The sequence below is a fragment of the Ambystoma mexicanum genome, chromosome 12 (assembly GCF_040938575.1).
Source record: "Ambystoma mexicanum isolate Mex_15411 chromosome 12, UKY_AmexF1_1, whole genome shotgun sequence".
NCBI lineage: Eukaryota > Metazoa > Chordata > Amphibia > Caudata > Ambystomatidae > Ambystoma > Ambystoma mexicanum.
In genome coordinates, this window is record NC_090936.1 from 704,956,370 (window position 1) to 705,028,458 (window position 72,089).

A 72,089-nucleotide genomic window follows, 5' to 3' on the forward strand; every position below is an offset into this window, starting at 1 on the left:
ACGGCCTAACAGCCCTTTTGTCGCCGGCGAGATCACAATGTCGTACCCGTCCATAGAGGGTGTATCCTGGAGCCAAGTTTCTTGCAAACAGAAGATGTCAAAGTGGCCCAGGTCAAAGGTATTGGGGTCAGTCAGATGCGCGTGACCTCTAGTGTTCCAGGAGGCCAGTGACAAAAGTTTATCACTTAGTTGGGCGTCGGCTTCTTTGGGTAATTGCTATCTGAGACGGTGGGATGATAGGGCCCCTTTTATCCAGTCCCAAGGGCCAGTTTGCGGAGCAGATTTTTTCGGAACTGACGACGGTGGTAGTTTGGGTTGCCCACCCGATCTGTGAGGTGCATGATCTCTTCGTGGAGATTGATCTCTCCAGCTTAGCTTTCTTTGCACCATGCGAGGTCGCTGGTATGGAGAATGCCGTAGACGTTGTCTGGCTTGGACTTGAGTGTCAATAGACCGCTTGGAGAATTGAGATGGCCGTGGAGATGGATCCAGAGAGTCCCCGGCGGGTCTTATGGGGCGTTCAGGTGAATCTTGCCTCGGCTTCCGGGTTCTTGATGGGTAGAAAAAGTGTGCCTTCAATGTATCTCTTCGATCGTTATGCCGTTGGGACGGACTGTGAACACCAGGTCTTCCTTTTGTAGAATGTTGGTCTTGTGTATTATTCTTAAGGGCCGGGGTCTTTAGCTCTGACAGTAAGAGGCCATGCGCTTTAAGTTCGTCGCAAGCTCGGGGGCCTATATCTTGAGTTGCAGACGAATAGATGTGCAGGTAGGCTTTAGCTTTATTGTCTCTGTGATAAGGCTCCACCCTTTTGAAATCATCCGAATTTAGTTTGCATAGCGAGGGTGTAGTCGATGTAATTTTTAGCACAGTTTTTCTATTCAAGGTGATGTACTTGTCTTTGCTGGAAAGTTGCTCTATTTTAAAGAGGCGGGTATAATTACCCCTTGTGCGGAGGGTGTGTTTATCTGTTGCGCTTCTGGATGTCTGCATCTCCTGCGATGACGACCTGGCCGAGTGAGTTCTTGTCCTGGGTCTATTTTGAGAATCCGTTGAGTATCTTGAAGGAGCTTCATTATGTCGGATCTTCGTCGATTTGTTCAGCTCAGGGGCCTCCCTCCGGCTGGAGTGAGGAGGCGCTCTGGGATTCAAGTTAGTCTCGCAAGGAATAGGGACGTTCGCAGGGGCGGAATACCCCTTGCCAGGCGGCGTTGGTGATTGTATACCTGAGGTCGAACAGACTGCTGTCGGTCTGGGGGACTGGGTGAGGTCCATCACGGAGCCTGAGCGTATGACATTTTCAGCCGAGCTTCCGGGATCTCTAAGATTGAAAGGCAAGTCCTCTCGTGGGGGGCTATGATCATTTAGATTGTCGGCTAATGGGAGTGGTTGATCGATCCCGGTTAATTTCAGGATTTTCTTTCCTTTAGACAGGGGTTGGAGCGAGCCCGGGCAAGTTCCCAAGGCCAGATTTAAAGTAGATGTAGGCAGGTTGGATGTTAGGGATCCTTTTGCTTTGTGTAGGAACACTGAAGCAATTTCATTTGGATATTTTGACTGAGTCGTCTGTGTAGATTTGTGGTTTATCAGTGGTGGTAAAGGGCCTTGTGTTGGTGACGAGGCCACAGACCGCTCCACAGCTGAGGGTACCGCCTCTTTTGTTGTGGGCGGGGATTCGTACTTTAAGTCGATAGCTGTTATATAGCCTTCTAAGAAGGTTAACTTCGACTGAATACTTGCTAAAATGGCCGTGTTGTCTTTGGAAACGTCACTTAGCGTTTCATACAGCTTGCAGAACGGGGCCAAAGAGATGGTAATTGCCGACATTATTGTTGTGAGATCTTTTCTGGTGTTAAGTGGGTCTTTCTGAGGTAATGAGGAGAAATCAGTTCTTCCGCTTGCTGTTAAGTCCCTTGGGCCTGGAGCCGCCGAGTTCGCTAGTGAGTGCCTGCGCCTGATATTGCACTCTCCAGAGTCAGACGTGCTAAAGGACCTCAGATTTAGGTCTCTTGTTTGAGGTAACTGAGTCCGGGCATCTTGGTGCCTGGCAGCAGGCAACGTAGTCATCAGATGGTTCTCTGTCCAGGGTTGAGGCGACATTTCTCTTTGTGGCCCGCCTTTGGGGTGTAGCAAGTCAAAGATTTCTGAAAGGGGCTGGTATGAGGCCCTTTTGTTGCTTAATGGGCTGATCGTAGTAGTGACCGCCGGCCTTGGTAGCGGTGGTGATGGAACCTTCGCCTGACCAAGGTCTGATGGACTTGGAGCTGGGACCTGCCGTCTTGGCGTGGCTAGCGGTGGTGCAATCAGTTGAACAGCATCGGATGCGGTTGAGGTCGAGATGTCCAGATGGACGAGTCCTAAATAAGAACGCGGGGAGGAGTTTGCTAGTGGGCCGAGGGGCGATATAGTTGAAGCCGGGACTTGCCCGGAAAACGAGCTCTGGGAATTGACGAGAGTAGGGATTTTCCTAGGTTTAGATGTCTAAGGCGTCACATCCAGGACTTCAAGAATTTCCGCATCCGAAAGTTCTGAGTCATTAGACAGTTTCTTTTTGCCTTGCGTCTGAAAGAAATTCAGCAGAGCATTTGACAAAAGTGGAATAGGTAAAGTGACTTGTGTGTGGGTCTTCTTCTTCTGGCCTTGTTGCAAAACAGCCTTTTTCGGCTGTCTGGAGGCGGCTATAGGTTTACCAGTAAACAGTGAATCTATGGACTTGGATGCCGAGTTGTCTTTTTTTTTTGCAAATCGGTCTTTTTTTCTTTTGGTGGGTTGTCAATTTACGGCTGCTCTTGTCTGAGGTTACAGAACAGGGGTCAGAGTCTGCCTCACTAAGCTCCTCCAGAGGGGGATTCGAGGAAATTGGAAGATTATGCAAGTCTGGGGGTAGGATGACGGACGGCCTTGAGTCCCCGGTGTCAGGGATGTTGCCGGGAGGGGCTGGCGGCACACCCATCCCTGGTGGTGTGAGAGCGTCCGGTGCGGGGTGCTGGCCTGTCTTAGCAGAGGCCATTGGGTTCTCTGGACGCCCTTCACCGCCGCGGTAGGAAGAGCCCCGGCTACCCGGCGCAGCAGGGTGAATCAGGGTCGTAGTGGTCTGGGCATCCGGGGTAACATGAGACATGAGGAGCGGGGCCTGGGCGGAAAGGTTGGTGATCAGGTGGAGTGACCGCTGAGCATCTTGTGACTGTTGAGACAGGTCGGAGACACTTGAATTTTCTTGGAAGTTGGTTGCCGGAGGAGCAGGCGGATTTAGAGAAAGTTGAGTGTCGCGTAACGCTTCACTTGCAGCTGGGCCCACCCCCAGACCCCCTGACAGGGGCCCTCCGGTCCCCGCACAGGGGTAGTCACTCGCAGAAGCGGTACGGGGGTGGGCCATGAAGGGTTCAGTGTCCAAAGACTGCCGCTGGCCCAGTCGGCCTCCAAGTGCTCTGTCTTTAGGGGCCTGTAGAGACAGAGAGGTCCGTGGTTCCATGGGCGGGCAGAAAGTAGATAGAACAGGTACATTGCTTAGGCCCACCAGATGGAGGGGTGGGTTCAGACCGTGGTCGTTGTCTCTATCAGTCAGAGAGGGGTCTTTGGTGGACCCAGGGTGAGCGTGATCCAGGTTTGTGACAGGTTGACCCAGGTTTTCTCGAGAAGGCGGGTTGCTGGCCGCTAACACTCTCGCCGGATGCAGAAACGAGACGGAGCCTGCGGCGCTGCTGGGCACCGACAGAGGTGCTGTCATTAGAGTTTTCTTTGTGCGGCTCCTTAGGAGACGCTGGTCCAGATCTTCCTCCATCGCAGGTAGGGCAAGGGAGAGAGGAAAGATGGAGGGGGGAGGAAAGAGGGGGACGGGAGGGAAGAGGAGGGAAAGAAACGGCAGTGGGGGAGGGCAGAAGAGGGAAGGGAGGAGGCGGGGAGGAAAAGGCTTGCAGGAAATGGGAAAGGGATAAGGACACAGAGAAAGCAAGGGACGGGACAAAGGGCAAGAAAGGAAGGGAAGAGGGAGAGAAGAAAATGAGTGGTGGGGATGGGGGGGGAGGTCGGAACCAAGTCAGTAGCTTTCCGCCAATAGTAAGCCGACGGTAGTGGGAAATCCTGGGGACAGCAGGGAGCACAGAGCGCTGAGAAAAAACTGCCTATGGTTCGTGAGGTCAACACCAGCGCCAGCAGACACAGGAAAACAGGAGGGATCCTACCTCTAGGTCCTTGTAGCACTTCAGTCCCTCAGACCACGAGTCCTTAGTGGAGCCGCCAGTCCCCAGCCCTCTGCTCCCGGAGCGGACTGGGGCAGACTGGAACTCAGCTCGGAACTCCGCGCGCGCTCCGCGCGGCCACGGGCTTTTTGAAGGTCGGTTGGGCTTTTTTTTTCTTAAAGGTGAAACGCAATGAAACGCAGTGAAAATGGAGCACTGCTGCAGAAACACGTCCTCTCACAACAGAGTTCTGGGGCAGACTGGAACTCAGCTCGGAACTCCGCGCGCGCTCCGCGCGGCCACGGGCTTTTTGAAGGTCGGTTGGGCTTTTTTTTTCTTAAAGGTGAAACGCAATGAAACGCAGTGAAAATGGAGCACTGCTGCAGAAACACGTCCTCTCACAACAGAGTTCTGGGGCAGACTGGAACTCAGCTCGGAACTCTGCTTTTTTTAAGATGAAGGTATTGTTTTGTTTGGTGTTTTTAACAAATCATGTATTGAATTGTATCTATCAATTAAAATTTGATTTTGTTAACATGTAGTGTGTTTTTAGAGAGATGACAGGTTTAGGTTTGTAATAAGCCAAACATCTAAACACAAATAAACATCTAAACACAAATAAAAATACAATAAAAAAGATAACGTACATTTTACTAGTCAGCAATCTTTCTTTATGGATGCGAGAGAAAACAGATGATTCAGACATTCTCCACAAACAGTGAAAACCTGCAAACCAAAAGCCAAAATTAAATCTCAGTGATCAATGCCTCACTCTGTTGTTTGAACAGAGTTTCTGCCAAAACGTGCTGTCATTGATCAATGGTCGACAGATTAGAAGTGAACAAATTGATGGTTCAGAATTTGGCAGAAACCCATGTTAAGTACTGAATACTGCCTCATTAATCTTTACGAACCAATTCCCACCTCCACTTTGATGTTTCGGAGCATGGGATGATCAGTTAATTGCAATAAAATAGCATAATTATGGTTTGACAGCAATGGCTATTGCATCCAAAGGGTGCCAGTAAATAGTTCCTGCTGCCCAGCAGAAGAATGTTTTACATTGTTATTGTTAGTCGCTTTATTGACAACTGCTTTCTTTGGGACGCATATATTTATATATGTTAGATGGCAACATATTGTATCTGCATGTGTTATTTTAGTAGAAATAATATTGATTTACAATGCAACAAATGGTAACCAACTGTGCAGATTTAATTTGCCAGGGTATAATCATTTTACATTGTGGCAGTGAGTTTTGAAATAGTTTGTGGAAGTTGCAATTACATTTTCTTGCACTAAAATATAATTTGTGAAACTCTTCCAAAATGATCACTTTTCAATGTTAATATGCATCTTGGAACTGCATGTGATAGAATATTATGTTTTTTAGGTAACGCGTGGAAATCATTGATGTTCCACTATGTACGACAACCTGAATTGCGTTATGCATCTTTAATACTTTTATTATTGTGGCATGTTGCGATTAAAAGGTTATTTCTTCAGAGAATGCAAGTCTGACTAGGAAGTCCTTCTCTTCCACTTCAATTGAAATCATCCAGGGATCTGCAACCTTTAGGTCACTAAATGTTTTTAACTACTCTGCTCAGCTTGTTCTGGCTTAGTCAACGGGGAGGGATTATGGGAGTCATAGTAAAAAACATCTTTAGAGCCCCAGGTTGCAGACCACAGAGGCAACCGCCCTGCCAATCCTTCCGTTGTCACCAACATCCTCATTTCAAATATCATGACATGAAATAAAGACATTCCGTGCAATACCACAAATCAGCGCATGTATTCATCTACTTGTGTATGTGTTTCCATATAGTGCATAGATATGCAGCCACAGCCAATTCCAAGTTCCAATACGAAAAGGGGTGATGTGGTGAATGACATTGGGGTGAAGCAGCTGATAGAAAGTGGATATAGGTATTGTTGGATTTCACTGCTAAGCATAAGGACATATGTGAGTGCTTAGCTATTGCAAATTAGATATGTCAAAGTTCGACTCTATTTGATTGAAAGGTCTTTTTCAGGTTGAGGGAAAGTGTGTGAGAAGAGTGTGGTCTTTAACCGTTCCTACACTTAAAGTGGGATACCCAAGTTGCATAATATGTGTAAATGATTTGCTGATCTGAATGCATATTATTTGTTATCTGTTTTTAAGGTAACACATCATTCCATCAAATAATGTGGGTCTCCGTCGCCTCCACACTTTTGTGTATTCCTCTCATAGTTACATGTCTGTTAATTGCTGGTCTGTTTTCTTTTTTGTGTGAGTTTACTTGCTTAGGACTAGCACGGATCTAATAGCAATGGGATTCTGGAAATGTTAACAAGCTTCCCCTATCCAATTTATATAGAGTATTTTAATAAGTGTGCTCTTTTTATTGCAAGTTCTATACTTTCTTAGGCACGGCATTAAAATTCCCCTGTGAATGTGCACAGTGCAATAGAAGGAAAATGGCTATTAGAAAAATGTAAACATATATGCCACCAGGCACTGATTTGTTTACATGAGCAGATCTACTTTTGCTAATTATTATGAATGCAATAACGATTCAGTGGAATTTTGCAGCAAGGCTTGCAAATATTGCAGTTAATGTATTTGACAAAACGAACATGCACCTTAAGCCTGAAGGATGAATTCAAATTTAAATGATACAAATAAATGATAAACTCTCTTAGGACGTATGAAATACCACACGTTAGATGAGAAATTGAATATATTCTCATAACAGCTAGCAAGCAGGGCCATGACAGGCGTATGTGTCTTCTGCATCTCACCCTCTACAGCACTGTGTTTTTAGAAATATACCCATACATCAATCTAGTCATACATTAATGTATCAATCCGTCTGTCCCCCTGTGCACCCAGCCATCCTACTTCTTCCTATCTAAAATATAAATGGAATGTGCCCCATTTTGCTAGCATATGCACCATATTGTCACAGGTGCACTAAGAGAAGATGTCATTTTCAATGACTGCCTGCATCCTGTCAGTTCATTTCAATGCTGTCAAAGTCAATTATCTGGAGTGCAGATAGTTTCTGTATCTGTCATTGACCAGAGGTAACTAAATTGAACAATCCAAGTGTGTGACAATAATACAAAGCCTCACAGCCAGTTGTTGATTGCAAAACTCCATGCTTAGATTTTGTTCCAAATGGCAATCAGCGGAATGTGTCTTTTCTACACGGATCGCAAATGAATATCTGCCGGGGACTCGAATGTCTTTCTTTCGGCTATCTCGGTAACGTTAATGACATTGCAATTGACCCAGACAGTGTTGGAATACTGGGTTGTTCTAATCCTTTAAAGAGCACGCAGCCTCAGTGGCTGTATTCATCATTTGGCTTGGAAAAGATGCACTAAACATGTTTTACGAAGACATTCCATGCACTTGTGGACTCTTCTCTGGGAAGCACAACAAAAGAAAATCACTGGTTCTGCATGTAGTAAATGTACCGAATACGGGGATATGTCTCAGTTCCAAGTGTCCAATAGCATGCCATTATTAAAAATGTAGGTGATCTTGTAGCATCGTCACAATAAACTCAGCAATGTGTATGTACGTGCTAGAATGCATTACTCTTTAATTTGGCCAACTACATATGCATAGCCAATATTACATTGTGAAAGATTCTACCTTAAACATATCATAGCTTGAGGCACATATATGTAAGCAGTATTGTCAAACGCAAGTCAAACCCAGAGGAACGGTGATGATTTATTATGATGGCAAATTGGCTCTGATTTGCAAAGACTGTAACATTAATGGCACTGCGATTGACTAAGACAGTGTTAACCTTAATTAATTAATCTTTTATAACATGCTTAATACCAGAGAAAAATCGATAAGCATGGGCTGGGATTCAAACCTGTGCTTCTCTGTGTTGTTTTGTTTCCAAGACAAACGCATTGCCGCTGAGCTGTCCTGCAGCACTGGAATCCTTGATGCATTTTTATGATGGTACATTGCAATTCATTCTGAAAGATTGCTTCATAGGGCCTCATTACATCTGTGCAGGTCTGGAAACAACGGTGCTGGTAAGCCTAACGGAACCGTTATTTCCAGACCAGCACAGTACAATGCTGCCGGCGTGTGCCGTCTTGCCCGCCAGGGTCAGACTTGCCGGACGGGACGACACCTGCCTGCAGAATTTTCACAGGAGCACCGTTGTTAATGGTACTGCTGCTCCCTTGTTCCCATTCCCATGGAGTCCTATCAGACTATTGGGAATGGGGACTAACAACATTACCGGCACCAGACTTCCCAGCCACCAGACTCGGAATAGCACTGTGGCACTGGGAAGTCAGGCACCTGTAATTCCTTATGGGTCTGGCGGCTACCTGTCGGTTTTACCGGCACGGTTAACGCCGGACCCGTAATGAGGCCCATAGTGTAGCAGTTTGTTGTGCTCACAAGATTTTATGTGACTCGGCCCTTTCCTCATGCCGTGTGAGTGCAGAATCTGAAAATCACAGATACATACATACCTTTTGTAATTTACTGACTGTCATACACTAACTGTGCATTAGTGGTACAGTGTGGTCACGCTGATGGCAATGGAAAAATCACCCTTCCTTGATTTCCCGGAATACAGGAATTCACTTGTGTCGGAGGCATGTCCTTTCAAAGATAGCATCAACCATTTGATGCTGACGCCCCCAACAGAATGATGACCACTGCTAGGAGCAATCCACTGACTCTCTCTCTTCAGCGTCATCCACATCTTTTCCTTATGCAGAGGCCCTGTGCATTGAAATGCTTGGGCACCTTCTCGCCAGCAGTATATGTTGTTCTCCCCTGTGCTCTCTCTCTATTGCTAACTGAGTTCTCTGTGTCCTTCTCTCCCTGCTCTTTCCCTGCTTTCTCCTTACCAGGATTTGGGAACTAGCTGTCCCTTAATTTCTCGCTCAATCTGTTACCTGTGTCCTACATTTTTCCTTGTGCTGCCTACTCCTGTTCAATCCTCGTATCATTCCCTATCCATGGCGAATCTGACAATCCCTGTCATCCTCGCATATATGTGGACTTCCTGGTCTCTCCAATCACTAAAACCTTAAATAACTTTTCTTTGAGGATTTCCTTCCCTATGAGGGTTCCACGCCTGGACTTTCTTCTGGGGGTCAACTGCTAGTTAGTGCCTTAGTGTTTCTTGGTTCTCCCTTTCAAACCAGCCTATGGCAGACCCTATTTTTAAGGTTTTTGGTCACAAAGCAAATTGCTTTGTTTTTCGCACAATATTGTTTAACTGTTGAATACATTGTTCTTTGTCTAATATGAAGCAATACTTAGCAAAACTTTGTACAGGAGAAACAATACCACGCAAATGTTTATGTGTATTGTAAACACACTACATAAACTTTGTACATGTGCCTTTGAACCTTCAGTGTATCTGCACAGGACACTCCAGAATTGGACTTTCCACCCATTTGAAAGTGTTATATTCAGTGTTCACCTATCACCAATGTACATGCACACTCTTGAAACTGCTATGTACAGAACATTTGAATAACTTGTGATTGACTTAACACAAAATGTTTAGTTGGTGATGTGTTTACTTACTTTCTATTTTTATACCTACATGTGTGGCCAAATTAAATAAAGGACACCATAGTTGTTCTCCAGCATTTGGATCAGTACCTCTTTTCTAGTAACGCATACTGGCGAGGATGTATTACTAATAATGTGAAGGTTTCTGAAAAATTACTGCAACAAATTATTGTAGTGTAAAAACGTTTAAGGACAGGACTACCCCCTCGTACAAAGTATTAGCTTAGCCTCTCCGTTCTGCCCGACCTTAGGCTGTCCCTTCTGTTTCAAAAATTAAAAGTACAGCACCGCTACCAGGAGGAATCAACCATTCCTCATTAGAACATTCTGCCAACAGTGTGAGCAGGCACGTCCCATCACTGACAGAGGCATGCAGATGCTGTGAAAGGGACTAGAGCCCCCAATGTAACTTTCACTAGAAAATATTAACGGCAGGTGCAATTTAACCAGTGTTGACCTCCATCCATAGTTAGCTACAGACATATTTAATTGTGTCTTGCACAGGGGGAAAACTGCCATTTAGTCCAAATGGCTGCCCAAATATAAAAAAAATGCAAATAACAAGGGGGTCCAAGGAGACTCTCTGCCAGACATGAGTCCTGGTTACAAGAACCTTTTCCAGAGTCTTTAGCTCACTATCTTTCACAGAAGAGAATATAACAGTCTTTGTCCTGTGCTGGGGCAGTCCAGTACCGAAATGCTAGGCAATTCTCCTCTGAACAAGAGTACTAACAGCAAACCCAGACATGTGTTTCGGTCTGGTTGAACCTCATCAGTAGGGTGTAGCTGTGCCTCTCTAAGAACAGTGATCAAGGGGTCCACGTCTGGATTCCCCTAGTAACTGAGGGTGAGACCCAAAGTTACTTGAAATATGCAAATAGCAAGGGCGGTCCTGGGAGAGTCTCTGCTAGACATGAGTCCTGGTTACAAGAGCCTTACCCAGAGTATTTAGCTCATTATCTTTCACAGAGGAGAAATGTCCTAAACATATCAGTCTTTGACCTGCGCTGGGGCAGTCCAACACCGAAATGCTAGGCAATTCACCTCTGAACAAGAGTACCAACAGCTCCCCAGACACGTGTTTCGGTCTGTTTGAACCTCATCAGTAGGTAGTAGCTGTGACCCCCATTGTTATTTGCAAATATAAAAAAAAAACATTCTATGCAAAACCACTGCATTGCAGTGAATGTGTGTATTGATAGCTGTTATGTCCCTTAACAGAGAATGGGGAGTGTCTGAAAACTGATCATAGAATAGCTCACATGGGACACAACCTATGCAATCACATTACCTGTCCCCTTTCTATTCTGATGGAATCCCACCCATGCATACTTATTCTGACGCATGTAGAAGAGAACACTAACCAGGAGTTTTCATGTCTTGTTTTCCTGCTATGTTTGGCTAACATTCCATGTGGGAGTCATAATGCTGATGTAGGTTTAGATTTGTACTGAAATGTTCATACCTTTTACTGTCAGGTAAAGTCTTGTGGGGCGCAATTACTTTTCCAATAATATGGATCGCCACATGATTCAGGCAATGTATTAATATCGATGTCTTCTGTGAGTGGACGTATGCATGATTCAGGGGAATTTGGATGTTCTGCATCTCTGTGAAGAATAACACAAACAACTGGGATTGTCTTCCTGGACACCGTTGTTCTGTGATCTATCCATATGACTCAAAATGCCTTCTAAAGTACATGAATAATGGATGCGCTTGCAGTTACATTGTTCTCAATGTGTGTACCAGGCACGTCATAATAGTTCCAACAAAGGGCGAGCCCCATGAGTAAATCTTAAGAGGAGTCACCAACAATGCACGATGAGAATGATATTCTTTCTTCGGCCATCACTATTGTTGTGGCTGCAGAGAGGGTGTATTTCTATAGATAGTCCAATCGGCCTACTGTACAAAATGTTTTGCATGGCGAGTGTACACTTTGCACAGTGCTACATGAGTATTGCCAATACGCAGATCAGACTTTGTGCTGGCCGTTCCCATTTAGCTCTGCGCAGGAGTGCTTTGCGCGACACTGAACGCAATGTGAGGAAGGGGCAGTGCAAAGAACAAAATAGGTTCCAGAACATGCAAAATACTGATTAAATGAGGAAAATGAGGAAGAACATGGGTGTGGGGAGGGGGCCCCACGCAAACAAACAACACTCCCCATCAACCCTAATCACAGCGAATATTGCTCCATTGCTTTAATGTCAAAGGAGAACAAACACATTGCCAAACACCACCCATCGCAAAGCACAAAGCGCTATGCAAGCCCACGCATAAAAAGTGCAATGCAATCTCAATGAACATAAAATAGCCACAATGCCAGATCATGCATTGCTCGCACTTATATTACTACATGGCACCAGAATCTTCCATCCACTGAAAACTTTATTTGGGATCCAATATGAGGAGGTGCATGGAAGATACCTCTTCCCTCCCCATGTCATTCTAGACATGATCTCAGAGTGGGGAAATTGCCTGGTATCACGCACCATGTGCTCACAGGCTGCGACAACTCTGGTCAAAGTGCTATCAGCCTTAGACTTCCTAAGCACTGGATCATTAAAACATACTACAGCCATTGTTGGTGGAATATCACAGCCCACACAATCACTGTGCCTCCACCAGGTTTTGCGTTGCATCCTAGCATGTGTGCATAGGCACATTTAAATGCCACACACACTGCAGGCAAGGCAGAGCGTGTGCCACGAATTCTGCGAAGTTTCAGACTTTCTCTGGGTCTTGGGAGTAATCGACTGCACCAATGTAGCACTGCAACCACCCTGAGAATCTGAGCACATATACATTGCAACAGAATACATTGGCATTCCATCAATGTGCAGGTGATCTGTGATGCAAGGGGACACATCATGAATGTGAATGCCAATTACACAGGATGCATGCATGATAGTTACATCTTTTGGCATTCCCACAAATACCAGGCCCTTGCATCGGGAGCCATTGGAAACAGCTGGCTTGTGGGTGAGTATCAACTACCACCCACACACAATCAGTCACATGACGCACATGAACACAAGAAATGACAAGGCATGCAATGAAAGACCATATTGTCCTGGCAGGGGACATCACCTACCAGCTCTCACCATTCCTGTTGACACCGACCAGGAATTCAGCCACCCCTGGTCAGACGAGCAACAACCTAGCACACATACCCAAATGGGGCATAGTGGAGCACACATTATGAGTGCCCAAGTCAAGCTACCGCTCCCATAGCCACTCAGGTGTCGTATTGATCTATGCAACCCCAGCAGTTTGCAAAATCATCCTGGCATGTTTTGTCCTGCATAATATTGCCACATATCATGGCATATAGGTAGTGCTGCAGGAGGTCCAGCACCCTCATCCATTGGAATCACCCATTCCTTTAGCAGGCCAAAGGGCACAGGGACAGGATGCACACAATCAGGAAATACAAACCGACTTCACAGAAATTGCAACCCATGTGGAACACACACAGTAAGGCGACATCCCTGATGGCCTCAATGATACAATCAGGTCAATCCAGCTCGCCCATGACAAAACCCTGAGAATGCATATCTGGGTTTGGCAAACAGTGTGTGTCCCATGAGATAACAAGTACAATGCCACCCCATCGACAACTTTCCCATTAAGTGCACAGTCCACCTCCACAGTCATTTCAAGTGTAATAAAAGTTTCTATGCCACAGGCCCAAAACCCCAAATTTAGCAAAGCCAGCCCCTGGCGCAATTTCTCTATACCATGTGCTCCACTGAGTGGCACGCATCATGTAAAAACATGGCTTATTCGACTGCCATCTTGAGGACCTCTGCACCATTGATGCCTGCCGAGTTCACCTTCTGTCACCACTGCCATATGTGTGCGCCTGCAATGGGGAAAATCGAAAGCTGCCCACCCACCCCCTCCTCAAGCATCTCGCTGAAACACTCAACATGTCCCTTGTCGAAACATGAAGATGCCATCCAAATCTCCCAGAAAGCAAAGTAGTTACAGAATACACAAACATACAAACACATCATTTAAGTATACACCCCCTTCACCATCAACAGTATGTAATCACACCAATTTGAACACAGCAGCAACATCACACATGAGAAAGGCATTCTGGCCTCCCAAACTCACATCTCACCAGCACTGCACTGCATACTCCACACATGATCCACATGCATAATTTTCACTCAGATCATCTGTTTATGTGGATTATGGGAGTCTGGTGTGTTGCATGCCCATGCATCATGGGCTAGGGTGAACTGGGAACCAAAAGTGGACTTGGAAACAATATTCAAAGTGACCACATATCATAATTAATCAACACAAACAACCCTTCCCCAATTAATTTGTTTTGAAATATGACACAAAATAACCCCAGGGGGCAGAGGTCTACCAGGACATGTTCTGAGTTCCCTGTAGGCCAGTCCACTCCTGAACATGTGTGGCTATGTAACATGACACATGTCAGGAGATGGCATGAAAGGCTGACATGACAGGAGTGCAAATGTAATGCCACACCAAAAGAAACTACTGTATCAGCCCTCACCAAAAACATGTGCACAGGCGCATCCCAAGGGGACTCACTGCAAGCAGCAAGTCCTGGATGTGAAAACATAACATAAAGCTCATACATGGTTGATCAAGAAGACATGCACATACACAAATATGTAGGACAACTCACATCTTCAGGCACAGTGGCCATCACCCAATCATCCACATATGGAATTCACCATCCTCAACCCTACGAATGCAAAACCATGCCTCTATTGGGATGCATATGCCACCAGCCATGAAAATACATGACAATGCACAACCTTACCTGGTAGTTCTGCTGCTGTGCTGTGAATCCCTCACCACCTCCACTGAACACTGGACCTCACAAGCACACTTCCTCAAGGTTCCCAGATTTAAGTAAGAAAAAGCAGGGGGCAGTAGCTTGGTCGTACTAGCAGCTAAATCATGGAACTCTCTGCCTGCAGCCTTAAGAGCAAAACCTTCTTACTGTTGCTTCAGGATAAATGTTAAAACTAGACTCTTATCACAGGATGTACCTTAAATGTCTTGTTCACTCTTTAACTTGTACATATCTGTTATGCGCTTGTAGATTTCTCCTTGTACTGTACTTTATCTGTATGCTATGTAACACAATGTTGTAACCTACGTAATGTGCCCAGATACCTGAGGGTTAGGCAGGCTGTATAAATAAATACATAAATTCATAAATACATAAAATTGGTGCTAAGAGAGTCAGGGTCCAGCAAAGGGAATGGGATATTGGGTGGAAATAGGATCATCAGGGTGTCCTCTCAGGGAGTTTGGCACTAGATGAGGCAAAATACCTGAAACCACGTTGGACATTAATTTGGGCCAGCTAAAGGAGTCTGTCTAACAGACTGTACTTATATACATCAATGTTGAATGTAATGTTCACATGTATGTGGAAGGCTGTAGCAATCACACAACTATGTTAGTTGACTCCACTGAGCGTGGCCACAGGTCCAGTCCCCCAGGTTAACAATGTGCCCAGTAGAATGCTCAGTGTAGTCTAGAGCACAATGATCAGTGTAGTCATCTAGAGCACAATGGCCCAGACAGGAGGACAACATAAATACTGTCCACCTTGGACGGGTGAAAAAAAAGAGGACAAATTATCCATGCTCTCTCCACAGGCTCATGACACCAGAGTGCATGAAGAAGGGTGGTGATGATGAGAGGATAGGGATGTGTGGGGACATGGTCAATGGCATCACCTGCATGGTTCAGTTGGATTCCCCATCCTGTGGTGGATCCTGGGATGGTGCCCTTTGACCACGCAATGTCAAAGTCTGGTCCTCATTGGCTATGGCCCCACATAAGAGGAATGCATGTATGAGGGTACAAATAGCAACAAGATCCTGATGGTGGCTATCGTGAGTAAAGAAAACCTGAAGTATAATATATAGCGCCTTGAAGTTTATAGCAACTCACTGAATGTGATGCATTTTGTTACAAGCAATAATGTGGCATACACATATAGCCAGTCCTATGTTGCCAGTATAACAGGTGAATATGTGGCTGGAGGCATGCAAGGTATGGAATTCATAATGCAGCCAAAGCCCAATATAAAACTACAGAGAGTAAAAGTGCATCATTTTTTATTTTTTCTTTCTCTGGATTACCTCATGCATAGAGGTCTACATTATTGAACATTATTTATATAACTGACTGATTTAATTAACAAATACTAATCACTAATGCTAACTCATTAACATTATAATGTAGTCCCATGTACAAAGTGAGGTGAAAATACATATTTTGAAATTCGTTTTTAAACGTGCACTGGATTTTTCTCTCTTCTTTTCTCTTGATGTGTTGTATGCAAAAAGCAGGAAGGCAGAAGGAAATTGAAAAAGATACAGTTATTATAATCTGAAGCTACCATTGTTTGGGACATGAGGGTGTTAATAGAATACATGTTCTGCTAATATGATTGGAAGGAAGTGTATCTGCAGTTGTGCCATGTAGGCAGAATGAGACGGTGCAGAGTTTTGCTGGGAAAAGTCTGACAGAGGGAGAGGCAGTTTGCTTTTGCTGGACTCGAGAGACGGATGATCTTGGTGTCTTGGCACTGGTTTGGAATTTTCGCCGGGCATATCAGACATTGAGATTACAGAGGCAACCCCTTTCGACTGGGCCCGCTCTTCTGAAGGAGGTCGTCTGGGGGAGAAAACCACAGGTCTTTGGTAAGCAGCCAAAGTTAAGTGAGGGGGTCGCCGTGTACTTTCGTGTGAATGAACAGTAGCAATTTAAAATGTTGTGTAGGCAGAGTAGCTAAAAGAAATCCCCTGCAATTAGTTTGTCATATGATAATGTTGCAAAGTGAATATTGCTCTGTCTCTGTATTGTTTCTTTTCTTGTTTTCTATTACAGAAAATAACACGATGTACATGGTAAGAAATTGATTTGAATTGCAATTGTTTATAATACACACAATATAAAAGCAGAACGTGTAGAGAGTTTTTGTTGTTCTCTTTTCTTGGTGCATTTGGAATAGCATTTATGGCACGGGTAAGATTTTTTTTTAGGTAGTACATTTTTCATTTTTCCCATATATGAGAAATAACAGACAGAATAAGCTGTCCTAAAATAAGACTTAGCAGTAATAAATAGCTATATGCGTGTGTTCCCCAGTGCATGCTGTCTGGGTGAAATCTAATACAATATATAGATTACTGGGGTTCTATCAACCAGTAATGGGACCATGGATGCATAGTTCACTGGTGTAGATAAATCAGTGATAACAGCCACAGGTGGCACTCTATATGAAAGTGTGGTGTTACTGAATGTAGGTCCAAGGCTCTCTACAGATCACAAGAGTATTATAAGAATAAGGAAGGTTTTGTGTATGATGGAGCTATAAATAGGGGAGGAAATTATGCTCACTACCAAGTAGTTTACCACCAGAAAATACTGCCAATAGTTTATATTACTAAATTATCCAATATAGTGTAACAAAATATGGTCACTGGAAGGAAGTAAGGCCAAACCCAATCTAGATGCAAGGATAATTTATCACCAAATTACCACTCTTCTTTTGGTGGTAAGAAAATACTGCCAGACCCCAAATCTACACAAAATACCCTACAAATATGGTGCGTTGCATGCCGGGAATGTGATTATAGAGCACCTACTGGGCGTGGCAAGTGTGTCTCACACTACCATCCGTGCATTAGAGGGAACCCATTCCATAATAGCACTGTTACACTGAAAGTGAATTTCAGAATGTCTCGAATAGAAGCCACATTCTCAGAGCTAGTACAATATCTGGAGGCAAAGTTACATGCACATGGGACATGGTCATCAAATAATGCCACAAAATGGCATGACCGCATTTATGGCGAAGTACAGAAAGAACCATTAGACAGCATTTATGCAGAAGGCAGCATAATTCAGGTCTGCCTTTTGATACTATTGAATGCAGCTGATAAACATGCAGAGAAAGACTGTTTGATATGGCAATGTGCCAAGACATGGTTTATCCTGAACAGATCCCTGCGAATGCAAGAAAGTAACACTAAGCTGATTAACAGGTTAAAAGCTGATCTAGATGGAGCAATTAAAAAGGAGGAAATGTTAAGAACAGAATTGGAGGTATGTCAAAAAGACATGCAGTTAAAATGTAGGGATCTTGATACCCAATTGTCTAAAAGCGAGAAACAGTTTGAGGATAGTGAACAAGAATTGTTACATTTGAAAGCGTTGGTAGATCATATTAGACAAGACAAAGATGAAGTTGTTTTGGAAATGCAGATTTTGCAAAAAGAACATTGTGAAAAAGAAAGTGATCTCCAAAATGCTGAACAGGAAATGGTTAAAATGTTTCAAGAAAGAGACAAGATAAAAAAAGAATTCAATGAATGCCAAATGCATATGTGCGATATGCAGGAGGTAATTAATAAAATGAGTGATGAAAACAACTATTTGCAAAAAGAGGCAGATAGGCTCCTTTAGAAGTGTAAGGATTTGGAACAGCAAATGTGAATTTTCAGGTCCCAGGATAGACGGCAGGGCACCACATTCAATGGAGTTGAGGTGAATCCAATTTCTACCCAAAGAGCTAGTGCCCCAGTGATTGGGTCGGCGACTAAACTTGGTTGCAGCGCCCTTGGGGGATTTGATACACCCATTGGGGGCCACCACCAATCCCATACACCTGAAACCAGAATTGATTCACAAAGTAGTGCAATTCCATGCATAGCAACGATTAGCCCCATAGACATAATGAAATCCATCAAAGTCCTGATCAAACCATTTAAAGAAGGAGGGGAGTGCTGCATAGAGGACCACTTAGAAGAGGTGCATGACATATTTAAAGCCCTCCAGATACCTAAGGAACAATACAGACAAAATGTTCATTTAACTCTGGACGCCCCCCCCCCCCCAAAGACAGTATCATTGGGGGATTAAATGAACAGGAGAATATGACATGGGCAGAGTTTGAAAAAGAGATTAGGTGTCATTTTTCTCCTTTCCATGCATTACAGGGCCTAATACATCCCCTTGCCAGTTTTTGCAAGACTTAAAAAGAGCTTTTTTCTCATTTTGATGTATCTTTTGACCCCAATTCCAATGAGTTTAAAACTGCCTACTTCTATGGGCTACAGAAAGACATCATGGGCCTCATTCCGGGTTTGGAGCTAATCATGGAGTAATTAGCTCCATGGTTGCCTCCGAAACCGTCTCAAATCCAGCATGGTGAATGGAGTAATTACCGGTCCATTCCAGGGTTGGAGGGACCGGTAATTCCCCATTCACCTTTTGCCCTTCCCCATTCCCATTTCTGCCTCATAGGGCTCAATGGGAATGGGGAAGGAGGTAATTACGGCACCGTAAATTACGGTACCGTAATTACCTCCGAAGTACCTTTGCGGGTCCCGTACCCGTACTGAACTCCTGCTAAAAGCAGGAGGTAAGGAAGGACCCTCAAAGGGACCTCGGAATACGGAGGTAAGGGATTACCGGCATCGGCACCCTTACCGGTGCCAGTAATTCCTTACCTCCAACCTCGGAATGACCCCCATCATATCACAGTTGGTCCATGAATTTGACTGTGACAAATCACTTGAATGGATTGTACACCAAAGCACAAAACTATATGAGGTACTCTATTGTCAGGGTAGAGAAAATGATAAAATGAAAGACACTAGACCAAAATCTAAAGAACCCTCAGCAACAGTGATGGAAATCAGGTCAGCCAAAATGTCCCTTGAGTCTGCTCAAAGTCCAGGTAGAAATAATTTGACACCTGAACAAAGGGGTAATCAACAAAGGTCGTCACTCTCTGCACCAATGTTTCAATCACATGATCCTAGTAACAGGGAGAGCTACATCAGCCCTAGACACTTAGGAGATAGGCCCCGGGGAGGATATCGGCCTGATGCGGAAGTATGAGCAATAATCAGAGACAAAGTCAGGATCAAAGAAATAATGGTCCCTACCAGATATTGGGAACACTGAGCAGATTTGATCCCAACACCATGATATATGGTAATCAGGATAGACCCCGATATGTGGATCGATTTACTGATAATGGGAATCAGCATAGGGGTCAGTACCCACAACATGAGAGACAGGACATGAGGCAGAATATGAATTACGCTCCACGTCAATACAATGATTCACCACCAACAGGGGACTACAACCAAAGGATGGGTGCACCCCGCTCCCCTCCACATATGAATCAAGAATTCAGGAACAATCCCAATAGAAATCATTCCCCTGAGAGGTATCAGAATAGATTCAATCAGGGGGAAAACAACCAATATTGATCTAGGCCACAGAGAGAGGATTCTAGAGAAATGGAAAAATTCCAGTGTCTCGAGGCCCAAGCGAAAATGTTGGCTGAGCAAATAGGAAAGCTCTGTACAGCACAAAAACAATCATCAAAGGAGGTGGCAGAAGGCCATAGCACTGACCGGGCAGTTTCTGATAAGTGACTAAGTATTCATGATACCTGCAGTGTTAAGAAAACAGATTGCTCTGATGTGATTTTGCATAATGACTCTGAGATGCCTAATGATTTAAAATTGAAAGTACCAGTAAATGAATATGTGACAGAAATTGCAAATACATCTAAAAAAGAAGTTCGGTTTAACCTAGAGCTAAATCAAACATTGGAGATTTGTACAAATGAAAAGAACAAAGAGACAAATTTAAGAAAAATGACTCATGCATGGGGGAATACCAGTGAACAGGGAGTAAGTGGGGATGCTATAACTCCTTCCCTGGGCAATCAAAACAATAACCAAACACAGGCAGAAAAAATAAAAACTCAAAAGGAGGGTACAGGTCAATCACCCGAAGAATTCTTTGAGCCACAAATTTTTGAAGAAGTTAAAAGGACTGGTACCATACTAAATAACTACAATAAATAACTACAAATGCACAGAGTTAGACAATGACAAATTGCCAAGTGATGCTGTTACACATGTTCAGTTGGAGGATTGTAGTGTGACTTCTGATGATACCTGGATGGATGGGCGAAAATTGGCCACACTCCAAAAAGCCTCTGAACATGGGGAAATGAACAAAGTCTCTCACACAGAAATGGACAGAAAGGAGGGAAAAATGACTTTCCATCTAAAATATGCTTAGCCAAAAGTGAAAAAGGCCTGAGAAAGGTGAATCCTGAAATCAGTAAGAATTCACACTTCTTATGTGTATTAGAGGAAGTTGAAGATAGGTATTATGCTCCCATCACTGTGGAAGAGAAATGCAATACGTTTGCAGTGATTGACACTGGCGCACAGGCCACAATTATGTCCAAAGAATTGGTTAAAAGTATTAATGAAGGGAGATCTCCACAGAATAAGATCACAGTGAGGAAAAATGAAGGCCCTGTGCATAATTTTAACGGGGAGGAGGTGCCTATTATAGGCGTTACCAAGGTTGAAATAAAGATAAGAAAATACAGAATGAAACAGGAGGTATTGATCACATCTATTTGTGAAATTCCATTTTTGATGGGGACAGATTGCCTGAAAAGATTGTCTCCTCTCATAGATGGGGTGAATTGAGTACTGTGGTCCTTAACCAAAAAGCCATTGAGACCTAAGAAAACAAAATCACAACACAGCAATATAAATGAATGTCACACCGTTGCCAAAACAAATAATGCAGTAGAGGTATATCTCCAGAATAGCTGTATACCTAGCGTCACTGTTATCTTGATGTGTCAAGATAAAATGCAAAGTGAAAATGAGAAACAACCTGTACAAATTTATTTAGACCCTTGGAAAAAATGGCAACCTGCAATAGATGAGCACACATTACGTTTTTATTTAAAAGAGAAGACATGCAAACAGAATACTACTCCTAAAACAGACACAGAAAAACACATTACTACTCTTGCTGAAATACACATGGAAGATGAGCAACCATGGGTTCACATTGGTATACATGACGATTCTAAAGTAATAAAAGCCACCTTAGCGCTTGAACATGAAAGAATATTTATTAATGAGAAATTACTGCAGAAAATAATGGAGAGGGAGGAGATCCCAAAATTTAGAATTAAGAACCAATATGAATCTAGATGGACAGTCCACACTTTGAAAACCGAATTGCAGGCAGATCCATGCTGAAGATTAGTATTGGGCAGAAAACAATTTACCATAATGTGTGGATAGTGAGTGGAACACAAAATGACTTTTACATGGGCAATGATATCATGCACAGAATGTGTATGGTGTTAGATTTCCTTAATCAAAACATATGGTCACGGCTAGGTGGGGCTGCACCTGAATTTGAAGACAAAAGAAGGGTTTATCATTGTACACAACTGATCCCATATACAATTGAATTACAGCTGAGGAAGGATACTATTATCCCTGCATTCACCAAGCAGGTTGCAATAGCACTAAAGTGCAACAATGGACAGCAGATGAAAGATTCTGATGCATTTGTGTTTTTGAATGAATCCATAAAACAGCAAGGCCTGGATTATGAATACATTCCAATGATAGATGTTGGTGAAGGGTCTGTGAAAATTATGGTGAATAATAAAGGGTGTCAAATATTCATTTAGAGAAAAATTCTTCATTAGGAATGGCCATACAAAAGTCGGATTATAATGCAGATCTATATAACATGGTGATTGGAAATATCCCTGAAAGGTATGTGGATGCAAGGGGTGTGTTGCCAGAATACCTGGATTCTCAGCCCAAAGTAATCTTTAAAATTTAATCTGTGTACCCTTATGGTTCAAATGAGACAGTGCGCTGTCATCAAAAGGATTACATAGTATTTGACTTAAATGAAAATGAAACAGAAAATCAGCCCATTGAAGTGGAAGCTGATATGCCAAAATATTTAAAAGTGGCAACTTTTCAGAGCGACACAGCCACACAGTTAGAAGAAAGCACAGAGATTCCTCCACTGGAAGATTTCCCAGAATTTTCAAAAATGGTAGAGGAACAGATTTTATCAGCAGATGCATGCGATAGCGATGAAGATACAAATGAATTGAGAAAAATATTTATGGAGTTTAAAGATGTCTTTGCTATAGATGCATACGATTGTGGACTAACTAACTTACATGTTGCCACATTACCGGAAGGGTGTAGTAGAGGCCCAGTATTTGTGCGCCAATATATATTACCACTCGCATATTTACAATCATTGGCAGAGATAATAAGAAATGTGGAGTCTCTGGGAATTATCAGGCCTATTCATAGCACATCCAACACACCCATTTTAGGTGTGTTAAAGCTAAATGGTCAATGGTGTCTGTGTGCAGATTTGAGAGAATTAAATAAAAGAGTGCCAGTGTCAATATGGCCATTGTCATTCATTGATCAAGGCCTGACTCAGGTGCATGGCTCAAAAGTGTTTACTACATTAGATCTCACATCTGGATATTGGTGCGTGCCGTTGGCAGAGGAGATTCAGAATTTATTTTCATTTTCATTTGATAAGACCTTACACGCATGGGTTAGAGTTCCATTCGGGTATGTCAATAGTGGGAGTGAATTTAGAATATTTTTGAGAAAGACTATGCCTGATGCAGCGGAAAGAGGAACCATAGTTTATGTGGATGATGTCCTGATAAAAAATGAAAGCTTAAAAATCCATTTTGATGAAATTAGACATGTTCTTGGTCAATTACAAAAGGCAGGTGCCAAAGTATATTTACAGAAAGCACAATGGTGCAAGAAAAAGGTGAATTATCGAGGCCATGAAGTGATTGAACATGGACTTAACCCACAAAAGAAGAAAGTAGAGGCCATACAAAAACTAAAAGACCCTAGAAGTGTGAAAGGTTCGAAAAGTTTATTTGGAATGACGGGCTATAACAGAAAGTTTATTGAAAATGATGCTGAATTTACTCAACCATTAACTAAACTACTGAAGCTGAATACACCCTGGAAATGGGGAAAAGAGCAATCTGAGGCAGTGGCTAAACTAAAGGAATGTCTTATAAAGGCTCCATGTTTCGCATACCCCATAGAGGATAGGGATTTCTTTATAGAAATAGGTTTCTCTGAACATTGTGTCATGATGCCTACCTCCAAGGAGCCAGGTCCGACCCAGCAACCCCAGAGGCAGGCATCATTTCCCCCAGGGAAGTGCCAGCGGGCCCAAGCTGGGGCCCTTTGGATACAGTCCTGGCGCCTTAGGCGCCAGGCTCATGTTGGACCCCTGTCCTGGCGCCTTAGGCGCCAGGCTCATAAAGCTAGACATGTGTTCAAGTGTTTTAAGGTGCACTTACCTGATGCAGACCATGCTGCTACATCCAGGCCCTCTTGAGGCCTGAATGGAACTACTTTACCTGTGGACCTACTTTCCCCTGGGTGTGGTCGGGGAAGGATACATGCCTGATCGGTGGAAGGATACATACCTGGAACTTCTTCCAAAGCTATTTAAACCACGCCCGATCAGCAACTCACGCTTCGCGTTGTTCTGCTCCTCGCAGCTGGACGCTCACCGTGTCAGCTCCTGCATCTGGACTTCAGCCATGCCTGTCAGCATCCTGGGTCACCTGCTAAGAGAGAATGGGAGAGAAAGAAGACCTTACCTGCTAAAGCTGCATCACGGAGACTTCACACCGACGATCCTGAAAGGGAAGACATCATTTTAAAAGCATTTCGCTCTGATCGCTGCAGCGCTGCATTTCACTCACCTTTCCTGGGCACCTCCATCTTCAGCAGCAATCATCCGGATCTGCAGCCACTTCCCAGAGCCTAGAGAGAAAAAGACAAGAACACAAGGTGAGAGAAGGAAGGGAATAGGAAACCTCAGTTTCCTTCTCTAAGACTTACCTGTTGGGTCATTCCCATTTCATTTCGGGTCCTGCCGCTTCCTGGCATTCCGGACCCCGGCCCCTATGGGGAAAAAAGACAAAGACATTGAATGAGCGAATGCAAAGACATTACCCGAACACTCATCCAGAACTTACCTGTCATTTACTGGAACTGCACGTTTCACTTCGGGTCGGCGTCATATCTCCGGCATTCCGAACCCCGGCCCCTAAGGGGAAAAAGACATAAGGGTTAGCGCTTGCTGAAATAAGACAATGAACATTATTATTAAGCTTGAACTTTTGAACTTGCTACAGAACTCTTACAGCGCCTTACCTGAATAGTGAAGCTTATTTGAACTCCCATCAAACCTCAATCCAGTGAAGTAACTGGGTTTCAACGCGCCCCTGCATCAGAAGCAGGATGGAGAACTCATCCTTCCAGACCCTAAGGTGAGACTTCACGGGGAATCGAGGAAGGGTATCGTGGAGGGTTGGAAGGGAGTGGGAGGCTTGAGCATTATTCCCTCAGTAGGTAATACTCCCTTTTCACGCACAGGGGAATATTCCTGCGAGCCAGTGAGTCCATCTTCAGAGTCTTGCGCTTCACCATAGAAGAAGCATCAGCACTCGAAGCCAGACCTGCGCCTCCTTGGGAATCAGGTGAGCATGACAGAACGCGAAGCCTACCCACAATTTCCCACCCGGGCGCTATGGAGACTTCCGAGACAGATCAGCTCGCCCAGCTTTTGGGGGAATTACGGGCAGAAGTGCACTCAGCCCGCCAGGAGACTAACACTCTCAAAAGAGAACTGATCCTATCCAAGGAAAGAACAGATGACCTGGCCAAAAGGTTATTGCAGGCCCAGGCAGGGCACACTCCTTTACCTAATTCCGGAGATACTTCCACATCAATGGGTTTGAATAACCTGGTACAAATCAATCTACCTGGACACATGCCTTTGGCCCCGCCTGAACGTTTTGCGGGGGATCCCAAGAAATATGCCGTCTTTATGAACCAATGTCGTTTACACTTTCTATGCAGACCCGGGGCCTTCCCTAACGACCAGACCAAGGTAGCCTTTATACTATCTTACCCCAGTGGCAGTGCTGCCGATTGGTCTATTCCATTGGTAAATCAGGATGATCCCATTCTCCAGAATTTTCAGGGTTTCCAGGCCAGCATGGAAAGATTGTTTTCTCGACACTCTCAAGGACAGGCCCTTGATAACGAATTGCTATCCTTACGCCAAGGTAATCAGGATCTTCTGTCCTACGTTGCCACCTTTAATAGACTGGTTGTGGAACCTGGATGGCCAGAAAACAAAAGGATCACATTGTTTCATCGAGGCCTGCGCGGAGAGCTTAAGGATGTTCCAGCTCAGATAGTAGATCCACCCCAGGTCTGCGCAGACTACATAGACTTGGTGGTTCAACTTGATCACAGACTTCAAAATAGAAAAGCAGATCGGTTCAAGTACGAAACCCGAGTACCGATCAAAACCCACGCTAACTCCAAGAGTACCGACATATCCGAACCTATGCAAATCGGTGGTGTTAAAGGACCATTAACACAAAAGGAACGAGAGAGAAGGTCGGTAAATGCAACTTTGCCTGTATTGCGGGACTTCCGGTCACTTTCTTCGAAATTGTCCGGTTAAACCACCTAAGAAGGTGGTTGGAGCCACTGATAACGATTTATTGACACCTGATTCGGGAAACGACCTAGCCCGACAAGCGTAGGGGTCCGCTTGCCGAGCTTGAAAACAAACTCTTTGACCTCGCATTTTGTCGTGCCAATGGTGATCGTGGACCCAAAACAGCCTCAGCTGTTGCATGCTATAAAAGCATACATCGACAGTGGAGCTATTGGAAATTACATAGACCGTGAATTGGCTTCCAGGATTAAGCTCCCTCTCCGCCTGAAAGTAACCCAAGATGTCATTACTACAGTGGATGGAACCGAAATAGCCTCAGGGCCTGTAACGCATTCACTGTTGAAATGACACTGGTGGGTCAGGATGGACATCGGGAAGCAATCGTGTTTGATGTGATCAAGGCCCCACAATTTCAGGTAATTCTTGGAATTCCTTGGTTAGAAACACATAATCCCAGAATTGACTGGCGAGCAAAGAAGATAAGTTTTCCTGATTGTGAACCAACTTGTTACCCAAGAAATCCAGTTATGGGTCTAGACTCAGCAACTTCCACCCCTGTACAGCTACCGTCAGAATACCAAGAATTCCAAGACGTTTTACAGAAGGAACAGGCTAACACGTTACCTCCCCATCGGTCTTATGATTGCCAAATCGATCTGGTACCCAATGCTCAACTACCTTCTAGTAGGATTTATGCTCTTACGGAACCTGAGAACCTACATTTGCGTCAGTATTTAGATCAGTACCTAGCCAATGGTTTTATTCGCCCATCCAAGTCTCCTGTCTCCTCAGCTCTGTTCTTTGTGCCGAAAAAAGAGGGCGACCTTAGAACATGTATAGACTATCGCGCCCTAAATCAAATAACGATTAAGAATCGTTATCCTCTGCCCCTGATCCCTGAGCTTATCGACCAGGTGAAAGACGCTTGTGTGTACACCAAGTTAGATCTCCGAGGAGCTTATCACCTGGTGCGTATAAAAGAAGGCGACGAATGGAAGACTGCATTCCGCACCAAATTTGGGCTCTTCGAATATCAGGTGATGCCCTTCGGTTTGTGCAATGCACCTGCCGCCTTTCAGTACTTTATGAATGATGTTCTTCGGGAACTTATCGACGTCTGTGTCATTGTTTATATTGACGACATCCTGGTGTACTCCTCTTCAGAATCCGATCACAGAAAACATGTTAGGGCAGTTCTTGAGAAATTGCGCCAGCACAGACAATTTGCAAAGCTCGAAAAATGCGTTTTTCATACCACAGAAGTGGAGATTCTCGGATTCATCCTGACACCTCAAGGAGTCCGAATGGACTCGCGAAAGGTGGACGCCATCCTCAAATGGCCATCTCCTAGCTCGGTGAAGGGAGTTCAGAGCATGCTCGGCTTCGCCAATTTCTATCGAAGATTCATCCCGGAATTTTCCCGAACAGTCCAACCCATCACAGCTCTCCTAAAGAAAAACAAACGCTTTGAATGGACTCTTGAGGCCGAACAAGCCTTTCAGGACCTGAAAACCAAATTCACCTCTGCACCTATATTGAAGCACCCTTACATTGTGGAAACCGACGCATCCAGTTCGGCCATGGGAGCTGTCCTGTCGCAGAGAGACCCAGAAACTAACCAACTACACCCTGTGGCCTTTTGGTCCAGGAAATTTTCTCCTCCTGAAATCAACTACGCAATTACCGACAAAGAGTTACTGGCTATTAAATCTGCTTTCAAGGCTTGGCGTCACTACCTTCTCGGGGCAAGACACACCATCACCGTAATTACGGACCACAGAAATTTACAGTATTTAAAGACGGCCAAGGCTCAATCTTCACGACAACTCCGATGGGCTCTATTCTTTGCGGAATTTGATTTTGTAATTACCTATCGCCCTGGCTGCAAGAATGGTAAAGCGGACGTCTTATCTCGGATTGGCATGAAAGAACCCAATTCGAGTTTAGAACCTGTGCCAATCATACCAGAACAAAGAATCTTAGGCCTAACTTCATTGCAAACTATTGAGGACATCCAAACGCAAGTAAAACAACTTCTAGACTCTTCAGCCTTGCTGGAATGGAGTCAAAAGGGTCCTCATTACACCGTTAAGGATGACTTACCCTACTTCCAGGAGCGGTTGTTTCAGCCTAGTAAAGAATTGCAAGAACTTGTTATTGCCCATCATCATGAATCATTAATGGAAGGACACCCTGGTATCGCTAAAACGGAGGAAAAAATCAAACGCCACTTCTGGTGGCCTTCTTGGAGAAAAGACATAAAGTCTTTTGTATTGTCTTGCGGAATTTGCGCCCAAAACAAGGGTCAAAAGAAAAGGCCAGCCGGCCTACTTCAACCCTTGGATATTCCACCGGCACCATGGCACACCTTGTCAATGGACTTTATAACTGACCTGCCTCCTTGTGCTGGTTACAACACTATCCTTGTAATTGTGAATCTATTCTCCAAAATGGCCCACTTTATCCATTTAAAAGGTTTGCCTTCAGCTTCCACTTTGGCCAAGGAATTTCTGGAGAATATAGTTTGCATACATGGTTTCCCTTCCATATTAGTCTCGGATCGTGGAAGTCAATTTATCTCCCATTTTTGGAAGAAGTGTTGCCAACTAGCACAAATAGATGTGCGGCTATCCACCAGCCACCACCCCCAGACCGACGGACAAACCGAGAGAACCAATCAGACTCTCGAGCAATATCTTCGGTGCATGTTACACCAATCCGAGTTAAATTGGAAAGACATCCTTTGGATCGCAGAATATGCATACAACAATTCAGTGCATTCTGGAACCGGACAAACTCCTTTTTATACTTTGTATGGTCACCATCCTCGGACCTCTGATCTAGATCCACCTCTGACACTGGAAATGCCCGCAGTAAATCATCTGCATTCCACAATAACCCAAGCCTTCAAAGAAGCTGCAACTCATTTACAGCAAGCCAAGAAAAGGTATAAAGAAAACGCTGATTTGCACCGAAGTAAAACTCCTCCTTACCAAGTAGGAGATCAGGTATGGCTAGCAACAAAACATTTACCCCTCAAGGGCCCGCAAACCTTCAATCCCAGATTCATAGGACCTTATCCCATCAAGGCTATAATCAATCCCGTGGCCTTTAAACTTGATTTACCGTCTAACATGCGTATTCATCCAGTTTTTCATGCATCACCTTTGAAGCCAGTACAACCAGGGACCCGACTGTCCAAGCCTCCAGACCCAGTTCAAATTGAAGGGGAATTAGAATTCGAAGTTAAAGACATTTTAGACTCCAAGGTGTTAAAGTCCAAACTCTTCTATCTTGTTGACTGGAACGGATATGGACCTCAGGAGAGATCGTGGGAGCCTAGTAACCATGTTCACGCACCTCGATTAATACAAAGGTTCCACCGGAGATTTCTGAACAAGCCAAAACCCCCGGAGGGAACAACCTTTGGAGGGGCCTTGAGGGGGGGTACTGTCATGATGCCTCCCTCCAAGGAGCCAGGTCTGACCCAGCAACTCCAGAGGCAGGCATCATTTCCCCCAGGGAAGTGCCAGCGGGCCCAAGCTGGGGCCCTTTGGACACAGTCCTGGCGCTTAGGCGCCAGGCTCATGTTGGACCCCTGTCCTGGCGCCTTAGGCACCAGGCTCATAAAGCTAGACATGTGTTCAAGTGTTTTAAGGTGCACTTACCTGATGCAGACCATGCTGCTACATCCAGGCCCTCTTGAGGCCTGAATGGAACTACTTTACCTGTGGACCTACTTTCCCCTGGGTGTGGTCAGGGAAGAATACATACTGGATCGGTGGAAGGATACATACCTGGAACTTCTTCCAAAGCTATTTAAACCACGCCCGATCAGCAACTCACGCTTCGCGTTGTTCTGCTCCTCGCAGCTAGATGCTCACCGTGTCAGCTCCTGCATCTGGACTTCAGCCACGCCTATCAGCATCCTGGGTCACCTGCTAAGAGAGAATTGGAGAGAAAGAAGACCTTACCTGCTAAAGCTGCATCACAGAGACTTCACACCGACGATCCTAAAAGGGGAGACATCATTTTAAAAGCATTTCGCTCCGATCGCTGCAGCGCTGCATTTCACTCACCTTTCCTGGGCACCTCCATCTTCAGCAGCGATCATCCGGATCCGCAGCCACTTCCCAGATCCTAGAGAGAAAAAAACAAGAACACAAGGTGAGAGAAGGAAGGGAATAGGAAAGCTCAGTTTCCTTCTAAGACTTACCTGTTGGGTCATTCCCATTTCATTTCGGGTCCTGCCGCTTCCTGGCATTCCGGACCCCGGCCCCTATGGGGAAATAAGACAAAGACATTGAATCAGCGAATGCAAAGACATTACCCGAACGCTCATCCAGAACTTACCTGTCATTTACTGGAACTGCACGTTTCACTTCGGGTCGGCGCCATATCTCCGGCATTCCGAACCCCGGCCCCTAAGGGGAAAAAGACATAAGCGTTAGGGCTTGCTGCAATAAGACAATGAACATTATTATTAAGCTTGAACTTTTGAACTTGCTACAGAACTCTTTCAGCGCCTTACCTGAATAGTCAAGCTTATTTGAACTCCCATCAAACCTCAATCCAGTGAAGTAACTGGGTTTCAACACGCCCCTGCATCAGAAGCAGGATGGAGAACTCATCCTTCCAGACCCTAAGGTGAGACTTCACGGGGAATCAAGGAAGGGTATCGTGGAGGGTTGGAAGGGAGTGGGAGGCTTGAGCATTATTCCGTCAGTAGGTAATACTCCCTTTTCCCGCACCGGGGAATATTCCTGCGAGCCAGTGAGTCCATCTTCAGAGTCCTGCGCTTCACCATATAAGAAGCATCAGCACTCGAAGCCAGACCTGCGCCTCCGTGGGAATCAGGTGAGCGTGACACATTGTATGTCAGCAGTTTTATCACAAAAACATGATTTGAATCACAAAACATTGCTTATGCAAGTAAGGCATTTTCCCAAGTTGAAATTAAATTCAGTGAATGTGAAAAGGCCCTTTTGACCACTATGTGGGCGCTACAGCATTTCCGCCCCGTTGTTCAGGGAGAAAAGGTAATTATTGAGGCAAATCATCAAACTTTGCAGTTTTTAGAGAGTAAAATAATTAGGTCAGGCAACCTAGCACAGTCCAGAATTACTTCATGGACACTGTCATTACAAGGTTTTCCTGTAGAAGTGAGCTATGGCCAAAATAAAAAGAGCCCAGTTGCTCAAGGTTTGGCAGATCTACATGACTGTGCAGCTGAACATGTATCAAATGAAGTAGAAGTGGAATCTAGTTTACAGGAGTTTGGGCAATCACCACACAAATCTTTCGATGAAAAGACATGCAAGGATTTGCCAACTGTATATGTTGACGGTTGTGCTTTTCATATTGAAAATGACAGCAATAAACAATTGGTGTCAGGAATAGGAAATGTCTGGTTGAAATGTGAAGGCATTCCCAGTATAGGAATGAGAATTGGGGCTACGAACCGTCAAGTAGTGGAATTGGCAGCCATTTATAAAGCAATTACTACTGCAGTTGATAATAAATTTAGTGAAATTGTCCTGGTGACTGATTCTGATTATGCACGAAATTGCTTTGTGGAATATCTGCCTGGCTGGAAAGCAAGAGGCATGATTACATACAATAAAAAGCCCCTTAAACATGGAAAAATGATACAAGCCATAGACAAATTGGTGTCAGAGAATGATTTGACAATATACTGGAGGAAAATTCGTGGACATTTAAAAACTCCAGCAGAGGATAAGGAGGGAAATTATAAGGCAGATCATTTAGCTAAAATTGGGGCTGTGATGGGAGAGTTGCTACCTATTAAACATTTACTTGGTGAAATACAAATTGATGCAGTGACACACTCTAAAGCTCCAAAGGAGGTAGATCAACCAGTGATGCAATGGAGTTATGATACACCGGATCAAGATCTGATTAAGGCACAAAAAGATGATCCAATTTTGGGAATCTTTTATAATCATTTGGTAGACCCTGAACAAAACCCTTTAACAGAAAATGATTATTTGGGAAAAGAAGAGTTGAGGGTGCTATTAAAGAATAAAAAATGAATCAGACTACAGGATGGACTCATGATTAGGGAGTCCATAACAGGACAAATACAGTGGTTGGTACCCCTTTCATTCAGGGGCTAATGCTACACTATGCACATGATGCAATAACCGCGGGACACAGAGGTTCACAAAAGACATTAGAGATACTGAAAGATTATGCTTACTGACCACATATGTCCCAAGATGTGGAATTATATACTAGGGGATGTCTAGTATGTTCCGAATTTAAACCTGCTTCACCAATGCATAGAGCCCCATTAATGAAAGAGGCTTAACTCTTTCATGGTCAGATTTGCAAATAGACTATGTAGGGCCTGTAAAAAGGTCGAGCAGGGGAACCGTTATTATTTGAGTGTGGTTTGTTTAATGTCAAAATGGATACAGTGTATTCCTGCACCAGATTGTAGTGCGCAAACAGCAGCTACATTACTGGTAAATCATATATTTTCAAGATTTGGGTTACCGCAAAGAATAGAATCAGACAGAGGAAGTCATTTCACAAGCGCTCTAATGCGTAAAATGTGGCAAATACTGGGAGTGAAAAGAAAGCTGCATATTGCATACAGACCTGCCTCCTCTAGTGGAATTGAACGTTGTAATAGGTTTGTTGTGGATATATTAAAGAAGTTTGTAGCAGAGGCAGGTTCCAATTGGGATTTACATTTACCTCTGGTTGTGATGCCAATCAGAAAGCTACAGGCATCAGCCCTCATGAAGTAGTGACAGGTAGGAAGATGGTTTTGCCACAACATCTGCCATACAAGACACATGAGCAGACACTTGTAAGCGCATCTACAGTTCATGAATATATGGAAGAACTGGGGAAGCATTTACAACATGCATTTGCTTTTATGCAGCAGAATTTAGAAAGGGCTGCTGACATTGCAACATCATATTATGATAAAAAATACATCTGTGAAAGATTATTGTGTGGGGGATCAGATGTATAAATTTCATTTTGGAAAAGGTAAACAGAAAAATTCTAAATTTCTGGCTGCCTGGCAGGGGCCATTTCAAATCATAGATAAGGTGTCTCCAGTGGTTTATAAAATATTAAAAACAGAGGGTGAAACAGTAAAAGAGCAATTTGTTCATGTTAACCAAATTAAGCCCTGGCATCCCAGACATGAACTAAGGAGGCTTGAGCGTGTAGAAACAGATCAAGTGCCCTAAATACATGAAAGAAAACACATGGGTCTATGTATAGTGCCCAATACCAGAGAAATAAAAATAGATGTGGTTGATTGTTGTAATGGAATAGATGTAAATAAAGATACTATGGGCCTCATTCCAAGTACGGCGCTAACCAATGGCGCTATTAACGCCTTGGTTGACGCCGTGCCCGGACTGGCAGCGCCTTGGTGGATGGCGGAATTACCGCCCCATTCCAAGTTTGGCAGGGCGGTAATTCCCCATTCACCAAGGCTCTTCCCCATTCCCAAATGAGCCCCCATACGGCTCAATGGGAATGGGGAAGATGCAAATAACGGTGACCGTTCATTACGGTCACCGTTATTGGCTTGGAGGCCCCTTTGCGCCCTCGACTTTAACACCTGCTCAAAGCAGGCGTTAAGGGCGAGGGCGCAAAGGGAACTCGGAGTATGGCGGTAAGGGATCACCGCCACCGGTCTCGTTACCGGTGGCCGCTATCCCTTACCGCCATACTCGGAATGAGGCCCTATATGTGATGATCATTAAAAGGGTGCTGAAGCTAATGAAATTATTTTATTACAAGGTTGAAATATGTTAAATGATCAATGATGTTGTGTATGTTTGTTTTCCCTCTAACATGTGCTTAATTTCAGACACCAAAGAAAAAGGGCAAAATGTTTTGGATTAAATATTATATTTTTGGTAAAAGGGTGAAATTTGTATTGTGCTATATACTTAACCTGTCTATTTTCTGTTTGATTTAGAATCATTAACCTGTATTTTGAGGTCCGAGGTTACAGGACCGGAGGACACGGGAGGTGATGGAAGGGATGCCTGTCTCCGGATGGAGGTGAAGACAAAGTAACCGTGACGCCAAAAGAGATGATTCCTATGAAAAAGCATCCAAGAGTGCCAGGATGAAGGAATTCACCAGATGAACCAGATGATGTAAAGTTGATGGTCAGGATGTCTCAGAGATGGACATCATTGTCATCAATGAAACTGAATTAAACTGAACCTGCAGCATTGTGGGTGCATTAATTCCGATGCATCCTGGAAGTATGGAGTCCCACACTTTATTGTTTTATTTAATTATTTTAATTTGTTATGTTAATTCCTTGTTTTAATTATATATTTTAGTTTATTATTTTATAACTGACTTCAAATATTGGGTTCCCAATAAAATAAATAAAAGAACATTGGACTATGGACAATTCAGTTGGAGAAAAATATGCACAATATTGTATGAGAACTAATGGACTCATTTGAGATTAATTCTGATTTTATGGTGGTTAAGCAGTGGTTTATTGTGTAAAATGTGAATATTTGTTTTGTTGAATTGCTATGATGGAAAAGAAAGGGAGCGCAAGTTGGGTTTCCTCCAATTGTGGCTTGGACCACTGCCAAATTGTCATAAAGGAGGGATAATGTTGTATAATATATAGCGCCTTGAAGTTTATAGCAACTCACTGAATGTGATGGCATTTTGTTACAAGCAATAATGTGGCATACACATATAGCCAGTCCTATGTTGCCAGTATAACAGGTGAATATGTAGCTGGAGGCATGCAAGGTATGGAATTCATAATGCAGCCAAAGCCCAATATAAAACTACAGAGAGTAAAAGTGCATCATTTTTTTTTCTTTCTCTGGATTACCACATGCATAGAGGACTACATTATTGAACATTATTTATATAACTGACTGATTTAATTAACAATTACTAATCACTAATGCTAACTCATTAACATTATAACGTAGTCCCATGTACAAAGTGAGGTGAAAATACATATTTTGAAATTGTTTTTAAACGTGCACTGGATTTTTCTCTCTTCTTTTCTCTTGCTGTGTTGAATGCAGAAAGCAGGAAGGCAGCAGTAAATCGAATAAGATACAGTTATTATAATCTGAAACTACCATTGTTTGGGACATGAGGGTGTTAACAGAATACATTTTCTGCTAATATGATTGGAAGGAAGTGTATCTGCAGTTGTGCCACGTAGGCAGAATGGGACGGTGCAGAGTTTTGCTGGGAAAAGTCTGACAGAGGGAGAGGCAGTTCGCTTTTGCTGGGCTCGAGAGATGGATGATCTTGGTGTCTTGGCACTGGCTTGGAATTTTCGCCGTGCATATCAGACATCGAGATTACAGAGGCAACCCCTGTCGACTGGGCCCGCTCTTCTGAAGGAGGTTGTCTGGGGGAGAAAACCGCAGGTCTTTGGTAAGCAGCCAAAGTTAAGTGAGGGGGTCCCTGTGTACTTTAGTGTGAATGAACAGTAGCAATCTAAAATGTCATGTAGGCAGATAGCTAATAGAAATCCCCTGCAATTAGTTTGTCATATGATAATGTTGCAAAGTGAATATTGCTTTGTCTCTGTATTGTTTCTTTTCTTGTTTCTGTTACAGAAAATAACGCGATGTACATGGTAAGATATTGGCCCTCATTACGACCCTGGCGGAAAGCGACTGACCGGACCGCCACAGCGTAAATAGCGTTTCCGCCATTGCACGATGGAGCAAAGTGCGGCCCATTCCGACCCATCGGGCACGAGCACCACGCCATGGCGGAAGTGCAAAGTCCGCGATGGCGGAAATGACCCCAAAACGGCCCACACCGCCGCCGTACGGCGCCCTAGGTGCAATACCGCCACCCATCATAGCGGACACCGCAGTGAGCGCCAACCGGAAAGTACGGCGACCGTAAATATACGGAAACGGAAGTAAAAACATGGGCCCGGAACGGTAAACAACACCCCGTACACCTATAAAACCACAAAATACACACAACCACTAAAAACACCACCCTGAGACACATCCCAACCCGTCATCCACCCTAGTGAAACCAAGAAAAATGGGAAAAGTAGCGAAGAAAGCGTGCGACCGCAAGCGGCAGGTCCACTTCTCCCGTGAGGAACTCACCGTACTCACAGAGACCCTCCAGGAGAATGCCGCCGCCGTCTTCTCCACGCAAATGACCAGGACGGCACTAGCGAACAAGAAGGCCATATGGGCCCTGGTGGCACAGCGGGTAAGTGCGGTGGGGACCGCACCCCGCAACCCACAGCAATGCAGGAAGCGGTGGGACGACCTGCGGATACGCGTCCGTAGCATACTTTCTGCCAACCGCAACATTGCCACAGCCACCGGGGGAGGGTCGGAATCACCCATCAAGTTGACCCCCTGGGAAGAAATCTGTGCCTCCACCATTGGAATGGAGAGCATAGAGGGAGTCGGAGGGATGGAGAAAGGAGTGCAGACATCCGGAGAATCAGGTAGGTGGCCCAAATAAAACCATGCCAAATCCACAATGTCCAATCATGTGACTCACATGCGTCCACATAGTGCAACAGCAACACATGGCCAGGAGAACGTCCACACACATTGGCCTGATAGCGCACTTTAAAACCACAATAAATACATAAATAATTAAAAACCCCAAAAACACCCACTACACGTGCAGCAGGCACACCCTAACTGCAGGCTGCAAAACAACTGCACCCTCACTCCACACACAAATGAAAGCACCTCCAAGGCCCCGACCCAAATCACCCTCAGGTACCACCCCAATGCATGTGATACATTGCCATTCCAATTCCCACAGACCCATTAATAACGCTCGCCCTCCTTTACTCCACCACAGGGTCCGATCCAAACGACGAGCTCCAGGACACCCCTACCAGCACACCTGCAAAGAGGGCCAAGACCGACGGCCAAAGACCCTCCACCTCAGCTGCACGCATCAAGACACGGCAGCAGCACATATCAAGTGGCAGCACACAGGAGGGAACATCAACAGGCACCCCAGCAGCCAGCATGCCCACAACAGCACCACCACAGGTCCCCCCAATGGATGCCACAGAAGGTACTGCCTCTGGTGGCAGCAGCACCATAGGTGACACCCCATTAATGGCAGCATGCTCCGACACAGAAGACGGGGATGTCGAAGTCAGATCCATCCATGACCTGTCCCAATCCCCCTGTCTGTTCCATCCCGTACACCATGAGGATACCACGCAGGGGCACCCACAAGACGACGACTGGCCATCCCCCACAAGCCCTGTGGCAGGGCAACATGAGGCGAACAGCCCCTCTGTGACACCACCGCAAATGGCCATGGCCCAGCAGAGGCAACAGTCCCTCGACCAGTTAATCGTGCAACAGCAGCAACTGGCCACGCTCCTCAAGGACCATGCCGATGGATGTGGGGACACTAAGGCAGACATAGAAACATCAACTGAGACACTTAGGGCACAAATGGAGAGTAGCACCGAGAGCCTGAGAGTCCAAATGGAGAGTAGCACCGAGAGCCTGAGAGTCCAAATGGAGAGTAGCACCGAGAGCCTGAGAGTCCAAATGGAGAGAAGCACCGAGAGCCTGAGGGGGGAACTGCATGCGACGTCCAAAGACGTATGTGCCGAACTTGCCGCAGTGCGCCGTGTGCTCACTGAGCTCTCACAAACCCTTAGGGACATGCATGGACGTGAGCAGGCAGAGACATCACCCGTTGCAAGTTCCGTCCAGGGCAGCCCCCAACGTAGATCTGGGAGGAACCTGCGCTCCACAGGCAGGGGTGCCCCTGATACCCGCAGAGGGGGCTTGCAATAGAGACTGCCCACTGACAATGAGCATCTTTGGACACTGGTGTTCGGGGGGGAGGTAGGAGGGTGGAGGGGGTGTGTTGGGCTCACTTGGGTGGTGGGTCGATAGGGTGTTCAACATGATATCACATATGCCATAAACAATGCACGATCAAACAATGAGATGTGTGGACAATGATCTTTGTGTACTAGGCCATCATAGGCGTACAGTCCATATCGTGCATGTACCAGACACACACAGTGCCACGAGTCCCGTGTCCATGTATCAGCCACCAGGCGTGAGTGCTAGAAGCATGCATCTATGAGATGCTGACGAATTTCACGGCCCTCCTGTGCCTCGCAGACTCCTTGAGGTGCTGCCACATCCCCACCCTCATCATGACCATCTTCAGGTGCTTGCAGTTCTGCGTCAGGGGGCATGGGCACATTTCTACGTACGCACATGTTGTGGAGCATGACACATGCCATCACCATCTTTGCAACCTTCTCATGGCGGTACAGGAGTGCCCCGCCAGACCTGCTGAGGCACCGGAAACGAGTCTTCAGTAGGCCGAATGCCTGTTCAATGACTACACGGGTACGTGAGTGGGCATGGTTGTAGTCCTCCTCATGCTGGTCCCGTGGGTTCCGGACTGGTGTGAGGAGCCATCTCTTCAGTGGATATCCGGCATCACCTGTATGTGGACGATAAACGAATTTTGTGGAATGCCATTGCTACGTACGCACCCCCCCCCTTCCTGCCAGGTCATTGCCGCATCACATACCACACATCATCATGCATGAAATGAGACTCACCGAGTAGCCAGGATCTGTTCCCTGAGTGTCGCTCCATGTAGCGTGGTATTGTAGAGTTCCTCATGACCATAGAATCATGGGTTGATCCAGGGAATCGGGCACAACAATGTGTAATGATCCTGTTGGAGTCACACACCATTTGTACATTCAGTGAATGAAATTGTTTTCGGTTGCGGTACTGGGCCTCCATGGCATGTGGGACGACCAATTCCACATGGGTGCAGTCGATGGCACCAATGCAACCCGGTATGCCGGCAAGTGCATGGAATCCCACTTTTGTGTTGGTTATTTCCTGCTCCGAGCTTGGTAGAGAGATGTAGTCGTCTGCGTGCTGCAGGAGGGCATCGAGCACTTGCAATAGTGTCCGTGAGAACAGTGGCTGAGAAATGCCATGCAACTGTCCGACTGTGTGCTGGTAGGTGCCTGTGGCCAGGAAGTGGAGTACAGACACCACCTTCAGTAGGGGTGGGATGGCGGTTGGGCTATCTATCATGCTGACAAGGTCAGCCTGTGTCATGTCCACAATGGCGGCTATGGTGTCCCGGTCCAAACGGTAGAGGGTGTGGATCTGCTCATCAGTGAGGTTGAACGGATGTGCTCGGAGGCGTGGGATTGCGGGCTGGCTGCGTGGTGGTAGTGGCTGTGCTGGCAGCCCTTGCTGGCCCTGCCTTGCCCTCCTCCTCCTCCTGCGTCTCCTCCGTGCGGCCGGTTGTAGTTGGTGTTCGTCTTCTTCTTGGAGTTGGAGTACTTGCAGTGCTATCAGGTCCCCCAGGGCCAACATCGCGAGTCCTGCCGGTAGCATTTCGGAGTGGTTGTGGGAGGAGACTGGGCGTGCAATTTATGTGTTTTCAGGCTGTATGGCCTCCACCTGTGGTGATTCATTCCACCTGTGCAAGCTGCTCTCCCCTTTGGCCGAGCACGTCCCGCACACAACGCTGCAATTCGAGGAATGGCATCTTGCTATTACAATCATGTATTAGTACCCGATGGCCGTGTAACATTGGTTGATGTGTTCATTCGGCTATGGTCCCATTGTTTCACATGCATTCTTTGCAGTCGCGAACAGACTTGTGAAGGGTCAGTGGAACGTAGTACTCGAGTAACGGTGGACCCTCATGCATCACTGTACCGAGGTTCACCGACGGGCGGGGCCTCCCATTTGTGAGTGAAGGCAGTTGCCATTTTCACACACAGCCGCACTAGATGGATTAATTTGTGATTTCAAGCGGCCACAGATGCCTTTTCGACGTGATGTTGCAAATGAGGAATTCGAAGGGCGGCGCTTTCGGTCTTCAGCTAGCGGCGAGGAGATGCCCACAGGTCTGACTGCAAATATAACGTTCTATTGTTCAGTGTCCTTGGGACAGGGGCCATGGCGAGGATGCAATGATTGATATGAATAGTTTGGGATACGCAATAGCGAAGTGGGCGATGAGGCCGGACGTTCCCAAATACATGTTACTTCACAACACTGGAATTACGGGCTGGGGCACAGTGGATTTTGCAGGCTGCATAACGCACAGACTCAATGGAATTCTCACATGTTATGTGAGTATGGTAACAGGCGTTATCATTACGGGATGAGGGAATGATGAATGGATGCATGGGCAGATAATTTGATACGGTGTTTGCCATGTACAGGGCTTCTTGGAATCTGTCCGCCTCCCCTGCGCTATGTGATGCAGGGCTGCCATAGTGGGACCATCGTCTATCTGGCCTTGTTGATCCCTCCCTGTCTCGACGCGCCTTCAGACACTTGTGTCCATGCACGTTACCAATCCCATCTGATGGATTCTGTTTTCACAGACGCATGCACAGGTACACTCGTTTGTGATGGTGTTTTCACCTCGATATGGATAGTTATGAGTCGCAAGTGGTTTTGGGGTGGTGATGATCCTTTGGAGTGGGCTAGCATGCATATGGCTGTGGATTTAGTGTGATCATTGAGGTGAGTTGTTCGGATGTAGTTCTGATGGCCATTCTTTTCTTTTTCTTTTCTTTTGGTTGACAGGTATCTCCTCCCCTTTTGCCACTGCCATCTGTATGCCACTCCTGCAGATGGGTTTTACTCCCGACACCTGCTGCTTCGTGTTAATCAGTGGAGCAGCATTACGATCTTATGGGACGATCGCCAATGGGCCACATGCCCTTACGCAGTACTAGTGGCTCGGAGCAACATTTTGGCCTTTCAGCTGGACTAGTGCCTCCCTATTGGGACGGCCCTGCGGTTCTAGGCGCTTCCATGTTGCCTTTTCGTACGGAATGTAGCCCCTGTGTACCATGAAGGAACAGGGCGTCACACAAGAAGTAGCTGGTCATTTCTTGCGGATGCAGCCCACAATGGTGAAATGTGTTTTGGAGTTCATGGCCTAATGGCTGTATGGGCTTGGTGAATTTGTTGTGCATTAAATTTCTATTCTGATATGGGCCGTGTAGCGTTCTTCTTTGCAAGTGATGTGGCATATTCCTATTTGGGGAGCGATGTATTGTGAGGAGATCTGCATTGGGTTCCAGCTTCGGAGTATAGTTGCGTGGTACTGTGCTGGGCGCGTTTGCCTACGAAGCCCAGTGAGGTCAGGGGTGAGGGCTGCCAATATGACTGTTTGGATGATGTCATGCTCAGGGGCGGGGGATTAGGTTTTGTGTGACAGATGCCGGTCAGCCAGGTGGATTGGTGGAATGATGTGATTATCGGAATATTGCTGGTCACAGGTGCCTGTGTTTGCGTGCGTTTCTTGGTGGGAGTCTGAGGTCATGTCCATTGGAATAGCTTCTGTGTTCGTGCCATCTGTGCCCTGCAGCTCCCATTGGCCCCTCTTGTGATTCTTTTGTTCGTTGGCATGCATGGGTGACTTGTACATTTCACTGGTTGCATTGTGACTTCGTTGCACCTACGGGGAGTTGTACTATGTGGCCAGGGAGCGGTGTACAGGCACTCAGTGGGGCCGTTTACGGTTGATTCGCGATGCCGTACTTCTCACCATGGCGGAATGGTACTTTCCGCCGTGCTTGATGGCGTTAAGTACATGTCCGCTAGGGTCGGAATTCGCGTACCCTTGCGCCATGGTGCTAATTACGGTTTGGCATGGCGCGCGCGCGCGTACTTGGTGCAGTTAGCGTTGGCGTTCACTACGGTGTCGCTAATGGCATCGTACTTTACGGTGACGGGTCATAGTCGCACCGAGCGCTATTCGATGGCGGTATTGCATTTCCGCCATCGTTTTTCGCTTTCCGCAAGGGTCGTAATGAGGGCCATTGACTTGAATTGCCATTGTTTATAATACACACAATATAAAAGCAGAACGTGTAGAGAGTTTTTGTTGTTCTCTTTTCTTGGTGCATTTGGAATAGCATTTATTACACAGGGAAAATTTGTTTTTTAGGTAGTACATTTGTCATTTTTCCCATGTAGATGAAATAACAGACAGAATAAGCTGTCCTAAAATAAGACTTAGCAGTAATAAATAGCTGTATGCGTGTGTTTCCCAGTGCATGCTGTCTGGGTGAAATCTAATACAATATATAGATTACTGGGGGTCTATGAACCAATAATGGGACCATGAACGCATAGTTCACTGGTGTAGACATATCAGTGATAACAGCCACAAGTAGCACTCTATATGAAAGTGTGGTGTTCCTGAATGTAGGTCTAAGGCTCTCTATAGATCACAGAGTATTATAAGAATAAGGAAGGTTTTGTGTATGATGGGGCTATAAATAGGAGAGGAAATGATGCTCACTACCAAGTAGTTTACCACCAGAAAATACTGCCAGTAGTGTATATTACTAAATTATCCAATATAGTGTAATAAAATATGGTCACTGGAAGGAGGTAAGGCCAAACCCAATCTAGATGCAAGGATAAGTTATCACCAAATTACCACTCTTCTTTTGGTGGTAAGAAAATACCACCAGACCCCAAATCTACACAAAATACCCTACAAACCCTTGATGTCGCCAACTGCATGTTCCAGGTTTCTCGCAAGACAGACTTCTCTTGTTGGTGGAGGGCCCATGAAGCCGGCAACTCATCATACAGAGATTGACTCAGGGATACCAGGTCTTGACAGAAAAATGTTCTTGAGGCAAGCATCTCCTCATTCAGAGTTTGTCTCAAGGAATCTGTGTCTGCACAGCGGAATCCCCTTAAGACCAACATCTCCACATGCAGAGATTGTCTCAAGTTATCTGTGTCTTGACAGTGGCTTTCCCTTGAGGCTAACAGCTCTGAACGAAGAGTTTGCCTCGAGGTGGCCATATCTTGCCACAAAATTTCCCTTAAGGCCAAAAACTCATCATACATGTATTCTCTATTGGTGGAACTCTCGTTGTGATTCGAATTCCTATGACTGTGTGTGTTCACTTTCCATTCCTGCCACAAAAGGGATTATTTGGCAGTGAGTTAAGCATTGGAGGAGATGACATTTTCCGCCAAGTAATGGATGTCCCTGGACATCTCTTGCAGGACCTCACCACATTGGGCCCTTACATGCAGCAACTCCTCCGCCCACTCCAAGTGTCCGGCAGGCACACATCAACCATGTGTGCATGGCCTACCAAGCCGGGATGCCGGAGCCAAGAGCTATCACAGTGAGTGCACTGTCATAGGCTGGTGGCCTACAACCCTCCCATGAACATCAGCCTCTCCTGCTGACTCCATGATGGTAGGAGGCAAACCTGCAAACACAGAATCCACCAATAAAGCAGACATCTCTGCTGCCAGGCCGAGGGTCTCCAGGCTATCCTCTTTAGACTCAGCAGCCTGTAGGATTTCAAGGAGCTCCATGGCCTTCGGACTACTCATTGGTGGCCTCCACCATGTCCCTCATTATGCCTTCCACATCTGATTCAGCAGCAACATTGGAAGATGAGTCGGCAGGCCTGATGAAGCTGGCCTGCAACAGGAGGGCATTCCCACCAGACACAGCACCCTATGCTGCACTGGTGGATTGTCGTGCCTCATCTTCTGCCCCCTCCTCGTCATTGTTCTTATCCTCTGCGTCATCACCGGTGCAAAATCTGACAAAATGATTCAGAGGCACAGCTACCCACTTGAACATGCATATACGCATCAAATGCATACAGACACAAAGGGGCCTGGTACATATGCACCAGACATTGTAACTGGGCATCCTGTAATGTGGAATGCACGGATGAGTGACAATGCTCTGAGAAGTCATGTCAGAGCACAATGGATCATACATCAAGCCACAGATTGGAGGATTGGGTGACCATACATACAAGTATGATAGTAGAAGGTCTAGCAGTTGACAAATGGAGTCCCATGCTAAATTGCTGGGGCACTCCTCTACTAAATCTATGCCTTCTTCCAACACATGGAAGTATCACATTTTCTCATGCCAAGACATGCATGCTGGATATTTTGTTGACATAATCACAATCACCCCCTTATCCACATTGGCCAAGGACTGATTGGTGGTTCCCTTTACTCATATGCGTATATCCCATGTGTGAGGAGAGTGCAACATGGATATGACCAGTGTTTACTGGTATGAACACTGAATAATTGACACTCCAAATTTGGAATTAACATCACTCATCAAACATCTTTTTGCCAACCAATGCAACTTCAGACTGCTACAGACCCTCATGTGCCTTCTCACTGACGTGATGACTCATCCATGTCCACCGGACGCCAGGGCCAGGGAATGGATGACTCTGACATCGGACACTGCCCATTGTTATTCCATGTGAGTCACAATTAGTGTTCACAATGCACAATCCATATACATTTCACTGTAAGTGTGTGCAATGTCATGTGTCTTGCACGCAATTGCCACACATAGCGATGATTCTAAGGAATATTGTATACAATGACGGGATCAATGTCAACTGCAAACATGGTTCACATATCCACCTTCCATGACGCACAACATGCAATGGAAGTGTCCATGTATGCATTTCTGTAGTACTCATGGATGTGTAAGTAGGACCATGACCAACTGTAATACTATAAGTGATATCATAGCATATATGTGTTGAGGTGAGCAAACATATCATGCACACATGGCATGTACCTGTTGTGGCATCATACATAGTTGTCCACTCCTCCCATGCAAACCACCTGCACAGTGCTGATGAGGCCACTGCTGACCTCTTCAAGATCATCCCTGTGTGGTGATCCACCTCCAGTAACCGGGGTAGATGTCAAATTTCTGCCAAGTTTCTCCTTGGTCCGCCTCATGTGGTCACCCACGTTCTTGTGGACCTCTTCCCCTGAGAGCCTCTCCAAACCACAAGCATTAAGGGTCACATCCTCCACCGCAGGAACACAGGAAGAGTACTCCAGCCCAAGGGTACAGGTCACCAGGGTGTTTGTGAACATAATCAGTGACAATTGTTAGCACCTCATCAGTGAAGTGCCTCTTCCTTGGTGTCCCCTTCACCTCTGCCTCTTCGTGGGGTCCTGCCTGAGTCTGCTCTGCAGGCTGGGTCCTCTGACCCCTAGTGGGCATTGGTGGAACTGGGGCACCTGTAGGCTCACCACCACATTTAGCAGTGCCCTCGTTCCATACTTGTTATCTCAGCAGAGCCGTAATCTGCATTCATGGAAAGGTACACCATAACTCTCGCTGTGTCCAAATCCACGAGCTACACCCTAACCTTTGCCGGCTGCAAATCCGCAAGCTACACCCTAAGACTCACCACATCCGCACATGAAAGGGAAGGCATATGCTGTTAAGTGGCATTCGTGAGCACGTTATTTACAGAGTCACGCGTGTATTTGGGCTTAGTGCAGTGTGTAATTAACACACAAATGACCCTAACTCTGATTTTGTCACTGCTGCTTCTTGCATGGCGTGTAGACACCTGTGCCTTGATGTAGCTCCTGCCTTGTGCCATATCATGCCTCCTTCAGCCAATTTTGCCTCCATGCCTCAACATCTCCTGCTGCCTGGTAGTGTGTCACTGGCTGCTTACTACTAGCACTGTCTTGGAGTAACTGCTATTCGCTCATAGCCTGTTCTTTTGTGCAGGCTCTGTGACCACCTCATCTGCCATAAAAGGACTTCCACCTCTCCCTACCACCACCAGAGCTCCACTGTACATATTGTCAGGGCTCAGCTGCACACACCAGACTCAGGTGCACCATGTACGCAACATCCACCAGCACCACCAAGGCGAGGCTGAGGGCTGTCAACTTCTTAGCTAGAGAAGTTGCCACCCTCAGTGATCAGGCCCTGTCAAATTATGATGCCCTCTTTGTTCTGCAGAAGTAGTTTGGAACATGTGGCCATCAATAGATCTTGGTGGATGTCACAGCTGCCATCAACATGGAGGGGTGGCAGTTGGTACAGTTGACCATACAAAGAAGTTCTGCAATGACCTTAGGATCCAGAGCTAGGTGACGGCAAAGGCTTCCCTTGAGGCAGGTGCCTCTGTGGAGGTGCACCACGCAGTCTGCCATCAGGTTTCACCCCTTCACCTCTGGATCCTGGAGAGGATCAACCCAGAGTTCAATGCTCAGGTCCTAGACCTCCAGGCACATATCCAGGCTACTGGTGAGTACTCACACAGTTTACATTTCCACAGATTGTGTGTGTCCTGCATGGGTATGCATGACTTGATCAAGTCAGTGCTTCCCATGGCACGTGTGTTGCACAACCCTTAAATGGCATTCAGGCTCATGCCTACGCTGGAAGTATGTAATGGCACAAATGTGTGAACATGTGTAGGTATGTAATCAGTCATCATCTGGTTACAAAGTATACATGTGTGAATGCACTGTGAGATGCTGACAGCAAGGCATCTGACAGGAACAGTTTACAGATTGAGATGTTGCGTGCATGTGAGGTACATTCATGCAGGCACCTCTATGGGTTTTTCTATTGTGTTTGATGATTGCATCATCTCCACTCAGTGGTTAAGACTGACACATGTGTATGGATGTGTGGTCATGGCAATTTCTTGCATTTGTTTATCCGAATCTGCACTGGGACATGCCCTGCCACCGAATGAGAGGGCATTCATTGTATGTCATCATGATATTTTCTTGTGTTGGGAGCAAGAGCATTGCTGCTTCACCCTCAGCAATGGGTGCATGTGCGTGTTGCTTGCTTTCATGCTGGACTGTCAGGGGTGTAGTTTGGTAGATGTGGTTGGGTGGAGATGTGCCTATGGTGCTACTGATACATGTGGCCATGTGCCCTTTCCATGGCCCTGCCTGAAGGATACATTTGGGTCACTGCTTCATTGTTATTGTTATGTGAAATGAGTTGTTATTTGTATGTGGCCAGATATCAATGTGCTATGTTCGCATGTGCATGTCTCATCAATGTTACTTGTCCTTTTGCGTTCACTCGTGAGACTGGAATCTGTCAGATTTCTGAGCATGTGTCAGCTTGTGTGTGAGGCAGTTGCTTGTTGACTAATGATGACTGAATACTACGGATGCACTTTGGGAGAGTACACATGCATTGGCACTTGTGATTGATCCCTATGTTCTTTGTTTGCTTTTCCACAGGTGCAGTGGCTTGAGACGAGGGTGCAAACTGTGTCATCAAGCTGCATCTCAGAGGCAAGCCCAGCAGATGCAGACCCCATACATGCCCAGTTGTTTCCAGCTCCTCTGAGGGCGATGCACCTGGGGAAGCATCCCTTTCTGATGGCAATGCTGCTGATGAGGAGACCCAGGCTTCCATCATCATGGTGGACACCTCAGCAGCAGAGGGAGAGGGTGGTGGTGGTGACATTAGCACACAGGGGCCCCAAGCCATGTAGACCTAATTGGAGGTGACTGGGTTGATGGAGGAGGAGAAGGAGTATGATGCCATTGCAGGCCTGTCCACTTTGTCAGGGGGGCTGTTGGAGGGATGTGCAGGCTACACAACTGGTCTGAGACAGGAGGATGTGCAGTCCTCTGTTGAGGGGTCTGCACAACCTCCTGTCCCAGGGCCATCTACTGCAGTGCTACCCATATTCACGGATGCCTACACTCAGATAGAGCCTGCACTTCTGGCAGATGTGGCCATCCGGGATGCAGTGCTTCGACTGCCGATGTGTGGCTTGAGGTACAGGCTTCTATCTGTGATGCTGTGCACGCAACTCATGAGCTGCTTGTGGAACATCGGGCCACCTTTTGTCCAAATTGGCAGCTGCACTGCTTTTGGTGGCTGCTTTGGACAGGTCACTTCAACGTCACCCTCCTACTCCTCCTCCTCATAACCTGTACCCCAGTCAAACACAACTGATGCCTTCATATCAGCTACCACCATGGCCTTGTATGCCCCTGTCCCACAATTAGCCAGTCTTGAAGTGCCTGTGTCAATGGTGGTGGTGTAAGTCCATACCTTGGCAGATGAAGTGGTCACTGAGCCTGCCCAGGAACATATACGGGAACAGGCTGTGGAGGAACAGCAAGCACTTGATGGCAGTGTAGGTGTTGTACTGCCCTGACGTGTACTGTCATACAGTCATAGGGAGTAATTGTGGTGTTGACACATTCCCAGGCAGCAAGAGAGGTCGGTGAGGAGTCAAATCCTTGAAGGAAGAAGGAGGCAAGGAGGTGCACACATGGAGTGAGTGAGGTAGGAGGCACAGCAGGACTTGCAGGCACTTATGTCATCAAAGGTGGCATTCATGGGGCAGCTGGACGAAGCGAGGCAGCAGGTACATGAGGCAGCAATTTCCAGGACCAGGGCCAAGGTAGAGGAGAGGCTGGCACAGATGCAGGCTGTCATCCTGAAGGATTCTTGCAGGGCAGCAGAGGGGATTGAGTGTTGGATGAGGGAGGCCCTGCAGTCCCTATGGTAAACAATGAAGACCACCTGCAAGAGGCAGATATGGATGGAGAATCATCCCTGGATGAGGGATTGTCTGAAATAAGCATGGACTAGCCCGCCGACTGTTGTATAAAGTTCACTAGTTGTATGTTGGGTGTGTCAACCATGTATGCTGTGGTTGGCATGGCACTTCCTATGTACATGTGTTCCTGGGTGTTGGGCCTTGTTGGGAGTTGTTCGAGGTAGGCATTGAAGTATTTCTTTGATTGACTTGAACATTTGGCTATGTGGACATGTGTCACAAGTATGGAAGGGGCCATTGCAAAGATGCGGGTAGCAAGCGATGGTTTCCTGTCTGTGTATCAGTGTTGGTTTAGTATGTTTTGGATTGTTTATATGAAGGCGCCGATCTGGGGAGATATTTGGAGACAAGAGGTATATTTCATGCTAATGTTTTGTGCCCCTTATTGAGGATGGGTACTCATTTGTTTAGGTGCGGGCCCAGATGTCCACAGAGCGAGGACATTTTGGGTATGTGTTGGCAGCTTAGTCACCTCTGCCCATTCACTACCTGAGGTTTCATTTTCTTGTTCATTTTGTTCCTTCATGCTACCACAGCTGTTTAGGTATCCCCTTGGCACTTTGGCTTATTGGCATTGGGGATGAAAAGGTGGGGTGTGGTCTCACTTTGATTCACTGGCTACACACCTCACTTGTGGACAATGGGCCTCATTACAAGTATGGTGGTAAGGCAACAACAGTCGTTGGTACCGTACCGCCATACTAGGGGTTTTTCTAATGGATGCCCTTGCAGCCACCAGGTCTGACCTGGAGGCCGTACCGGCAACCATGAGCAGAAATGGATGGTACCAACGTTACCGTTATTGACGGTACCATTGCTAACACCCTCCCCATTCCCATTGAGCCCTATGGGGCTCAAATCGGAATGGGGATGTACTGGGCCCGGCACCCACGCAAGGGGAACTACCGGGTCTGCCGAGGTCAGAATGACCCGGTGAGTCCCCTTTCATGGGTGCCGGACCCAGATGCAAGTTTGGAGGTAGCCTCGCCAGTATACCGGCAAGGCTACCTCCAAAATCGTAATGAGGCCCAATGTCTGCTGAACATCAATGGATATAAATGCAGTTGCAGTGACAATATGACTTGGCTGCTGTTGTGCAGCTGTGTATGCTCCAAGGGGGAAGCCATCAAAGAGGCGACTGTCCTGGATTCACCAACACTGCTTTCAAGTGATGATGTTGGAGGAGGATGTCTGCCAGGTGTACTTCATGGGAGACACAGGCCAGGGGAGTTGGTGTAGGTTAGTGCTCCACAGTGAACTTGGCTATGGTTGTTCATGATGCATGTTGCTACATTTACAACACTTGTAAGTCTAACAACACCACCATACGAAACAAGGCCACAAGGCTGTTAATCGCTTTTTAGTGAATGGGTGTGGGCACCCATTACTGTTGGGTATGTGACTGTACCCCTTTCCCAACAGATCATGAATGTGTGCCAGCATTCTGTTTTATTTTTTCAGCAGGCAACATGATTGGTTCATCTTTGGGAGTCTGATTGTTATGTCCCCACATGCAAGGATTTATGGTGGCTGTTGTCATGCAGATTTTATGGCTCATTGGATATTCAGTCAGACATGTCAACCAACTCCTGACGTCAGTACTTTGGACTATAAGAGTAAGAATGGGCATTGGGGTGATGTGTATTCGGTGTACATTATTTGTGATGTGGCACTTTGTTGAGGCAAGTACTGTGTGGGAGAGGAGTGATACAGTTTTTTGGGGTGCAGAGTGGGGGTACTGGGGCTAAGGCTGACTTGTGGGTGCTGGCTGAATGTATGGGACAGGGCATAGATTTTTGGGGGTGCTCTGATGAGAGCAGACTTGTGGAAGGCGCCCTAATTTAGGGGCCTGGAACTGAGACGTTTGAGAGTACTTGGGCAAGGGAAGGCTTGTGGGTGCTGCCCTAAAGTGGGGGCTAGGGTGCAGGTTTGTGGGGGTACAGAGATGAGGGTGACTTGTGGGTGCTGCATAATGTACTAGGCATGGGCACAGATTAGTGGGGGTACTGGGACTAGGACTTGTTGGTCTCAAATTAGGAGTGAAAATAATGGTGATTGCTGGCAAGTAATCCTTGATTAATTTTTTCCATGGGTCCTGCGCAAAGGTTGTCTGACAGCACTATGTTCTGTTTGCCATAGGGGCATGTTTTGGGTTTTCTGGGCACTATTCATTTGTCTTTGTGATGTTTGTTTCTGTGTGTATTTAATTCGATGAATCAGCTACCAGCACTGTACATTTGGTCTGAACATTGTTCTTTCTCTTACTCTTACTATCTAAACCTGGGATCCAGCTCAAATCCATTATCAGAAAATTGGCTGTACTCAGGCCCTGTAATTGGCATGCTTTGCTCACATGTATCTAAGCTGTGTATCCTTATATTCATTTGATAGCAACATGTAATCGTTAAATAATGACATTAAACTAAAACAATTTGTCTAAAACGAATACGACTCTGAGGGTCAGCACTAATAGATTTCTGGCAGGTTCATTCATCAAATGTGAGTAATCAGCAGGGATGTTGCTAGGTTTGTAAAAGATCCAGGGCTATGCTAATGTCGGGTATGTTGGGACTCGGGGCTAGCTAGCCTTTTGGTGGTAGTCCCTGAGCTTCTATCCTGGTCTACAACCAAAAGACCCGGGGTTATGGCCCACCCACATCCTCCCTAACAACAACTCTGGTAATCAGTACTTCAGTTCTATCTTAGGTTTTATTGTAAAACCTGCTTTTAAGCATTGCCTAAAGTCTGGATAACTGACTTCTATACTGAAAGTCAGCAATTTCTTTACGTGACCAGATTAGAAAGCTTGTTCAAGGCTGCAGCCCATGCTTCGGAGTGGTATGCCCATGAGAACATTTCTCCTAGGGAATATGATAGCTTCAAAAGGCAGACTGAAACATCATGTGCTTCAATTGTGTAAGCTTAAACATATTGTGACCGGTACAGCGACCTCATAGTGGTTAGAAAATTAGAATGCTTTGCCTATTTTAAACCTGAATGCTCTGGCGGTGCAACCCCCTAAACTGAAAGGCAAGGAAAGACACAACAACACTCTTAGAAAACCCAGAAATCAGTGCACCTTGTATACCTTTGTTACATGTGTCCCACCAACAGTATTGGACTTCGTTAGAAGTATTTTATATGTTGCCCAACATATGGCTAATTTAACTTGTTGTACATTGTGAAAGGTGTAGACACATTAGGTGTTAACCATGTGTGGGCATAAGAAGGTATTAACAGGGTAATTCATAGAATTTCGCAGAAAAGTGTCGCAAGCGGCTGGCGCAGAGTGTCCGCGTGCGATTGTCTGCGCCAGGCACGTGCGCTAAAACCGATTTCCGCGCACAGCGTATTCATGGATTTTAGGCTCCCAAACCATCCGTGGCGCAGAGAATCGCAGCGACCCTGCAGCAGCGCCAGTAACGCCCCCAAGAACGCCCTCGCGCAAGGAAAAGCCATCAAAATCGCTAAATCATCGCAAAGGGCTGCGCTAACCCTGGACCAGTTCACCGGGCTGGCAAACAGCAAACGCCAAGCGGGGAACGTGTATTTCAGGGGTGCGCGGGAAGTTCCACACGCGATTGCCCCCGTGCAAGCAGGGTACGTGTATTTCAGGGGTGCGCGGGAAGTTCCACACGCGAGTTCATCAGGGTACGTGTATTTCAGGGGTGCGCGGGAAGTTCCACACGCAATTGTCCCAGTGCGAGCAGGGTACGTGTATTCCATGGGTGCGCGGGAAGTCCCACACGCGATTACAGCAGGGTAAGTGTATTTCAAGGGTGCGCGGGAAGTTCCACACGCGAATGGGCCAGTGCGTGCAGGGTACGTGTATTCCATGGGTGCGCGGGAAGTTCCACACGCGATTTCATCAGGGTACGTGTATTTCAGGGGTGCGCAGGAAGTCCCACACGCGATTGGCCCCGTGCAAGCAGGGTACGTGTATTTCAGGGGTGCGCGGGAAGTTCCACACGCGATTTCAGCAGGGTACGTGTATTCCAGGGGTGCGCGGGAAGTTCCACACGCAATTTCAGCAGGGTACGTGTATTCCAGGGGTGCGCGGGAAGTTCCACACGCAATTTCAAAAGGGCACGTGTATTTCAGGGGTGCGCGGGAAGTTCCACACGCGATTTCAGCAGGGTATGTGTATTTCAGGGGTTCTGGGGAGTACTACACGTGAATTGGCCGTGTGGGTCCTCCCAGGTGTACGCTCCACAACCTCCACGGCCCCTGCAGGCAGCCCACACCACGGGGGACTACCCTGCACCCCTGCTCATGTCCCGTAGGCAGCCCATCCACCATGGGCATGCCCCCCAGCCAACCCACATGTCACCTTGCACTACTGATCAACAATGCAGTGCAGGGGCACCCTCCACCAGGCCCCCACTCATGTCTCCCACCACCCCCACCCCCCAGCCACCAGGGGCAGCCTCCACCAGGCCCCCACCCATGTCTCCCACCACCCCCACCCCCCAGCCACCAGGGGCACCCTCCACCAGGCCCCCACTCATGTCTCCCACCACCCCCAACCCCCAGCAGTGCAGGGGCACCCTCCACCAGGCCCCCACTCATGTCTCCCACCACCCCCACCCCCCAGCCACCAGGGGCACCCTCCACCAGGCCCCCACTCATGTCTCCCACCACCCCCACCCCCCAGCAGTGCAGGGGCAGCCTCCACCAGGCCCCCACTCATGTCTCCCACCACCCCCACCCCCCAGCCAGCAGGGGCAGCCTCCACCAGGCCCCCACTCATGTCTCCCACCACCCCCACCCCCCAGCAGTGCAGGGGCACCCTCCACCAGGCCCCCACTCATGTCTCCCACCACCCCCACCCCCCAGCAGTGCAGGGGCAGCCTCCACCAGGCCCCCACCCATGTCTCCCACCACCCCCACCCCCCAGCCAGCAGGGGCAGCCTCCACCAGGCCCCCACTCATGTCTCCCACCACCCCCACCCCCCAGCAGTGCAGGGGCAGCCTCCACCAGGCCCCCACTCATGTCTCCCACCACCCCCACCCCCCAGCCAGCAGGGGCAGCCTCCACCAGGCCCCCACTCATGTTTCCCACCACCCCCACCCCCCAGCAGTGCAGGGGCAGCCTCCACCAGGCCCCCACCCATGTCTCCCACCACCCCCACCCCACAGCAGTGCAGGGGCACCCTCCACCAGGCCCCCACTCATGTCTCCCACCACCCCCCCCAGCAGTGCAGGGGCACCCTCCACCAGGCCCCCACTCATGTCTCCCACCACCCCCACCCCCCAGCCACCAGGGGCACCCACCACCAGGCCCCCACCCATGTCTCCCACCACCCCCACCCCCCAGCAGTGCAGGGGCACCCACCACCAGGCCCCCACCCATGTCTCCCACCACCCCCAGCCCCCAGCCACCAGGGGCAGCCTCCACCAGGCCCCCACCCATGTCTCCCACCCCCCCACCCCCCAGCAGTGCAGGGGCACCCTCCACCAGGCCCCCACCCATGTCTCCCTCCACCCCGACCCCCCAGCCACCAGGGGCAGCCTCCACCAGACCCCCACCCATGTCTCCCACCACCCCCACCCCCCAGCCACCAGGGGCACCCTCCACCAGGCCCCCACTCATGTCTCCCACCACTGCCACCCCCCAGCAGTGCAGGGGCAGCCTCCACCAGGCCCCCACTCATGTCTTCCACCACCCCCACCCCCCAGCAGTGCAGGGGCACTCTCCACCAGGCCCCCACTCATGTCTCCCACCACCCCCACCCCCCAGCCACCAGGGGCACCCACCACCAGGCCCCAACCCATGTCTCCCAAAACCCCCACCCCCCAGCAGTGCAGGGGCACCCACCACCAGGCCCCCACCCATGTCTCCCACCACCCCCACCCCCCAGCCACCAGGGGCAGCCTCCACCAGGCCCCCACCCATGTCTCCCACCCCCCCACCCCCCAGCAGTGCAGGGGCACCCTCCACCAGGCCCCCACCCATGTCTCCCAATACCCCCACCCCCCAGCCACCAGGGGCACCCTCCACCAGGCCCCCACTCATGTCTCCCACCACCCCCACCGCCCAGCAGTGCAGGGGCACCCTCCACCAGGCCCCCACTCATGTCTCCCACCACCCCCACCCCCCAGCCTCCAGGGGCACCCTCCACCAGGCCCCCACTCATGTCTCCCACCACCCCCACCCCCCAGCAGTGCAGGGGCACCCTCCACCAGGCCCCCACCCATGTCTCCCACCCCCCACCCCCCAGCAGTGCAGGGGCACCCTCCACCAGGCCCCCACCCATGTCTCCCACCACCCCCACCCCCCAGCCACCAGGGGCACCCTCCACCAGGCCCCCACTCATGTCTCCCACCACTCCCACTCCCCAGTAGTGCAGGGGTACCCTCCACCAGGCCCCCACCCATGTCCCCTATCACCACCCCCCCCAGCAGTGCAGGGGCACCCTCCACCAGGCCCCCACTCATGTCTCCCACCACCCCCACCCCCCAGCAGTGCAGGGGCAGCCTCCACCAGGCCCCCACTCATGTCTCCCACCACCCCCACCCCCAGCCAGCAGGGGCAACCTCCACCAGGCCCCCACTCATGTCTCCCACCACCCCCACCCCCCAGCAGTGCAGGGGCACCCTCCACCAGGCCCCCACTCATGTCTCCCACCACCCCCACCCCCAGCAGTGCAGGGGCAGCCTCCACCAGGCCCCCACCCATGTCTCCCACCACCCCCACCCCCCAGCCAGCAGGGGCAGCCTCCACCAGGCCCCCACTCATGTCTCCCACCACCCCACCCCCCAGCAGTGCAGGGGCAGCCTCCACCAGGCCCCCACCCATGTCTCCCACCACCCCCACCCCCCAGCAGTGCAGGGGCACCCTCCACCAGGCCCCCGCCCATGTCTCCCACCCACCCCCACCCCCCAGCAGTGCAGGGGCAGCCTCCACCAGGCCCCCACTCATGTCTCCCACCACCCCCACCCCCCAGCCAGCAGGGGCACCCTCCACCAGGCCCCCACCCATGTCTCCCACCACCCCCCAGCAGTGCAGGGGCACCCTCCACCAGGCCCCCACTCATGTCTCCCACCACCCCCACCCCCCCAGCAGTGCAGGGGCACCCTCCACCAGGCCCCCACTCATGACTCCCACCACCCCCACCCCCCAGCCACCATGGGCAGCCTCCACCAGGTCCTCACAATCCCCAATCATGTGCGTCATGGTCAGCCTCTACAGCCAAAAAGCCCTACCAAGTATCCCATTCACCCACATGGAAAAGGAAATTACATGTTACACCCCCAATGTTCATAAAGCTAATGAACCCATGTCCGTCACACACAATGGTTGCAATTGAATGGGAAAACACCCAACATGACATGCATGAAAGCAATGAGATGATACCACACAGTGAAGTATGAAAACAAAATTGTATTAAAAATAAAAAGAATGCAAATGAAATTAAACAAACTACAATGGGAATGAAAAAAAGATAAGCTGCATGTCCGTGTAAAAAAATAAAAACACCAAATCCTAATCCAAAAAAATGTAGTCCAAAGTTAAATGAAAAATAAAATCAATCCAATGAAGAACTATGTACAAAACATCCAAGGGTCCATGAGCCCAACTGAACAAAGGAAACCTATAAAAAACCCTAACTAAAATGCAACTATATACAAAAAGTGGAGCAGTGTCCATCGACTCCAAATCATAAGAACAAAGAAAGGAAACCTAAAACTAAAGAACTATATACAAAGGCGGCAGGCAAGTCCAGTGGCTCACTCTGTGGTGTTCTGGCCCAGGGCATCATCGAACTCCTGTTCGATGTCCCGGAGGCGGTCCCGTTCCATGGCCCCGAGGGTCCGCAGGGTCGACGCCATGTCCTCCTCCAACCCCCTGTGGATTGCCTCGAGGCACTCGGCCCGCCTCAGGGCCCTCCGCATGGAGTTCTCCGCCCTGAGCATTGTGAGCCGCGCCTCTTCCGCCGCCGCCGCTCCGCACCTATGGCATGGCCCAACCGCTGCCACACGGAAGACACTCTCTGTCCTGGGTCCTCCTGCCCTCTGGCCGATGCCTGCCCCTCCGATGTCGAAGGCCCCGAGCCTTCATGGCTCCCACCATGTTGCTGCTGCTGCTCTGCCTCTGCCCGTGCACTGCATACTGCTGCCTGCACGTCCTCTGCCGGCTGGGGTGCAGTTGTTGTTGTGGACACCCCTGCTGGACATCCGACTCCCGACTGTGGCAGGGATGCCTCCTCCACCAGCCTGGCCGCACCGTCAGAGGCAGCTCCACATGGCACCCAGGTGACTGATGGGTGGGAAGATGGCACAGAGGACGACTGGTGCGTAGGGAGTCCAGTTGAGGAGGGGGTCGGAGCAAGCCCCATCAGAAGGAGGAATCCGGCCTGGGTGACCTGTCCCAGCAGGCTGACGTGGTCAACGAGCCATTCGAGATGACGTGCAGTCTCTCCATGAAAAGACTGCAGGTCACCTCGCATGGCCCGTTGACACAACGCCACACCAGCCAGGACAGGCTCAACCCGGACCTGGATAGCCAAGTCCGCAGGCAGAGGAAGGCCAGTTGACGTCAGCTCATCCCCTGCCTGAAAACGGGTCTGGACGTAGGCATCCCTGCTGGTGCAAGATGATGCAGGGACAGGATCGGGGACAGGATTGCACACAGGCACCTCCGCCGCCGCCTGTGCTGCCTCCTGTCCCTGGTCCTGCACTGCACCACTAGCACCAGTGGGATCCCCACCTCCAGACCCCGTCTCTGGTGCTTGCACGGCCTCCTCCTCCACCAAACCCCCCACCAACCTGGATGACTCCGTGCCATCTTCCCCTTTTGGGCCCTGTGGGGTCCCAGCTGCCCCTTCTGCTGCTGAGGAGTCCAACTCCAACCTCCGCCTCTTGGACCTCCCCCCGGCAGCTGCGGCCTGGGACGCGGCACCGGACTCCTCACTCCCCGATGAGATGAGAACACGGGAGGGGAGCCGGGACTTGCGTCTCCGGCTGGCGGTGGGATCCCCGCCGCTGTGCTCCACAGCACCTTCTCCGCCCTCTTCATCAGTTGACGCTGCAGACAGGGAGAAACAAATCACAGGCATCAGGGCACCGTACAATGGACACATACACACATGACAGTTGCACATGAGTGGCATTGGCAAACCTCAGACATGTCATCACAATCCCCAACACACATGTCATTACAACTCGCACACATGAGCCATACCACAGCCATATCGCAACTGCCACCACCATCCCTACACATACAACTGCATGAGCAGCCAAAGGTGAGCCAGACATCACATGCAACACAGGAAGTGCACCACACATGTACACACACCACCACACTTGCATGCATGTGTACACCTCTGCCAAGTGTCGCACTGTTCAGACAGGCCGTGTCACATCTGCCAATCAGGCTTCCACATACCGCTGTCACATGCATCCATGTTGCATCACTGTTGCACCCTTGTCAAATACACACACATGCACATGTACACAGTGCACATACATGCAGCCGAAAACAACATACATGCGTGACATCACGGACATGTCTACTTACATACACATTCATCCAAACATGTGTGCACACACAACTGCATTTGGCATGCAAGCCTACACACAAAAGCACCATCCATGTCTCACACATCACAGCCCTCGCATGTGTCAGCCCCATGGCCCTGTAGACTCCCACCCATACTCGACCCCATACAAACAGATGTGCAACCTGCACACTACCGAATAATCACCACACACACTGCTCACAATCAGGATGCATGTACACTCACCGCTCGACTCCAGATGGGTCTGCTTCTCTAGGACCTGGACGTGGAGCGCTGGGGATATGCGTTCCAGGACCCTCATCTGTTCTTCCGACAAGTGGCCCTGGCGCCCCTTGGCATCCGCTGCCTTCAAGAGGCGCCGGGCCTTGTTCAGGGTCCTGGACCTGAAGTCCTCCCAGCGCTTCCTGACATGTTGTAAGTCCCGGACTGCCACCCCCTCCGCGTTGATGGCAGTCACGATGTCAGTCCAGATCCGAGTCCGTCCTTCCTTGTCGGCGCGGGAACTTCCAAAGAGGGCATCATACTGCCCCAGGACTTGCTCCACCAGGACACCAACTTCGATGGCACTGAAGCTGGTGCCCCTCTGCCTCTCTGGCCGGGGGTTGTCAGTGGTCACAGATGGTGTTTGCCCCGACATGACAACCCCAGAGGCAGGAGTGGGTGGGCAACTGGGTCCTGGGGCTGGGCTGTGGAGCGATGGAATCCCAGTCGGGAGTCTTCAGTTCCAGCAGGGGTGGTCACAGCAACAGCACCCCTGGCTGATGTGCAGGCAGCAAATGGCAGTGCACGTGGGCAGCATGCAGTCAGGCAGCAGCAGATGGCAGGTGGGAGCGTGCTCGGGGCTCTGGGGGGCAGTAGTTCGGCCTTCTGGGCAGGAGCGTGGTCTTCCGTGTGCTTACGCGTGGCCAGCTTGATACGGAGTGATTTGGCACGTGAAAATACTGCACGTCAGCGTGAAAATCGAGGAAAGGCCCTTAGCGCGTAAGCGCATCAGCACGCATACGCGATTCTATTGGACCAAAGGCACTCAGCGCATAAACGCGTCGCCAGCGTATGCGTGTCTATGAAGTCACGTGCATGTTGTATATGGCACACGTTTGAAAATGTTGCGTGTGAAAAAAATGAAAGACACGTCCGAGTGTCAAAGCGTGTAATTGGTGGGAATGGGCCTAGCGTGTACACGCAGAAGTGACAAAGCGTGTAATTGGTGGAAATGGCCCTACACGCAGAAGTGACAAAGCGTGTAATTGGTGGAAATGGCCATAGCGCGTACACGCCGCGTAAGTGATGCTGGACGTGTGGGCCTGTATAAAAGGTACTTGTAGAACACCATTTCCTTGTACGTGCTTTTCGTGGAGAGCGAGTGGGTGAATTCTGTACTTCTTGTCGTTTCACAAGCGATTTACTTCACAGCGTTTCAAGTTCGTATTCCCTGTTACCTCTGACAGCTTTTTCTCTTTTTTCTCTTTAACTGGTTTACCTGGGCCTGTTCCCTCAAACAGTGTTCTCTTCTACTGTTGTCCTGTCTCCTCAGACAGCGTACAAATCTTCTTTTGGCGGGGGTGTTGCCAACCAAACGCGCTCCTTTTTCACGCTCTTTTACCTGGCAGACGGTGAGTCACGCACGTATCTAACATCTGTGCTTGCCCCGTGTGTAGCCTACCCCTTCAGAGGTCATTCTAGGCTGCGTGTGACACGCATACGTTCATTCTTGTGTTACTGGGTGCCACAGCCTAGTGCAGGTTTTTCTTTCTGCACATGTGGTCTAGGAGGGGTTGCGTGCACGTCATCTCCCTTTATTGGGGCTCCTGTGCGTTGCGTGACCCGTCATCTTTCCCCAGGGGTTACATTCAGCCTTGCTAGAGCACTAGGGTACAATTACCATCTGGCACCCAACCCCTTTGACCCCCAATTGCCCAGGACAATAGTTTAAAGCCACTCCCATACGCACATTTACATCAGTGCCATGGCTGGGAGGCGAGGATTCCGTAAGGGTGGCAAAGGTGGAAGAGCCACAAGTGGTGGCCTTGGTGGATCCGGTAGGGGACGTGGTCGTTACTTGCAGGGTGAGCCTGTCCCCCCATGTGTGGAGGACCAGTCAAGGGCACCCATAATCCCCCCCCTCCCGTTGAGGCTGATGTGGCTGACACCATCCATGCTCAGCCCTTGTTGGACCAGCCCATTGTAGCACCAGACCTGTCTGACTCCATGGCTGACTTCCAGGTCAGCAGGCCTATGACACGTGCGCTGGTGCACGTTGATGTCATCATGCCACGTGCATCTGGGGCAGCAAGGTCATCTGCTGCCCCAAGTAGGCAGGGCGGAGAGGCTGCAGGGGCAGCTGCGGCTCCATCCAACCCAGCTCTCACACACCCAGCCAGGACAGTGTCGGTCCTACTCCATCCTGCTGACATTCCCCCTGACACCATAACACTTGAGCCAATGCCTGCACCAACTCCCATGCTGAGTGTGCAATCCCACACTCCTGATACAGAGTCCACCAGGGCTCCTGCCCCTAGTGTCCAGAGCGGCGCAGGACACTCAGGATCACCACCACCTTCCAAGCGGAAGAGGAAGAGTGCTTGTCCGGCACAGGCTGATGCCCCAGACACGGCTACACAGTCCGGAACGTCCAGGAAGCCCAGCTTCACGGATGACGAACTGAATGCACTTGTCGAGTATGTATCCGCACATGATAACGAGATGGTCATTGTTGCAGGATCCAAGACCACACCTGCACAATGCCAGGCACACTGGCAGACCGTTGCGGACATCGTAAGTGCCCTTGGAATCGTGAGACGCACAGCCAATGATTGCTATAAGCGCTGGAATTACCTAAAGCGCAGGGCAAAGAGTAAGCTGGCCTCAAGTCATGCCGCAACTCTAGTGACTGGAGGTGGGTCTCCAGTAGTAGACATGGAACTCACTCCACATGAGTCAGTCGCTGGGACCTACGTCACGGAGGAACAGATCCAAGGCGTGGGAGATCAGCTTGATTACGAGGCATTGTCCGGTGAGTGCACATGCATGTGTGTGTCATCCATGTGCATGGTGTGTGTGTGAGGGCTTCTGTTTGTGTGCCAGGTGAGAGTGTGTGCGCCTGAGTCGTATGGGTCAGCCATGTGCTTCATGCAATACATCCTGCGCAGCTGCATTAGGCCATAGCAGTATCCCTTCTGCCAACAGTAGACATCTAGCCCAACTGCACGCCAGTTGCCCTTGAAGTGTCACCTTGCCACAACCTTGTTGCTTATCTTTCACTGTTCATTCAGGCAGATAGTTTGCATTCCACCACTTTTACTAGGCATTTCGCAGTCCTCTAGTCACATGTCTGACATGGCTATGGTAAAGTGGAGTGACTTTGTTACCTGGATATCATTTGTTCACACATGTCCCTGTGCAATTGGACCATTTTGGACTGGCAGCTCCAGGTGAAAAATCTGACCTGTTTGAATTCGAAAAGCTATTACATGCGGGAACTGGACTGAATGAATAGGTGCTGCCCTCCTCTCCATCTTCACTCAATAGCAATGGTACATGCCATCTGTGTGATGGCATGTGTGTTTCACCTGGCAATCACAGGCCAATGTGTGATGCCACTGCCAGGCAGCATGCAGAAAATGTGTTCATCTTCCATCTTGGTGTCATCAGTGTGTGCCATTTGCCTGCCCTTCATATGCAGTGAGGGTGCATGCATGGGAGGGTTTTAGTAATGTGGGACATGTGTCAATCAAGTACTGGTTCTCTTGCTTCTCAGCCCTGATTGTGTGCCATGGTGCTAATGCCTGTTTCCATTTCTTTGTTTTTATGTCTTTGCAGGGGAAGACGCACCTGATACTGCTGGGGTTGTGGAGATGGTGGAGACCCAGGAGGGGTCCGAGGGCTGACCAACCACCAGTGAGGGACGTGGTGTGGTGGTGGGTGAGAACCCACAAGTGCTGCAGGTCGTGCTCTCAAGGGGTGTCTCTGGCTGCACCTCCCCCGAGCTGTACTCAGGTGTTGATTCAGATGATGAGACCTACGTGCCGTCGCAGGTGAGTGTTCCAGGGAGGGATTCTGTTCTTTCCCACCCACCTGCACCAGGGTCAGAACCCTCAATGGGGATGTCAGTGTTGGCAGCTACGCTTTTGGTGGTTACGGATGCAGGGTCACACTCCACAACATCTGATCCTGTCCCTGGGCCAGCAGATCAGAGGGGGAATGCAGTCCTGCAGCCTCAGGCAGTGCCGGCACAGCAAGGCGCACTTCGCCTTGCCCCAGACAGATGTGGTGCCCGCCGACGTGGTGGGTGTACGCCACCTGGCAATGCCGCATGGGAGCAATCCATTTACGGTATGGCAACCCAACAGGCAGCATCATCCGAGATGATGGCTCAGGCCATGGATAGGGTGGCCACTTCCATTGTCCCCCCTGAAAGGCTGATGGAGCGACTACAGCAGGCAACCGACTCCATCTGCCAGTCACACAGGGAGGACATGTTGGCGTCCAACAGGGACAGGCGGGCGGCACTGGCGACTCTGCAGGAGGCCATCTCCATAGAGTCCCAGGGCCACAGGGAAGCCCTGAGGCAGGAGCTCCTTCACCTCAGGACGACTCTTGTTGAGCTTGAGGCTTCAACACACCAAAGGACAGAACAGCAGCTGGAGCTTCTCACCCGTACGCTCTCAGCTGAGATGCAGGCAACGAGGGCGGAGGTCCGGGCATCCCGTGAGTTGTTGCATGGGGACCTCCGCACACTCATCCTCCAGAACCAGACCTACCACACCCGCATGCTTGCAGCCATGGAGGAGCAGACTAGGGCCTTGCGTGGGCTGCCTCCCATAGTGCAACACCTCCGGATGCAGCTGCACAGGGTGATAATAGCGATAGCAGTGATACTCCCACAATAGGGTAGCCGTGTGGGCCATGAGCCCATGGAGGTGTTTTTTTTTCCCAGGATCCACACAGGTGGGTTTTGGTGTGCACCCTGTGACCTCCTGGGTGGCCTCCGAAACCCCCCCGGGCCCTTCAATGGCCATTTTTGATTTTTATTTTTGATTTTTATTTTGATTTTTATTTTTTATTTTGATTTTTATTTTGATTTTTGATTTTTATTTTTATTTTTATTTTTTATTTTTATTTTTATTTTTATTTTTATTTTTATTTTCTAATTTATTTTTCCAAATTTTTTTGGGACAATTTGTTGCCTTCCGTGGTTCCTGTGGGCATACGCTGCATTGTGGCTGGGCACATGCAGGCTTGTCATGTATTTGGTTCTGATGCTTGGGTTTGAGCCACACACACCCCTCCTGCTTCCCGTTTCCATGGGCTTGCAAAGGGTGTGCCCAAGTGACATTGACGTACATGGTGACATTGGACTCCCACTACATGTGTGGCTAGTCTAGTCAATACTGTGTATACATTCCTAGTGCATATTGCTGTTGTGTTGTACACTGCATGTTGCATTGATGTGTAACTCATCATCTGTGTCTACCTCCCAATTTGCAGGTCCCTTCCTCATGTCTACACAAGGCCCTCTAGTTTGGAGATGGGGTCCATGTTGGCAGCAGTGCACCTACTACTCTACATGGCGCCAACACTGCACAGTTGGAAGTGGTGGGAGTGCAGGCATTTCCAGGTGGTGAGACTACTAATGTATTACATTTGTGATGTCATGTTAATGGTAGTACCTGCTCAAGTTTGTTGTTGGTCCTGCATTACTGTGAGCATTTCAGGTGTTGTAAGTTTAAATTAGGGACACTGTACATTGTGACACTAGTGTCATGTTGTGGGGATTACTTTGTTTACCTGCAAATGGCATGACATGGCACGGTGTGTCGTGTGGCGGTGCTGGGGATGGGTTGGCTGACATGGCACTGTCCTCTTGTTGCATTTTGCAAGTGGGTATTCATTTTAGCTGCTTGGATGTGTTTCTTCACAAAACTGCATTGGTGGTGTCTGTGTGGGTAGGGATGCACACATTGTAACACTTCCAGGTGAACAATCTCAGGCTGATATGGTTTTCACGGTTGATTCTCCAGACATTCAGGATCAGTGTCAGGTTGAGTCATCATTGATTGTCAGATGGAATGTGCCAGGGCAGTGTGCACTCCACAGGGGTGTGATTACTATGTGAAGTAATTAGCCACTAGCTGTGTACGGGCTGCCTCCCCCCGTGCCCTTTCCCCTCCCATGCGCAGCGGCTGTATATGTGGTTGGGGATGTGGGGCCACCACCATGTCCACGGCCAGGCCCTGGCGTGTTGCAACGTTGTGCAGGACACATGCTGCCACTATGATCCTGCACACTACTGGGGGAGCGTACAACAGCTGCCCGCCAGAACGGTCAAGGGAGCGAAAGCGTGACTTTAGCACTCCGAATGTGCGCTCCACTATGCCCCGGGTTGTAATGTGGGCTGTGTTATATCTTACCTGGGGTGGCGTGGTGGGGTTCCGAATTGGCGTCATCATGTGGGGGCTGAGAGGGTAGGCACTGTCCCCTGTGGAGGTGGTGATTGGTATCATTGGTGGGGTTGTGACCTTGCTCAGTATCTGACATGCATGCATGTGCAGTGGCATTCATACTCACCAAGCAGCCATGTATCGCCATGCCGCCCAGCTTCTAGGTCCCGGCTTAGGGTGGACATTCGGTAAATGAAGCTGTCGTGTGTGGACCCGGGATAGTTGGCATATACTGAGGTGATGATTCCCTTGGCATTACATACTACCTGCACGTTGATGGAATGCCAGTGCTTGCGGTTCCTATAGATGTGCTCTGATGCCCTGGGGGGACGTAGAGCCACATGGGTGCAGTCGATGGCACCTAGCACTTTGGAGAATCGTGCCACACAGTAAAAATCCAGGGCGGCAGCATGCCTTTCTGCAGGTGTTCTGGGCAGGTATATGTGCCTGCGGACTGATGGGCGTGCAGTGATGATGTTCAAGACCTGGTGTAGGCAGCATGACTGGGTGGCCTGTGATACCCCACCCACTATGGCACTTGTCCGCTGAAATGATCCAGTGGCTAAGAAGTGCAGTACATTGAGGACCTTCTCCAGGGGGCTGAGTGCTTGGGAGCACAGGGTGGGTGATGTGAGGTCATCCTCCCACTCACTCACCAGGTCCAGTATTATGTGTGGTGGAAACCTGTACCTCCCATACATCTGGTCATCAGGCATCCCGAAAAGGCTGGTTCTGGGTGTGAATATTCTGGCCCTGATTATCCTCCTCCTCCTCCTTTGGTAGCCCACGCCCACTGCTGCTAGGAACAGTATGTTCATCCTGGGTCTGAGCTTGTAATTTTGTTAGCGCGCAAATTTATGCGTTGCGCGTGTTGTAGGCGAGCGTGTGACCCGCGCACCCCTGAAATCCAGTAGCCAGTCCAATAGCGTGTGGAAATTCCCGCGCACCACGGGATACAGGTGCGCTGACGTACTTGCGTGTGTAAGTGCCTGCGCACCCCTGATATACACGTACATAGGCCAATCGCGTGTACGGGCACTTTTGTCCAATTACACGCGATGACACTCTGACAAGCTGTCCAATTACACGCGATGACACTCTGACCTGCAGTCTTTCCACATGTGCTCTGTCATCACGTGCTGTGTGGGAAACACCCGTGCTGGTCACGTCACAGACGCGCTTACGCGCTGAGGGCCTTTGGTCCAATAGAATCGCGTATGCGTGCTGACGCGCTTACGCGCTGAGTGCCTTTGGTCCAATAGAATCGCGTATGCGTGCTGACGCGCTTACGCGCTAAGGGCCTTTCCTCGATTTTCACGTGCAGGATTTTCACGTGCCAAATCACTCCGTATCAAGCTGGCCACGCGTAAGCACACGGAAGACCACGCTCCTGCCCAGAAGGCCGAACTACTGCCCCCCAGAGCCCCAAGCACGCTCCCACCTGCCATCTGCTGCTGCCTGGCTGCCTGCTGCCCACGTGCACTGCCATTTGCTGCCTGCACATCAGCCAGGGGTGCTGTTGCTGTGACCACCCTGCTGGAACTGAAGACTGGGATTCCATCGCTCCACAGCCCAGCCCCAGGACCCAGTTGCCCACCCACTCCTGCCTCTGGGGTTGTCATGTCGGGGCAAACACCATCTGTGACCACTGACAAGCCCCGGCCAGAGAGGCAGAGGGGCACCAGCTTCAGTGCCACCGAAGTTGGTGTCCTGGTGGAGCAAGTCCTGGGGCAGTATGATGCCCTCTTTGGAAGTTCCCGTGCCGACAAGGAAGGACGGACTCGGATCTGGACTGACATCGTGACTGCCATCAACGCGGAGGGGGTGGCAGTCCGGGACTTACAACATGTCAGGAAGCGCTGGGAGGACTTCAGGTCCAGGACCCTGAACAAGGCCCGGCGCCTCTTGAAGGCAGCGGATGCCAAGGGGCGCCAGGGCCACTTGTCGGAAGAACAGATGAGGGTCCTGGAACGCATATCCCCAGCGCTCCACGTCCAGGTCCTAGAGAAGCAGACCCGTCTGGAGTCGAGCGGTGAGTGTACATGCATCCTGATTGTGAGCAGTGTGTGTGGTGATTATTCGGTAGTGTGCAGGTTGCACATCTGTTTGTATGGGGTCGAGTATGGGTGGGGGTCTACAGGGCCGTGGGGCTGACACATGCGAGGGCTGTGATGTGTGAGACATGGATGGTGCTTGTGTGTGTAGGCTTGCATGCCAAATGCAGTTGTGTGTGCACACATGTTTGGATGAATGTGTATGTAAGTAGACATGTCCGTGATGTCACGCATGTATGTTGTTTTCGGCTGCATGTATGAGCACTGTGTACATGTGCATGTGTGTGTATTTGACAAGGGTGCAACAGTGATGCAACATGGATGCATGTGACAGCAGTATGTGGAAGCCTGATTGGCAGATGTGACATGGATGCCCGTCTGAACAGTGCGACACTTGGCAGAGGTGTACACATGCATGCAAGTGTGGTGGTGTGTGTACATGTGTGGTGCACTTCCTGTGTTGCATGTGATGTCTGGCTCACCTTTGGCTGTTCATGCAGTTGTATGTGTACGAATGGTGGTGGCAGTTGCGATATGGCTGTGGTATGGCTCATGTGTGCGAGTTGTAATGACATGTGTGTTGGGGATTGTGATGACATGTCTGAGGTTTGCCAATGCCACTCATGTGCAACTGTCATGTGTGTATGTGTCCATTGTACGGTGCCCTGATGCCTGTGTTTTGTTTCTCCCTGTTTGCAGCGTCAACTGATGAAGAGGGCGGAGAAGGTGCTGTGGAGCACAGCGGCGGGGATCCCACCACCAGCCGGAGACGCAAGGCCCGGCTCCCCTCCCGTGTTGTCATCTCATCGGGGAGTGAGGAGTCCGGTGCCGCGTCCCAGGCCGCAGCTGCCGGGGGGAGGTCCAAGAGGCAGAGGTTGGAGTTGGACTCCTCGGCAGCAGAAGGGGCAGCTGGGACCCCACAGGGCCCAACAGGGGAAGATGGCACGGAGTCATCCAGGTTGGTGGGGGTTTTGGTGGAGGAGGAGGCCGTGCAAGCACCAGAGACGGGGTCTGGAGGTGGGGATCCCACTGGTGCTAGTGGTGCAGTGCAGGACCAGGGACAGGAGGCAGCACAGGCTGCCGCGGAGGTGCCTGTGTGCAATCCTGTCCCCGATCCTGTCCCTGCATCATCTTGCACCAGCAGGGATGCCTACGTCCAGACCCGTTTTCAGGCAGGGGATGAGCTGACGTCAACTGGCCTTCCTCTGCCTGCGGACGTGGCTATCCAGGTCCGGGTTGAGCCTGTCCTGGCTGGTGTGGCGTTGCGTCAACGGGCCATGCGAGGTGACCTGCAGTCTTTTCATGGAGAGACTGCACGTCATCTCGAATGGCTCGTTGACCACGTCAGCCTGCTGGGACAGGTCACCCAGGCCGGATTCCTCCGTCTGATGGGGCTTGCTCCGACCCCCTCCTCAACTGGACCCCCTACGCGCCAGTCGTCCTCTGTGCCATCTTCCCACCCATCAGTCACCTGGGTGCCCTGTGAAGCTGCCTCTGACGGTGCGGCCAGGCTGGTGGAGGAGGCATCCCTGCCACAGTCGGGAGTCGGACGTCCAGCAGGGGTGGCCACATCAACAACTACACCCCAGCCGGCGGAGGATATGCAGGCAGCAGGAGGCAGTGCACGGGCAGAGGCAGAGCAGCAGCAGCAACATGGTGGGAGCCATGAAGGCTCAGGGCCTTCGACATCGGAGGGGCAGGCATCGGCCAGAGGGCAGGAGGACCCAGGACAGAGAGTGTCTTCCGTGTGGCAGCGGTTGGGCCACGCCATAGGTGCGGAGCGGCGGCGGGTGGAAGAGGCGCGGCTCACAATGCTCAGGGCGGAGAACTCCATGCGGAGGGCCCTGAGGCGGGCCGAGTGCCTCGAGGCAATCTGCAGATGGTTGGAGGAGGACACGGCATCGACCCTGCGGACCCTCGGGGCCATGGAACAGGACCGCCTCCGGGACATCGAACAGGAGTTCGATGATGCCCTGGGCCGGAACACCACAGAGTGAGCCGCTGGACTTGCCCGCCGCCTTTGTATATAGTTCTTTGGTTTTAGGTTTCCTTTCTTTGTTCTTATGATTTGGAGTCGACGGACACTGCTCCACTTTTTATATATAGTTGCATTTTAGTTAGGGTTTTTTGTAGGTTTCCTTTGTTCAGTTGGGCTCATGGACCCTTGGATGTTTTGTACATAGTTCTTCATTGGATTGATTTTATTTTTCATTTGACTTTGGACTACATTTTTTTGGATTAGGATTTGGTGTTTTTATTTTTTACACGGACATGCAGCTTATCTTTTTTTCATTCCCATTGTAGTTTGTTTCATTTCATTTGCATTCTTTTTATTTTTAATACAATTTTGTTTTCATACTTCACTGTGTGGTATCATCTCATTGCTTTCATGCATGTCATGTTGGGTGTTTTCCCATTCAATTGCAACCATTGTGTGTGACGGACATGGGTTCATTAGCTTTATGAACATTGGGGGTGTAACATGTAATTTCCTTTTCCATGTGGGTGAATGGGTAACTTGGTAGGGCTTTTTGGCTGTGGAGGCTGACCATGACGCACATGATTGGGGATTGTGAGGACCTGGTGGAGGCTGCCCATGGTGGCTGGGGGGTGGGGGTGGTGGGATTCATGAGTGGGGGCCTGGTGGAGGGTGCCCCTGGTGGCTGGAGGGTGGGGGTGGTGGGAGACATGAGTGGGGGCCTGGTGGAGGGTGCCCCTGCACTGGTGGGGGGTGGGGGTGGTGGGAGACATGAGTGGGGGCCTGGTGGAGGCTGCCCCTGCTGGCTGGGGGGTGGGGGTGGTGGGAGACATGAGTGGGGGCCTGGTGGAGGCTGCCCCTGCACTGCTGGGGGGCGGGGTGGTGGGAGACATGAGTGGGGGCCTGGTGGAGGGTGCCCCTGCACTGCTGGGGGGGTGGTGATAGGGGACATGGGTGGGGGCCTGGTGGAGGGTGCCCCTGCACTGCTGGGGGGTGGAGGTGGTGGGAGACATGGGTGGGGGCCTGGTGGAGGGTGCCCCTGCACTGCTGGGGGGTGGGGGTGGTGGGAGACATGAGTGGGGGCCTGGTGGTGGGCGCCCCTGGTGGCTGGGGGGTGGGGGTGGTGGGAGACATGAGTGGGGGCCTGGTGGAGGGTGCCCCTGCACTGCTGGGGGGTGGGGGTGGTGGGAGACATGGGTGGGGGCCTGGTGGTGGGTGCCCCTGGTGGCTGGGGGGTGGGGGTGGTGGGAGACATGAGTGGGGTTCTGGTGGAGGGTGCCCCTGGTGGCTTGGGGGTGGGGGTGGTGGGAGACATGGGTGGGGGCCTGGTGGAGGCTGCCCCTGGTGGCTGGGGGGTGGGGGTGGTGGGAGACATGAGTGGGGGCCTGGTGGAAGCTGCCCCTGCACTGCTGGGGGGTGGGGGTGGTGGTTGACATGGGTGGGGGCCTGGTGGAAGCTGCCCCTGCACTGCTGGGGGGTGGGGGTGGTGGGAGACATGAGTGCGGGCCTGGTGGAGGGTGCCCCTGCACTGCTGGGGGGGTGGTGACATGGGACATGGGTGGGGGCCTGGTGTAGGGTGCCCCTGCACTGCTGGGGGGTGGGGGTGGTGGGAGACATGGGTGGGGGCCTGGTGGAGGGTGCCCCTGCTCGCTGGGGGTGGGGGTGGTGGGAGACATGAGTGGGGGCCTGGTGGAGGCTGCCCCTGCACTGCTGGGGGGTGGGGGTGGGTGGGAGACATGGGTGGGGGCCTGGTGGTGGGTGCCCCTGCACTGCTGGGGGGGTGGTGATATGGGACATGGGTGGGGGCCTGGTGTAGGGTGCCCCTGCACTGCTGGGGGGTGGGGGTGGTGGGAGACATGGGTGGGGGCCTGGTGGATGGTGCCCCTGCTGGCTGGGGGGTGGGGGTGGTGGGAGACATGAGTGGGGGCCTGGTGGAGGCTGCCCCTGCACTGCTGGGGGGTGGGGGTGGGTGGGAGACATGGGTGGGGGCCTGGTGGAGGGTGCCCCTGGTGGCTGAGGGGTGGGGGTGGTGGGAGACATGAGTGGGGGCCTGGTGGAGGGTGCCCCTGCACTGCTGGGGGGTGGGGGTGGTGGGAGACATGAGAGGGGGCCTGGTGGAGGGTGCCCCTGCACTGCTGGGGGGTGGGGGTGGTGGGAGACATGAGTGGGGGCCTGGTGGAGGGTGCCCCTGCACTGCGGGGGGGGGCGGGGGTGGTGGGAGACATGGGTGGGGGCCTGGTGGAGGCTGCCCCTGCACTGCTGGGGGGTGGGGGTGGTGGGAGACATGAGTGGGGGCCTGGTGGAGGGTGCCCCTGGTGGCTGGGGCATGGGGGTGGTGGGAGACATGGGTTGGGGCCTGGTGGAGGCTGCCCCTGGTGGCTGGGGGGTGGGGGTGGTGGGAGACATGAGTGGGGGCCTGGTGGAGGCTGCCCCTGCTGGATGGGGGGTGGGGGTGGTGAGAGACATGGGTGGGAGCCTGGTGGAGTCTGACCCTGCACTGCTGGGGGGTGGGGGTGGTGGGAGACATGAGTGGGGGCCTGGTGGAGGGTGCCCCTGGTGGCTGGGGGGTGGGGGTGGTGGGAGACATGGGTGGGGGCCTGGTGGAGGGTGCCCCTGCACTGCTGGGGGGGGGTTGGGAGACATGGGTGGGGGCCTGGTGGAGGCTGCCACTGGTGGCTGGGGGGTGGGGGTGGTGGGAGACATGAGTGGGGGCCTGGTGGAGGGTGCCCCTGCACTGCTGGGGGGTGGGGTGGTGGGAGACATGGGTGGGGGCCTGGTGGTGGCTGCCCCTGCACTGCTGGGGGGTGGGGGTGGTGGGAGACATGAGTGGGGGCCTGGTGGAGGGTGCCCCTGGTGGCTGGGGGGTGGGGGTGGTGGGAGACATGGGTGGGGGCCTGGTGGAGGCTGCCCCTGGTGGCTGGGGGTGGGGATGGTGGGAGACATGGGTGGGGGCCTGGTGGAGGGTGCCCCTGGTGGCTGGGGGGTGGGGGCGGTGGGAGACATGAGTGGGGGCCTGGTGGAGGGTGCCCCTGCACTGCTGGGGGGTGGGGGTGGTGGGAGACATGAGTGGGGGCCTGGTGGAGGCTGCCCCTGGTGGCTGGGGGGTGGGGGTGGTGGGAGACATGGGTGGGGGCCTGGTGGTGGGTGCCCCTGCACTGCTGGGGGGTGGGGGTGGTGGGAGACATGAGTGGGGACCTGGTGGAGGGTGCCCCTGGTAGCTGGGGGGTGGGGGTGGTGGGAGACATGGGTGGGGGCCTGGTGGAGGGTGCCCCTGCACTGCTGGGGGGGTTGGGAGACATGGGTGGGGGCCTGGTGGAACCTGCCCCTGGTGGCTGGGGGGTGGGGGTGGTGGGAGACATGAGTGGGGGCCTGGTGGAGGCCCCCCTGCACTGCTGGGGGTGGGGGTGGGTGGGAGACATGGGTGGGGGCCTGGTGGTGGGTGCCCCTGGTGGCTGGGGGGTGGGGGTGGTGGGAGACATGAGTGGGGGCCTGGTGGAGGGT